At 36.7% G+C, this 60,263-nt stretch overlaps 1 protein-coding gene across 1 annotated transcript; it reads left to right on the top strand.

The window, feature by feature from the left end:
- The first annotated feature begins 3,247 nt into the window (after positions 1–3,247).
- Positions 3,248–49,582, top strand: LOC129262158 (amiloride-sensitive sodium channel subunit gamma-like). Its single transcript, XM_064100175.1, has 11 exons — positions 3,248–3,711; positions 8,426–8,598; positions 16,355–16,458; positions 20,472–20,635; positions 27,377–27,481; positions 27,975–28,095; positions 29,401–29,476; positions 33,543–33,600; positions 40,005–40,081; positions 44,810–44,885; positions 45,934–49,582. Exons 1-11 carry the CDS (start codon positions 3,340–3,342, stop codon positions 46,135–46,137), a joined length of 1,530 nt encoding a protein of 509 aa, XP_063956245.1. The 5' UTR covers positions 3,248–3,339; the 3' UTR covers positions 46,138–49,582.
- The last annotated feature ends 10,681 nt before the right edge of the window (positions 49,583–60,263 follow it).

The following is a 60,263-nucleotide window of genomic DNA, read 5'->3' as shown; positions in this document are numbered from 1 at the left end:
ATTCTATGTCGGCTTTCGTAAAAATTGGTTCTGCAATCCAATTTTAATTACTTGTCATGTCATGAAATAAATAAGTAAATACTATCTCACTCTCCCCCCTCCCCTCTCTCTCTCTCTCTCTCTTAAATTAATCCCAAACGTAGTAACATTATTTCTTTAAGTTTTAATGGCATTTTGTTTTATTTAAAAAGATTTGAAGCTTAATAATAATAAATTACGCGTCAAAATGTTATGGTGGAATCAATATGTCAAGTCACGCATGAGTGAGCAAACATTAATGACAAAATTATCAAAATCACAAACGTCATTGTCAGTATCTAATTATTTCTGGTGTATGTTCAAATCCTGTGATTTCTTATTGGTAGACCATTGGTGTCCATCAAGATTATTGAAGGGAAAGGAAAAAAAATTAGAGGAAAAAATATTGTCAAGTATAAACACAAAGTATAGTCCGAATAGGCATGGGTGGGTAATGGTCTCATTCAAACACAGGGCAAAAAGGGTAATTTTTTGCTTTTAACATTATATAAAATTATCATGTGTAAATTTTTAAAAGTGACGATATTTTTTTTTTTGCCCAGGGAATTCAATTCTCTGTTTTCATTTAATATTTGTCTATTCTCGGGCTTGATTCAACGAATCGATTTATTTTCTTACACAAAAAGTTATCAAATGAATTTTAAAAAGAATATTTATGACATTTAATTTTACTCAAAACTTTTTCGTTGAAAAGTTAAGCCATTTGACGAAGGGAACAGTATTTTTTCTTGTTACGTCACGCGTTCCCATATTATGCGTGATCTGTGCATGCAGAAGTTTTCCGAAGTCTTCAAAATGCCTGACAGAGGCGTCGAATTGTTATTTTCATGAAATCAATATGCCATTAGGTTGATGTGACGTCCTGTGTTGAGGGTAATATCAATACTATGTTCCTCGAAAATAATTGAAGTCATACAATATGAAGCAATATTTCATCCATCAATTTAAATTCGTGAATGATGCAACCCATGGTTGAACGATTTTCTTGTTATTGTTGTTATCTTGTTGTTCTTATTGTTTTTTTCTTTAAAAGAACTGTTTTCTTCTCCATCTCCTTTGTTTTTCCTTCATCCTTCACTCCTCTTCCTCCTTCCCTCCTTTTCCCCTCTAAACCTTATCATCCTCATCCTCCCTATCATCCTCTCTCTCTCCCTCTCCCAGTCGATCTCTCTTTCATTCCCATTCTATCTTACTCTCCTTTCTCTCTTTCTGTGCTTCCTTCTCCTCCTCTTCTCTCCTTTCTCTCTTTCTGTGCTTCCTTCTCCCCCTCTTCTCTCCTTTCTCTCTTTCTGTGCTTCCTTCTCCCCCTCTTCTCTCCTTTCTCTCTTTCTGTCCTTCCTTCTCCCCTCTTCTCTCCTTTCTCTCTTTCTGTGCTTCCTTCTCCCCCTCTTCTCTCCTTTCTCTCTTTCTGTCCTTCCTTCTCCCCTCTCCATGCTCTCCTCTCTCCTTTCTCTCTTTCTGTCCTTCCTTCTCCCCCTCCCCTCATCTTTGATTTTTTCCACTTCGAATCTCTCTTCCTCTTGTCTTCTATCCCTCTCTACCTATCTCTCACGTCTCACCAAATGTTTCATCAAGTTTATGTGTCTGTTATTGCTGTCAAGACTTCTTTTTTCATACTCTCTGCTCCATTCTTTTTTGACAAAAATTAATATTTACATACTATTAGACAAACAGGGTCTTGCTTATAGGAACGATTTTTAAGGGGGTGCTGGTTTAAATTTGACAAAAAATCCCTTCAAAATACAAAATGAAGGTCATCATGGTCAAGAGAAATTTGACAAGCCCCCCCCCCCCCCCCCACAAAAAAAAGATTCGCTGCAAAAATGAAGGTGAATTTTGTTAAATTTCTGCTACATACCTACCAGATTTCCAGGCGGTGCTGCCTATATAGAATAATACACGCAGCACCCACCGGGTGCTTCAGTACCCTGAGCATCCCCACTTCCCATGGCCATGCAGACGGGTCTCACTGTTTCCTTTTAAATTAACTTTCCCGTAATAACTTTAAATTAGTTTATAAATTTCAGACTCCAATAAAAATAATGTTATCAAAGTATTGGTATGATTTTAATTACACCGCATGCATGTTAGCATCATCTATAATGAATTGATTTTGACTTTGGTGGAAGCTCTTATTGAAAAGAAAAATAGTGTAATCACGTAAGCTGTAATAAATAAAAGGAGTTGTCATAACAACAACACGTTCATGGCTTGAGTCGATTTTGTATGTGATATTTCCCATATCATTTTTATTTCTTATCAATTTATTAAAGGCAAACTTTTTTTTACTTATTATTGAAACAAAAATGAAGATCCTATCTTCTTTTTTTAAGATCTATATATAACCCAAAATATATAGTGTTTAAGCCAGTGTGATTGTAATTCACTCTTTTGGACTTTCCTTTTTTCGAACCAACTCACTTTTAAGTAAGAATAAATAACGCGTCACATTTTCTTCTAGCCGTGTCGATGTGATTCTTTATTTTCACAATAAACCAGTACAATTTTAGTGGAAATACAATGTAATCCGTTCTTTTTGGACGAATTATCTTTCGCATTCGCTTTTCTCCAAGCATGTGAATTCCCTATTTTCAGAATTAATTGCTGGTTGAATCTTTCCTATCTACTTCATATTTCAATCTCACTATTTGAAAATTCACTTGAAAATTCAATGAGAAATCGATCCATATGATTCGTATCCCGAAGTTCATAGATCAATTATCATTTTGTAAGGAGAAGAAAAGAAGCTGGTTGGGAGGATCATTATTGCCCTGGGGTATTGCCCCCACGCGAAGGAGCCCTGTGTTGCTCGAATGATACATGGAACGATAACGTCTGTTTTATTTTACATGGATACTCCTTCGAGATGTGATATGCTTTTGAAATTGCTAATTCTGTTTAATCATAAATAAATGGCTAATATAATTGAGGTTTAGGACGTGAAGTGGGAGTTATGGGTGTGGGGCACACCTGTATTTTAATCGGTTTGATATAGGTCTAGGTTATACCCTTTAGAATGACAATACGGACATCATAGGTGCAGTTATAATAATGTGTGCTCTAGATTTTGACATTACTTGTCCGATCGAATGATTCTCTAGCAATTTCTCATTATTTCATTAAATCCATTCTTACTTTGCACGCAGCTTGAATAAATCAAACAGACAGCGACAACCACTGATGAAAGTTTGTTTGAGCTGACATTTGGAACGGCGCGGACAGCGACTAGTATACTATTTGATGGCTTATTAAGCGCGAGAGAGCGAGACTTCCTTACGAGGCACGACAACGAATGCAACCATGGACCAACGAGCTAAGAACGACGTCTATGACTTGATCAAACCGATGCTCGAGAATACTGGAGCACATGGCATCCCGAACATCGTCCGTGCCGAGAACCTCCCACGGCGTCTCGCCTGGTCCCTGCTCTTCCTGGTCGCTCTCGGCTTCTTCATCGGACTCAGCGGAAACCTCATCCGTAAATATTACAATTTCGATTACAGTGTCAACGTCGAAGTCATTTTCGAACCCACGATCAACTTCCCTGCCGTCACCGTGTGCAACATGAATCCGTATCGACAGTCGAGCGTTGTCAACGTCTCTCTCGAGCTCACAGAAATCTTGGGATTGGAGAGCGGCGTCCTATTGTCGAAGTGGAATTCTTCAACGAAAGTATTGGTTTGTTCTTTATCCATCAATTTTATCAATTAATTTCGTTAAAGTAGTAATCAGGTGATAGACCATGTTTGTTCAAGGTTAAAAGGAATATGTCAACCCAGACGCATTCAGGTTTTTTTTGTATGCAATTGCACTTATCCCCTTCCTAATTCATATACTTCGGTGCATTTAAATAGTCCAAAAACGAATAAGATATAAAATAAAGGCGAATTTATTACAATAAAACACAATATTTTTGAGCTTGTAGTCACACACTGAAAAGTCTATCTTGAATTTGTAACGTGAAGTACATGTTTCTATTATAATCATAGGCCTAATTTAAAGGAGGTTTTGGAAATTTACTAGGATTTTAAAATCATTCATATACCATTCTTGTCAAAATGAAAGTGCATTAAGTGTAACAATTAGTACTGCGATTGTGCGCTATTATTATCATTGTTTAGATATAGAAAATGTCTTATCTGAATGAACAAAATACTGACCCCCTTTTAATTTGTCATCCTAGAAAAAGGACAATCTCTCATAAAAATAACAATTATGATAATAATTTTTTTAAACACGTTTGATTTTTCTAGAAAAGACCTCAGTACTGATCTGCAAATTTTCAATCCCTCGACTTTCTTGAAAAAAAAAACACACAGATTGAAGGTCTTCCAATAAATGGTATTACGAACATCAATGGCGTACAGATGGGTGGGGACTTGGGTTCTCTTGCTCCCCTCCCCCCCCCCCCCAAAAAAAAAAAAAAAATCATGGCCAAGAAAAAGAGAGGAAAGGAACGAAAAGGAAAGAGAGAAGGGTGACGTATGATATTATTTTCTGAATATTATTTCAAAATCTATCACAAAACTGTATTTTTGTAATAAAAATGTCGAAATTTTTGGTCGCTAGCAAATTTTATCATAACTTTAACGCAGTTCGCCATATCTCCCCCCCTCAAAGTTTTTTTTCCTCATTACGCCACTGACGAACATTATTGTTTCACAGTCCTAAATACAATTTTTTTCTATATATACATGTATATATAATAACGCTGATCAGAGACAGTCATCGTTTATGCCATAATCAAGTGATTTTAAGGACGTTCCACAGTTATGTTTGTGCCCATTGTGATCTACGCACATTTTACACTCCGCGCGCTGACATCACAATGGATGAGCAGGTGATTAATTAGCTGTAGGTACGAGTTGGTTTTCTAATTATCTGTACTCTAACTGCAAATCCGATGCGTTATTTTGTGAAGCTAAAAAAGTTAAGTATTCCATGGACAATTTTTAAAAATACCTATACAATTTCAAAAATCTGCAGTGCTACAAAGTATGACGAATATGACCCCGAGTTTGAATAAATGGTAGTGGTTTTTATTTTTTCTTCATAATACGAAGAAAAATTCAAAACCACTCTACGTTTTAATACTTTGTTTCTATATTATAATAACAAAGTATTTTTGTGTTTTAAAACGCACATTTGCTCTAATAAAAGTGATGATTGTTTGAAAACAAGCACATGAACTCCTATTTTTTAATGTTTGCACCTCTTAGGTATACCTTCCTCTACAACTTTGCAACGTTTGGTGAAAATTACATGGATTTTTAATAAAGTGCAGCATTTATTGTACTTTTCTAGTTTGTTACTGAAATTTCACATTTTTTAGATTGGGTTTTTGTTACATTTTACGCCATTTTTAAGAACTGACAGTGCTGTTAGACATAACATAGCAAGCGAATAGCACTATAAATAGATTCGCAATCTTAACGATACAATAATATTAACCCTCTTGCGAAATTTAATGAATTTTTTATGGATTTTGACTGAGTAATATAAGTTTAAACTCATTGGCCCGTATTCTGAAGACGGGTTTAATTAAAGTTGAGGTTTAAGTATGGGAAGCCAAAAGTATCAAAATTGTCATTAAGTTGTATGTTTCTTATATTCACTGTGCTCTTTCCTGATTCATCGATGATGAAGACAATCATCTATTTATTACTTCCTAGACAACAAATGAGCTGAAGCATGATATCTCTACGGTTAGTGATTTATGTAGCAATTGGCTATCCATACTTAAACTACAACTTTAAACCTGAGCTTAAGTTAAACCTGCTATCAGAATACGGGCCATTGTAGTGATCTCGTGAGGTTTAAATATTCGAAATTCTTTTGAATGGGCAATTCTTAAGAACATAATTTTGATATAGTTTGAAGCTCTATTGCAAAAAATCAAGCATATGGACCCATGTTAATTCTTGCATATTTTGATTATTCATGCAAAGTTTGGTGAAAATGACATGGATTTCACTTTAACTGTGGAACGTCCTTAAGGGGATGAGAAAGTAGAATATACACGTCCTTCCAGCAGTAATAATCACACCGACGAAATATGAGATTTTAAAAAAACTCGGAATCGTCATGTTTGTGACCATGGACTTACGAATCATGATATCAAACTTTATATATATCCCCGATACCCTTATAATTATTTAGATATTCAATCATGTTGATCAATATGAGGGTATATGGGATTATTGCCGTATGTTCAGCTTCAAGGCAACCATTACATGCCTGGGGGCATCGGAGGTTATTTACTGTAGGCCTACAATGTATTGTATTGTACTGTATTATTTTCCCTCAATTAAAAGCGATACCAATGATGTATATTTACAATTACAAAGAACAGATAAGTAAAAATACGAAAGGCTTGCCCTAATCAGCATTGATAACATATACTGTTTTAGAGAGTGCTATATACCTAGCTGCTAAACACATGCAGGCCTTAAAATTATTATAAAGCAGGAAATGAAAAGTTTATACACTTAAACTGATGCGACAGTTTTTGAAGAAAAATTAACTGTTGCATTAAACAAGGCCATGGCATGGATTAAAGATAATCAGCTCGTCCTCAACACTGAAAAAACCAAGTTGTGTCATGATAATAGGTTCTCGTGCTAATCTCAGGAAAATAGATTCTTTCACGATTTCGTTAAATGGTGATTTGATAAATAGAGTTCAATTCACCAAATGCTTAGGAGTTTTGATAGATGAAGAACTGAAATGGTCAAAACAAATTGAAAATGTATGTATACTTACTCAGAAAAGTATTGGCATAATAAAGAGAGCGAAAAGTTCTTTGCCTGTGCAGTCCTTAAAGTTGCTTTATAACAGTTTAGCGTTGCCAATATTTAATTACTGTTCTGCTGTATGGTCGAATAGATATCAATTCCATACAATTAAGCTGCAGAAAATTCAGAAGAGGGCTGCAAGAATAATATTGAACAAGACATACGACACACCGTCGGCTGATTTGTTCGCAAGTCTAAAATGGATGACACTAGACAAACGATTTGAGCTCAGTTGCGTTTTGATGTTATATTAATGTGTTCATAATTTAGCACCTTCTTACCTTCAGGTAAACTTAACCAATCAAAATGATGTACATGAACATCATACCAGACAGAGAGACAGTGGATATTTACGCGTGCCCAAGTTTCGCACTGATTGTTATGAGTGTAGTCCAATTGTTTCTTCAATATTTGAATGGAATAAGCTTGATAATTCAATTAGAATTAGAACAGCTCCTTCTGTCATTTCATTTAAGAGAATGTTTAGAAGAACTTGTAATTTATAAATAACTTGCGGAACATCAACTGTTGTGCGTATTTTGTGCTAGCATGACCTTGATGATTTGGTGTATATTATCAGTATTTTCAAGATGTCGTTCTTAGTTAATTTGATTTATTGATATTTGATTATACGTCAAACGAGTGCCCGTCTGCGTGTTTTTTGCTGCTAAGTTTGTTAATGTTTCGTTCCGGTCATATGATTAAGGTCATTTAGAGTCAATGAACTTTGGCCATGTTGGGGGTATTTGTTGAATTGCCATTATAACTTCTAAAGTTTAAGGATCTAGTCCATGAAACTTGGACATAAGAGTAATTGAGTATCACTGAACATCCTGTGTGAGTTTTAGGTCACATGACCACGTTCAAAGGTCATTTCGAGTCAATGAACTAAGATTATATTGGGAAATCAAAACGAAATCTTAACCTAGGTATTTTTTTTATGTCAAAACTTTGAAAGTGTATAGATCTTTTTCATGAAACAAAGACTATAAGCGGAATCAAATATCAGTGAACTTCTTACATGAGTTTCAGGTCAAATGTCACTAAAAAGGTCAATAAACTTTGGCCATAGTGGGGGTATTTGTTGAATTGCCATCATAACTTGTATATTTCATGGATATAGTTCATAAAATGTGGACATAAGGGATCAGTGATCGCCTTGCACAAGCCGTAGGTCACATGATCAAGGCCATATGTCATTTAGGGTCAATGAAAATAGTATTTTATTATCATATGAATGGTGTTTCTGAGAATAATTAGTCCATAGTCGTTTTCAAAGTCAGCACTGCTGAAATTAAAATTAAAATATCCACATATAGTCGAAAAGGGGCAATATATTGGCTTTATCCCAAATTTAAATCGGTCTCTTGAAAGAAATAGTGGAGTCTACTCAAATATTTGACTTCATTACCAGCCTTTCTATATAAGTTGTCAATATGGACATCCCATTTTTCTCAATTTTTTTAAACTTCAGGATGCTTAGACAGATCTTGTAGAACTTTATGCAAAATAGGTCAAGTGATTACATTTGAGGATAGTCTTAAAATGAGGATAAAACGACAACCTGAAAATCATTTATCTTCTCTTTTCAGTACGGAGACTGGGAGAATCTCGAATTCTCTTCATTAGATGCTTTTACGGAGATCCTCAAATCGGCAACCCAAGAGGTCGGTAATATGTCTTACGAACAGCGGTTTAACATCGGTCATGAGCTCGATGATATGTTACTCAGTTGCACGTTTCATGGTTCACCTTGTGCGCCTGCGTAAGTAAATGTTCTTAAAAAACATTCTATCATTTTATTATATTCGTGTAAATATTAAAGATAATGTGACACCCCAAAAACTATATTCTTTTGCATAATCCTCAAAATTCAGAATGTATTGATAAACATACTTTGGTACAAAATTGTACCATACGTGTCTGTCTACGTTATTGATTTGCCTGACACTGATTCATTGTATTTCCGTATTATTTTTACCTATTTTATTTCATATCGTCACTTTGAATTAAGATTCAAAAGGCTGTATTGAAGTAATTCAAATTGCCCACATGTAATTGGATAACACATCCTTGTCTGTTTTAAATATTCTTACAGCATTAGGAGTCAACTAATAATGACAATTGAAAAAACCTCATATTCAACCTGGAATATCTTTACAGTACATGCACATGACTATGCTTATGGGACTCAATACTTGATAAAGGACATCCGAAATTCCATCTAAAACACGCACACAGACATGCTCTCTTTCTATTTATAATATATTTTGTTCTATTTGCTATTTCTGTAACCCATATAAAATTAAAAGCGATGAAAAATCATGATAAGAAAGGATTTAACATACGTTTTATTCTATGATGGGTCTGAGACCCTCCCCCCCCCCTTTCTACTTCTAAATAACAACATGACGGTCGTTGCCATGGTATTAGCAGTCTGTGATCACGAATCAACTCAGAATATATAAAGACTCCACGACACTGTCACGGAGGAGCTTGGATAAGTCCAATAATGGGGTTCTTGAACCAAATCAATTACTATTGGTAAATTCGCTCTTAAAAATGCAGTCCCCTTAAAGAGATGGAGGGTTTGTTCTTGGACTGCTAATGAACATGGGGTTTTAATGGAGTAACAGGAAGCAACATTTTAGCTTCAGCCCGCACGGCAGAAACGACGAACAGAATAGATCTTGACAAACATTCACTAAAGATCATTTCGCCTGACAATTGCTAAGAGGGTATTCTGTCACACGTCGATCCATGTTTCGAATGGGGGGGGGGGGTGTCTGATTAAAAGTAGCTACAGTGTTGTGAAGGTGAAAAAAAAAGCATTTACCTGCGAATCCCATAAACACAAAGACAGGGGCGGCGCCAGGGTATGTGGGAGTGGGGGCGGAACGATATGAATGTGAAGTCTTTCTTTTCGCCCACAATTGAATAAATAGGGCAATTAATGGAGAGTTACAGATCCATTCCACTCTTTAAACATGGACCTACTACTCTGCCCATCCGTTATGATGCTCTTCTTTCTTGATTTCTCCTCTTTTGCTGCATAGAAAATTCATAAGGCGATCTCCTTCTGTAGAAAGTTTAGACCCACCCCTGCTCAGAGATGTTCAAACGCACCTCACAGCGATGTTTGTTTGAAAATATGTAAAGCCCAATTTAAGAAATTATTTACAATGTGAACATGATGGGCTGTACAAAACAAATTCAATCATGAAATAATGATGGCATTTTCAAGCAACTTGTTATTTTTTCTTTTATTTTTTTGGAAGGTAATGATCGCTCGATGTTCTTTCGATGCTCAGTAATATCATAATATATCAAATCTTTTTCAACAAATTTTAAATAATCTCTTGATGATAAAAAGGGGAATGAGTTTGGGTCTACCTGTCGATAAATCTGTGTACAGAATATATACACTCTTAAAATAGTTGGGCAAAAATGCCAAACTTTTAACCAACCCTGGGGAACATACTGTCCACACAACAATTGGTTAAAATCTGCCCAAATTGGGTAATAAAAACTAATAGTTGGATAATAAATTTGCTAAATTTGATAATTGCCAAGAATATATATATTTTTTTTACCAATATACATTACCCAACACAGTGGACAGTATATATGTTGCCCAGTATGTTGGCAGGATGGAATATACTTTCGAATTGTTTAAAATATTTGCATTTCTTTAAGATCAACATTTCATCCACGTATAGCACCGAGGGTGGAATTTTCGTAAATATTGGATGATTTTAAGTTGTTGACCTTTTGGTCTTAATTTGCCGAAGTGTTGATGCAATGCTAATTTTACATCGGCACAGCACCAAACGTAAAATGAAGCAGGTTTTTAGACAAATATCAGTAAATTTTGGGCTATTAGTAACATGGTTTGGATCGTTGTATCTGGGAAATGCAATATATTGTTCTTCCAATACCAATACCTGAGTCAACATTGAACATATTGGAGATTACTTTTTTATCCTTCGTTCACCAACCAAATATTATTTGATTGATACTGTTCACAGTGGCTGTATCGAGTACCTGCGCTCCATGAAACTTGACCTTGGTCATCTTGAGAGGCCTTCTCATTAATTAATGGTCATATAGAATTCATAGTTCTTTCGGTCAGAGTGCCGAAGGGAGATGACGTTTTGATCTGTAGGTGATTAATCAAAGGATTGATTAATTATTGAGCAGGTAAAATAACAGGAAAATAATGAAACACAAACGGAAGTAGGGGGCAGGGTCAACAACGGGGTAGGCTGGCGCGGTTCTACAGGGGAGCGGGCTTTGGTGGCTCAAACCCCAAATCGCTCGAGCCACCCCCCCCCCCCGAAAAAGGGCCACAAAGACGTATGTATATACACGGCATGTGATAATGATGATACGGTGTTTTCTTTATGTCGTCAAGTGCTTTGATATGAACACTTTTAATATTAAAATTTAACAATTTTAATAGGGTAGTTACCAGAACCCCCTCAGTGCCGCGCTAATCTTGGAGGGGAGGAGGCAGAAGCAAGATCATGGAAATGCTCCTACGGATCACTGACCATGTTTGCTTTTAATTAAAGGACAAGTCCACCCCAACAAAAAATTTGTTTGAATGAAAAGAGAAAAATCCAACAAAAATAACACTGAAAATTCCATCGAAATCGGATGTAAAATAAAAAAGTTATGACATTTTTAAATTTTGCTTAATTTCACAAAACAGTCATATGCACATCCTGATCGGTATGCAAATGAGGAGACTGATGACGTCATCCACTCACTATTTCTTTTGTATTTTATTATATGAAATATGAATTATTCTAATTTACTCCTCATTGTCAAGTGAAACATCGATTAATTCCTCCCTGAACATGTGGAATTAGCATTGTTTATGACTATATGGTTCAGTCAAGTTGGTCTTTATTGTAAAATTTAAAAAAAATGAAATATTGTATTATTCAAACAATAAAAAACAAAAGAAATAGTGAGTGAGGGACATCATCGACTGTCTCATTTGCATGTCACTGAGTTGTGCATATCACTATTTTGTGAAAAATAAGCGAAACTTTAAAATGTCCTAACTTTCTTATTCTACATCCGATTTTGATTAAATTTTCAGTGATATGCTAGTTAAATTATTATCTATTTATTCAAATCAACATTTTTCTGGGATGGACTTGACCTTTAAGTCTAAGTAACGGAATAGAATAAAAATACGTATCGAAGCATTTTACTCAATACTTAGAAAGAATAGTGTTAATTTTTATTGATTTAAAGACTTTCTATAAATCACTTCGGAAAGAAAATACAGTTATGAATTATGAGAGTAATTACAATTATATAAACGATGATAACGATATACATTGATATGCCGCAATTTTCCTAAAAAAATAAACCATTCCGAGCACACTGTTTTAATATTCTCAGGTATAATTCAAGCTGCCGCTTGCAGCATTAAATGGATTCATAGAAACCCGGTAGCCATTCACTTCACCTGGGTCGAGAGCAGTATAATCACACCTGATTTAAAAAGATTTCCGTTAATTATTGGCGGCACACTGAAAGGAAACTTCATTAATGCAAAGAATTTGAACTCACACACATCCATACGATTTTATATAATCATTGATCTAGTAGATGAATGATTGCTTTAATTCAATGAACAACCACCATTTTCATAATGAATTTTCATGTTCAATTATTTAGGATCAACCATCAACCATGCATTAAATTTGGCGGCATGGGTCAATGATCTTCAAAGCAGCTAAATCTGTTTAACGATGCAATCATGGATAACCATCATTTATTATTTACTGCAGGCTATTCTGCCGATATTCATCCCATTGCTCAATCATTTAGTTCCCACTGGGACGTGTCTGAGCAATATTATATGAAATGGATTTAGCAGACATTGATTCACATGACACGACGTTGTTATGAAACAGAAAGCCAGATCATCAATGCAGTCACATCACAGATAGCGATTCCAAAACTGACCGAAATCGATGGTATTATTACAATTAGCGCAATATCGGTCGGATTGTATCGATTAGTCGATGTGGATGTGGCAACAATTTACCGGAGGGAAAAGAAAGAATCATGATTGCAAACTGATGAAAGAGACTGTAGACTATCAGGACCCTCTCCCCAGGGGTCCGTTGCAGAAAGAGTTGCGTTTAAACGCAAGTCAAAATATCAATCGCAAGTCCCAAATGCGCGCTGTTGAAAATCAAGTTGCGCATGATTTTTGAAGTTGCGTTTGATTGCAACTCTTTCTGCAACGGGCCCCATTTCGCATATAGAAGAAACAGAAGTGTGGAAGATGCTCTTGCATTCTTAACACACACAGTTTGTAAGCACTTGGAAGAGGCTAAGACCTATGTCAGAGTATTGTTCATTGACTTCTCGTCAGCATTCAATACAATTGTACCACAGTATCTGGTTGAGGTATTACACAATACCATGCATGTGATTCCTCATTTATCTTGTTGGATAGGTGACTTTATGACAAACAGATCACAAACTGTTCGTGTTGGTGATACCGTGTCAGGCGAGAGAAGCTTGAATGTAGGGGCTCCGCAAGGGTGCGTGTTGTCCCCGTATCTATTTACCCTTTTGACCGGCACCCAGAGTCTGTGTAACCCGCCCTCATATGCCCCATCTTGCCATATTATTAAATATGCAGATGATACATGTATCATAGGACTGATCAGAGATAATGATGAAACGGTATATAGACTCTGTATCGAAGAGTTTGTGTCCTGGACAGAACAGACATCATTGGAACTCAATACCCAAAAAACAAAAGAAATGATTTTTGACTTTCGTAAGACTAGGGGAGAATATCCACATTCACCTGTATATGTTCATGATGATGGTATTGAACAGGTGTCCGAGTATAAGTATCTTGGAACGGTTGTAGACAACAAACTCAAGCAGGGGCGTCGATCCATTTTTCAGATTGGGGGGGGGGCAAAATCATTAACGTTCCAAAGGCGCTCGATCGTACAAAACACCCACCCACACACACACACACACACACCCACACACACACATATATATATATATATATATATATATATAAAGGGTAGATAGCTCTGGGGAACCTTGATTTAAGCTACGCCTACCATTGTTCTCTTCATCCATTTCTTTCACACAATATATATATATATATATATATATATATATATATATATATATATATATATATATGTATATATATATATATATAAAGTAATCACAAAAGGTTTAGTAAATGCCGTGGAAATAAGATCGTAGATTTTAAAAGGAGCATAGCTCTCAAAAAAAAATTTTAAAGCATTTTTGGTACCAATGATTAAGATTTGTATCTAAAAGAGAATAGATGCGAGCGCGAAGCGCGAGCTAAAAATTTTGACATTTCGATCTGAAAAAATGACAGTTTACTGGACGTTTTTGATAAAGAACAAGCTATATATCCAAGAAAAGATGATTGCAAATTGAAGCAGTTCTTTTGAGGCTTAGAACTGAAAACGGGACATTTACATTCACCAATTTAATCATGAAAAGTATGGGTTTTTGCTACAGAAATGATGCGAGCGCGAAGCGCGAGCTGAAAATTTTTATATTCCAATCTGAAAAGCGGAGATTTTGAGCACGATTTTAAATAAAGAACGAGTTGTGTATCTCAATCTCGCTTGCTGAACATTACAATCTTGTTTTTTATGCATATCCGGAATTATTGGGGGGGGGGCAAAATGATATGTTTGCCCCCCAATATTTTCATTGGTGGGGCGATCGCCCCCCCTGCCCCCCCATGATCGACGCCTCTGAACTCAAGTGGGACGAAAACACAAGACAAATTTATGCATAGGGCAACCAACGCCTATATTTCCTTAGAAAGCTTAGATCTTTTCACATGAGAAGTCAGACCCTAGTACTCTTCTATCAGAGTGTCTGAGTGTGATCCAATATGTGCTATGTTTTTGCTCGATTGTCTGGTTCAGTGGCCTAACAGAGAAAAACAAGACCAAATTGGCAAGGATAGTTTCACAATCAAGCAAGATCACTGGGATTTCTTTAACAAAGCTGGAAGAAATTGTACAATCGGCGATATGTTCCAAATTCAATGCCATTGTTAAAGATGAAACTCACCCGCTCCATGGGGAGCTAGTCTTTAACAGATCTGGTCGCATTAGACTCACAAGGGTGAGAACAGAAAGGTTCAGAACGTCCTTTATACCCTGGGCATCAAAGTGCTATAATGCAAAAGTTGTGAGATAATAGACAATACTATTCTAATCTAATTTATTCACTTAATGTATTCATGTATCCACTTCATAGCTCTTGGTACCTGTCTGCATGCTTGAGTACCCACCTTAGATTGCATTGTTCCACTGCGGGTGACACTTTGTTTCATACAGTGGGTCAGTGGTTGGTGTCGTGTTGTGGGTGCTCAAGCATGCAGACAGGGTATATTTATGTATATTTATTTTATTGATATATTCATACTACATGTATGTATTATTTTGATGTATTTATAGTTTGTGAATGATTTTTTTTTTGTTTAATGCACATTTTGTTAAGAAAGGAGTCCGAGGACAATTTTTGTGTTTTTTATACATGACAATAAAATGAATTGAATTGAATTGAATTCATCCCAATAGACATTACTGCTCAAACGTATATTAGCAATACTTGTGGGGGATGAAAATACCAATCCAATGAAAATGTGAATAGCCGTTATAACTGTAAAATGTGACAATTTATATATAAAAGAATAAGAACATCTCTCTTTTATTTTCAACATTTATTGTTTTTAAGCCGGAATACATTTAAGTTTGATTTCGGTGTGCACGATAACATGATACACGCCTCTCTGACACTGCTTATTTTATTTCGAGAAATATTTTATCGAGTATGTTAGCATTGTATCACATTTACAACACATTCAAGGCAAAGTTTTGTCATTCGGTTGTTGTACAGGAAAGTATGGAAGCTTAAAGGTGCCACCCAGATATTCAGATAACCATCTTGTTATGTCTACATCCCGTGTGAGAGATGATCAGATGACAAGATCTTGGATCTCGGCATGTCTACATCTTATAGAAGAGATGATGAGATGGCAAGATCTCGGATCTCGTCATGTCTACATCCTGTGGGAGATATGATCAGATGGCAAGATCTCGGATTCAAGATATTGCCATCTGATCATCTCTTCTAAAAGATGTAGACATGACGAGATCCATTATCTTACCATCTGATCATCTCTTCTAAAATATGTAGACATGACGAGATCCAAGATCTTGTCATCTGATCATCTCTTCTAAGAGATGTAGACATGATGAGATCCAAGATCTTGTAATCTGATCATCTCTCATACGGGATATAGACATGACGAGATCCGAGATCTCGTCATCTTATCTTTTTCCCTAAGAGATGCAGACATGACGAGATGATTATAACATCTGGGTGTCACTTTGAATCTTCCATAAGAAAGACCTCGATAAAAAGAGAAAGTTTTGAGCATTATTTTCCTCTTTTTTTTCCAGGAATTTTACTTGGTTCTTTAACTACCTTTATGGAAATTGCTACACCTTTAACTCAGGGGTCGCCGGCCTACCATTACGGTCAAATGAAATAGGACCCATATATGGTAAGTCATTCTTCTTGAGATTGTCGGCACGGTTCGTAGGGGTATTGATTAATTAAGATGTAATATAATGTTACAGGGGTAATTTCTTGAGAGGCTTTTAAATCGAACGAAATGGAGGGAGATGTGAAGAGGGTGGGAGGGACTCAGAGGGGAAAGAGAACAGTGAGTGAGAGAGGAGAGAGAATTCTTCCTATACAGTGCGTATCAAAAAAAGTTTACACTTTGAAGAAGCCCTGGCAATTAAAATATATACAACATGTGGGTAATTTTTTCACATATAATCTTGGGTTTGGGTCTTATCTATCCAATGAAAGTAAAAGTTTTGACAGAATGTTACACTTGAGTGAGCACTGTCCATTTTTGTAAAGCTCGCAGAAATCTGTTTGCGCAGAAATGCTCGTTTTCACGCTGTGTCAAGGGAAAAGGGAGAAATCAAACTTACCCAGCGAAACATTTCTCATACTGAAATAAAACGGATACATTCAAGCATTTTGTAACAATTTGGCCACCCAAATTGAAATTTCAACACTTAGTAAGCACAACCTTTATCCTTTTTGTGTCAGCTGGATCTGAGGACATAACTGAATCTGAACAAAAGTTTATATCAGACATCTCCAGCATTTTTTCACTAAGTTTTTATCATTTAGAGTGGGTTTACACTTCATTTCTCATTTAATACTTGTTTCTCCACACTTTTTCCGAGCTTGACAATGATTAACAAAATGAAAATCAAGTCTAAGCCATTTCATGTAAATCACAGTTCAGTGTAAAGCAAATATCGTCACGATGGCCTCGGTGTGTGGGGGAGTGGGGTGGGGCGCAATGCACCCTTCGAAGTGTTTTGGGCAAGGAAACAAGTTAAAAGGTAAAAGATATCTTCAAATCAATTTTACTAGCTAAATTCCACGTGTTCTTCGTGATTAAGGTCTACTTTTATTCGCATAACTATTTCAAAGTTCTGCGCAAATCATTTTTCACTAACTTTTCAAAAGCAAGTGGTGCTCACTCAAGCGGAAATATTTTTCGACAGTTATATCGTCATTTGCTTAAATGGATCTGTGCCAATGTTAAAATGCTGAAAAATCTTCAAGATATTACAAATGTATAATTTTACAGGATTTTTTTAAGTGTATACTTTTTTGGATACGCACTGTATAGTGAACGCTTATTTCGTGTAATAATAATAGTTTTTGCCTGAGGATACAAAGCGCTGCTATTATGACCCCGGCTTAAGCTCGAGCTACCATCACCGGTGATCAGTGCATGCAAGGAATTACTCCTGTCAGGTACCAAATTCACCTCACCTGGGTCGAGTGCAGCACAGTGTGGATAAATTTCTTGCTGAAGGAAAACACGCCATGGCTAGGATTCGAACCCACGACCCTCTGTTTCAAAGGCGAAAGTCAGAACCATAGACCACGACGCACCCACAGTATACAGTAGGTAAATTAAAAACCCAACCCGCCGACCATGCCGACATATAAACAGACAGGAGAAACCGAACCTGAAGCCTTGGTATTTGGATTTGGAAAATAATAAACCTTCATAAAAAATGGAGATGTAACTGAATGATTGTAGAATTGGAGAAAGTTCACCGACAGACCACAGATAAGCTAGATGCGAGAGATCTAGTGTGATGGTGAATTAAACAGTCTCAGTAAATTATGTGCAGAGAGGAGACAGGGATCCTCATGCGTTAGATCAATGTGATTTGACACACTGGCGGATCCAGGGGGGTGGGCACAGCCGGCACGTGCCCCCCCCCCTTTTTTTGAGAAGCAAAATTAAAATTTGTAATGTAAAAATGCCATTAAAAAAAGAGGTGTGCCACCTCTTGAATTTGAAGACTTTTTTTTTTGCTTGTCAAAATTTTCCTCCGAAAAATTTGCCTCCCCTCCTTTTGGAAAATCCTGGATCCGCCCCTGATTTGATATGAGACATGACTTACTGTAATTTTGTTTTATTTTATGTATTTCCACATTCCAATAACAAAAGTATATACAAGTGTAATCATGTTTTCTCAGCATAACATAACAATAAGCAAATGACATAATGAATAACATATGCATACATTCATTCTAACATTCTAATTGAAATATAATTATACCTGATAAATTTATCCCTTATTATTGAAACAATTACCTGTAGTAGAAAAAAATATATATATACATAGGTGTTAGGTGCTTTCTAGATGACCCAAGCTTGAGAAGTGAGACTTTTGGTCATTACGCGATTTATCAACAATTTTATTTATAATCTTTACTCGATTTGATTTCAAAATTTATATCGTTTCATAGAGATTTAATTACTATGCTTGTAAGAAACAATGTTTTCGTCAACATCCTCCAGCTTACGATATCTAATATCATGAATATTCATACTCATTGTGACATAAATTTTATGCGCATTACCAATGCGCTTTGCGCTTTCACTACCTAGCAACCAATGTTTTCTTTTTGCAATTTTTGCCACTTTCCTAAAGAACGAGATAGGATACGGTCATTTAACTATCACAATAGTCTGTAATTACAGGTATGTCTTTTTCATTTATATCATTATTATTTTAATTGAATTAATTATTTATTATTCATTAATTTATTTATCTGTTCATTCATTAATTATTTGTCATTATGGAATATATTCAACTTGGTGATAATTCATTGATGTGCAAAACAAACTTGGACGTTGTATCTCCTTATATTTTTCAGACGCTTCTGACGAAGTCTCAATTAAAAGACGAAAGCTTAAGCAAATAATGGTGTCCTGCGTCATCTGTTGAGTTGGCCTCGCCTCATCTCATTATGTTTAATATTCACAACTCAACAGCGATTGGTAGAAGTAAACTTATCATCACACTATACATAGATACATATATAGGCTAATACATTTTGAAATGTGGGGGACCTCAATCTTAAGCTTGAAATTGATGGAGGCCTCGTAAGGAAAGAGGAAAGAAAATCAGACAAACAGTGCAATAAAATTTGCAGTGCAGTGTAATTTCATATAAGACACCATTACAGCAAAGGTCATATCTACCGTTAAGTCTACATCTAACGTAGATTTGGTATAGCAATACAATCGTGACAATCCGCGTTGATGCATCGCAAAATGATTTATACCGATAACGGATTTCATTTCTGAAAAGAAAATTTACAAAAAGAGCTTAACTGATAGCCCACTAAATAAGATCCCGTGCTACGATCCAGTGTATCATCACATGTCTATTCCTATCCTTCACCTTCAGTATCAATAATGTTAATTAATGAATCTATAAGAATGCTCTGACCATGGCGAATATATAGCCTTTTAGCTTCAATGAACGATCTCAATAAATGTGTTTCGAGCGACTGATCAAAACCCACACATTCCACGGCCTTCAGTCATTCACATGCGGTAGAATCATCAAATATTAAAAGCATTGCATTGAAGATGGCATTGGTGAATAAATACTGTCCCATAACTCAGTGTGGAACGAAAAAAAAATCCTTGAATTGATGTGAATCCTCAGTCAAATACGATTGTTATGATTTGTTGTTATCTGAGAGAAGATAGAGAAACGCTACAATGTATCACGATCTTGTGAATATCTCAACATCACCTCCAATGATCTTTCTGCCCACCTCCCTCATTCCACTCCGCTCTTTCCATATTACATCTGAAGAAATCAGTGTTATCCTCTTTCTTGTTCTTAAGTTTACTTTCATCACCCCTTCTCCTCATCTTCTCCTTACTCTTTTCTTTTTTTAATTCGTCTTTATCCGTATTATCTTTTGTCTATCCTTGCTGTGTTCTGTATACGTTTAGCAGCCGATCAGCTATCTATACAGTCATGTACCATGTCATCATGCTCATGTTCAGAATTATATTAATGTGCCTTAAAAGCATCCCATATCGATTTTACTAAAATAATGCGCCACATGACTAACACTATACTTTCTTTCTCGTCCTCTCTCCCCCTCTCTCTCTCTCTCTCCTTCTCTTCCTCTCTCTCTCTCTCTCTCTCTTTCTAACAGGACTTGCATTAGAGCTTTTCATAGACCAAGAGGAGTACATCTCTACCCTCCAACCGTCAGCTGGAATTAGACTCCTCATCCATGATCAGAATGAGATGCCATTCCCCGAGGATTCAGGCTCTACCCTGGCCCCAGGAAGAGCAACATCAATTGGAATGACAAAGGTTAGGAATATAAAGGAATGATGATGGGGACAACGACGACGATGATTATGATGATGATGATGATGATGATGATGATGGTGACGATGATGATGATGGTGATGATGATGGTTATGATGATGATGATGATGATGATGATGATGATGATGATAATGATGATGGGGACAACGATAAAGATGATGATGATGATGATGATGGATGATGGTGACGGTAATTGATGATGATGGTGATGTTGAAGATGATGATGATGATGATGATGGATGATGGTGATGTTGATGGTGAATGGTGATGATTACGACGACGACGATAATGATGAGGTTGATGTATACACACCAATCTCTATTCTCTCTCCACCTTCATCCCATCCATCTCTACATCTTTTCTTAAGTCTACTGACTAGATCAATGCCATCTTATCTATGCTTTCTTCTATGCTTATTATCATTACCAAGCCAAATGATCTCCATTAACATACCTGGTGGGTGTTTCTTAAAGCTGTTCGTAAAGTTACGCACAACTTTACACACGACTCGAACCTGTTCTTAGGCACTAAATTAGTTACATAGGGATATCATTTAGCACAAAAAATGGTCTCCAGTCGTGCGTAAAGTCATTCGTAACTTACGAACAGCTTAATTAAACACCCACCAGTTACACCTGTCGTCCCCGCTTCGTCAATGTTTTGATTTCATCATGACTTTGCTTTGATAGACGCGCTGTCTGTCATAAAAATGGAACAACATTACAACACTGGCTTGATACCTACACATGTCTTGTCTCAATTAACTTATTCTATGGTCATATATTTAGTCATATCATTATTCGCCTAATACTTAAAGGTCAAGTCCAGTCAGACGGCAGGTGATTTTCATGACTTGAGATGTTTTGCATATTTAATGAGCTTGATGCGGACCAAAACACCTCTTTTCATTGGTCATTGCTGCTCTAATTGTGCATCGAATTTCATGAATTTGGTATCATTGTAAAGAAGAAGAATCATTCTTTCAGGTCATGTGTTTGAATTTATTCAAAGATTTTGTAATATAGGTTAAAATTTTGATCTAAAATATGCTACAAATAATTATTTTCACCTGACAAAAGCTGCTATTTTCACAATTCCAACGGTTCTAGTGCCTGGGTTCATGGGAAGGTCACACTTCCCATGTGGTAATCTCCTCAAATACCCCGCGCCTGTTGTTCTGTGAACCTTATCCAGCCAATCAGAACTCTGGATTTCATGCAAGTACAAAATTTCAGAAATCTCGTCTTGTACCTTGGTGGGAAAAGTGTGATCTTGACCCGATTAAAAGGTGCCGCATATCAAGAGTGGCATTGTGAGAAAGTACAGAAGTTCAGCTTTATGGTGATATAGATATCACTGAGGCTCAAAATAAAAAGTTTTGCACAATTTGCAAAAGAAAACAGAGGAAGAAAATTCAGTTTTGAGGCACATTTTCAGGCCAGAAATTTACTTATTTAACAAAATATTGTATACAAAATAAATGACCAGTATGAAAGAGTAACATTTACTCTATCTGATGGTGCAATACTATTTCATTTAACTTGAGGTTAAAACAGGTAAATTCTTAGAGAAAGAAAATCTCACGAATCACGAGATTTTGCAAGGAGGAGGATTCGGCCACGAGATGATTTGGATGAATCTGGCCTTTTTGCTCATTAGCATAGGGACCTGCGGTCTGACTGAGTCCACCCCAGAAAAATGTTGTTTTGAATAAATAGAGAAAAATAGAAGTAGCATAACGCTGAAAATATCATCAAAATCCGATGTAAAATAAGAAAGTTATGGAATTTTAAAGTCTCGCTTATTTTTCACAAAACAGTGATGATGTCCATCACTCACTATTTCTTTTGTTTTTTATTGTTTAAATTATACAATTTTTAATTTTTCACAGATTTGACAATAAGGACCAACTTGACTGAACCATATAGTATGAAACAATGCTATCTACACATGTTCAGGGAGGAATTAATCATTGTTTCACTTGACAATGAGGGGAAAATAAGCATATTTCATATCTCATATGATAAAATACAAATGAAAAAGTGAGTGGATAACGTCATCAGTCTCCTCATTTGCATACCGACAGGATGTGAATAGAACTGTTTTGTGAAATTAAGCGAAACTTTAACATGTCATAACTTTCTTATTTTGCATCCGATTTTGATGAAATTGTCAGTGTTATGCTTCTTGATTTTTTCTCTTTTTATTCAAATCAACTGTTTGTTTGGGTGGATTTGTCCTTTAAGTAACGTAAGCATTACCTGCTTAATTTGAATGTTCAAAGGTACGGGGTTAGTAACTAAATTTAACCGATAATTTTGGGGTCAAGTTTTGAAGAAGCATGATGATGATGATGATGATGATGATGATGATGATGATGATGAATGATGATGATGATGATGATGATGATGATGATGATGATGATGATGATGATGATGGATGATGATGATGATGATGATGATGATGGATGATGATGATGATGATGATGATGATGATGATGATGATGATGATGGATGATGATGGATGATGATGATGATGATGATGGATGATGATGGATGATGATGATGATGATGATGATGATGATGATGATGATGATGATGATGATGATGGATGATGATGATGATGATGATGGATGATGATGATGGATGATGATGATGATGATGATGATGATGGATGATGATGATGATGATGATGATGATGATGATGATGATGGTGATGATGATGATGATGATGATGATGATGGATGATGATGGATGATGATGATGATGATGATGGATGATGGTGATGTTGATGGTGAATGGTGATGATTACGACGACGACGATAATGATGAGGTTGATGTATACACACCAATCTCTCTTCTCTCTCCACCTTCCTCCCATCCATCTCTACATCTTTTCTTAAGTCTACTGACTAGATCAATGCCATCTTATCTATGCTTTCTTCTATGCTTATTATCATTACCAAGCCAAATGATCTCCATTAACATACCTGGTGGGTGTTTCATAAAGCTGTTCGTAAAGTTACGCACAACTTTACGCACGACTCGAACCTGTTCTTAGGCACTAAATAAGTTACGTAGGGATATAATTTAGCACAAAAAATGGTCTCCAGTCGTGCGTAAAGTCATTCGTAACTTACGAACAGCTTTATTAAACACCCACCAGTTACACCTGTCGTCCCCGCTTCGTCAATGTTTTGATTTCATCATGACTTTGTTTTGATAGATGCGCTGTCTGTCATAAAAATGGAACAACATTACAACACTGGCTTGATACCTACACATGTCTTGTCTCAGTTAACTTATTCTATGGTCATATTAATTTAGTCATATCCAGGCGCGGATCCAGGATTTCGTAGGGAGGGGTCCCAAATTCGACCTGATTTTGGCGCCCCTGTGTACTTTTCGGGAAAATGGCGGCCCCTCCCTCCCCCAGGCAATCATAAGTGCCTTAAATGCATGTTAAATTATCTTATTTCATAGGCACATGAAGAAGAGGCAATTGAATAATGGTTTTATAATGATGTGTTCATGAATAAATGTAATATCACTTTAAAAAAGAATCAATGCGAGCGATTTCTATTTTAACCATTTGATGCTTTCAATCTCGTTTAACTTCTCATCAGAGTGGGCCCTGCTAGAATTATGTGAGCGGGAGGCTCATATCATTATTCGCCTAATACTTATGTAACGTAAGCATGACCTGCTTAATTTGAATGTTCAAAGGTACGGGGATAGTAACTAAATTTAACCGACAATTTTTGGGGTCAAGTGTTGAAGAAGCATTATTAATGTAGACACTTTAAAGTTTGATTTCAAGAACAGAAAAGACTATTTCTTAATTGTTCTATTGTATTGGATCAAAGAACTCAAAGCCCTTTCATCCTCAACCCCACCCGATCCCCCCTCCCTCACTGCATCTACCCCTCCCATCCTCCCCCTTCTCCTCTCCTTTTTATTTATTCCTATTTGTCTCTTTTCTATGATATGGAAGTAATAATTTGGCATGAAATCGGAGAAGAAAATTGTTGTTACCGACCCTAATTTATGTGTCGCCGTATCCCAAATGATTATCCGTAACCTCTATACCTCTATATTTATATGCCAGGACTGAATTGATGGTGCGGGGTTGAGGGGCACGGAATTACTCAGGGGTCAATGATCGGGGGCTGCCCTTGCCGCCAACACCTTTTTCAGTAACGTTTACAAAAACTTGAAAATTATAATAATTTTGTGATTTTAAGCATGATAAACACCACCCAAACTTCAAAAGCGTTCCGTGATTGATATTCAGATAAATATACATCCGCCATAATGACCAATTCATGAAACTGCTCAATTTCACATGATTTCCAAACTCTTCTTGCTCCCAGTTGATTCCTAGCCTAGTTCATTATTTTCACTACTCGATGTCATATTTTATTTCAGTCTTTCACATTTTACTCTACAACTTCTAAATGGTATCTCCACCTGTCATACGTATTTTAATGTTGACCTAACAACCACTGTCTTGATTTGATATTGTTATTATAGTTTTGAATAGTAACATACACAAATAATGAATGAAATATTACTATGTAATCAGTGGCGTAACAGGCGGGGGGGGGGGCAGGGGGCAAGCTGCCCCCCTGGCGGATTTCACCGGGAAAATAAAAAACGGGGAAAAGAAAAAAGGGAGGGAGAAAGAAGAGGAAAGGGGAAAAGGAAAGGGAAAAGTGACAAGAAAACGAATATTTTTTTAATGGAAAAGGAAAAAAAGCGGGAAAATGTACGAAAGAAGAACATTTGAAAAAGGGCTTTTGTAATGCAATAGCATGATGGGAAATAAATCAAAAGATGACAAAATGGCAAACAGTAGCGGGAAACGAAGGTAGAATGGAATTAGTCAAAAGCTAAATTAGAAAACAAAAGTTACAAGAAAAAAAAAATAACACGACCGGGCTGCCGAGGATTAAAAATAAAGAGCGGGAAGAAAGATGGACTGCATACAACATTGTGCTATATAAGCTTGCTAAATTTTATGCAAATAAGCTACCGGGGCATTGCCTGGGACCCCACGCAGTAGCGGCTCTTCATCTATAAGTCAAAATAGTTGCCTCATTACACCATTAGGCCTGTTCATACCAAGATATGACCGGGAAATTTTTGGCTCTTGCCCCCCCCCCCCCCCTGGCCACCGACCCCTGTTACGCCGCTGTATGTAATGGTTCGTATCTATTCATACAAAGTGATCAAGGTGTACATAAAAAAGCCTCCACAGTGCTTATGATGGAATCAAAATTGAATTTGAACCCATTTGCTCGTATTCTGAAGTCAGGTTTAATTAGAGAGTGGTCTAACTCTCTGCTAAAACTAAGGAAAGACAATTATGTCAACATTTTCCTTACATGGCATGTTTCTTATATGTTTACTGTGCTCTTTCATGAATCGCGAATGGTGAAGAAAGCTATGTTATTTATCCTTCCAAAAAATTGAGAATGATTTGATAAAAAATGAGTTGATACATTGAAACTATATTGCTAGAGATTTATGCCACTATTGGCTATCCATAGTTAAACCATTGCATTAAACATGTTTAACAAGCGTTTAAATTACCGGGTTAAATTAAACCCGACTTCGAAATACGGGCCACTCAATTGTATCTTGCAGAAGTAGGTCAAAATACAATTGCGCATGTGCGCAGGGGCCGCGGAACGGTTTTCAAAGTGGGGGGGGGGGGGCTGAGCCAAAAGTGGGGGGGCTGACCAAGCAAAAAATCACAATCATATGGTAATTTTTTCGTTTTTGTACACGGTTTTGGAAAAAAAAAGTGGGGGCTGAAGCCCCCCCAGCCCCCCCCCCCGCTTCCGCGGCCCCTGGTGCGTAGTTATGTTTCGTTCGTGGTGAAGAATTTAATAGTGTAAATGGTTTTATGCATTTGTAACACATCTTATTTGCATCATGTCAATAACTAACTTGTCCTTATAAAAAAGCTTTTTGTATTATAAGTCAGTATTCATACATCAATCAATTTAGATTATTTGACACGCTTGTGTATTGATTTTCATTTTAAATGTGTCTGCATTAATATCGTCGTAAATGACAACACCGGTCATTAATCAACGATAAGACCTGTAGGTGTTTCATAAAGCTGTTCGTAAATTACGAGCGATTTTACAATCGACTGATGACTCTTTCCAGTCGTAAATGGTAAGCACCAAACTTTGATAGGTGTTGATTTAGTTCCCAAGAAAGGCTCAACAGTCTGCCGTAACCTACGAACAGCTTTTTGAAACACCCACCCGGTCGATGGGGGCTCGATGGTCGAGAAGAAAATTAAAAAGCAACGCTTATATAGGGCCTGATATACCGAATTTGTATGTCACTCGTCTCTGCTTATACGACACAAACATCTTTCCATTGATATGACGTAATCTATACTTCTTCTTGGAATATTATTTTATTTCAACACAAGGAATTAATGTTCTTTCATGAGACCATCTAAACGCCAAAAAATAACCTCGGAATAACCTATAATAATATGGCGTAAATATCCTTAATTTAGTATTAAACAAACTAAATAACAGTGCCGTAAAACCTTTCGAATGTTATGCAGTAGCCTATGGGAGGGGTCGCCCCCACCCCTTTAAGAGGAAAAAATAACTCATGAAATCCTGATTTCCATATTTTGTTTTATCAATATGACAAAAGTTCTTCAAAATGTCTTCGCTTTTTTTCCAAACAGATTTCAGTACACCAGCTAGGATATCCTTACACGACGTGTACAGACGATTTTCGAGTAGACAATATATTCCGAGAAAGATTTCCTCATATAATATACTCAGTTCCGGTGAGTAAAATATCAAATGGATAGAATTTCTTCCAACTTCTTACTCGTTATCACACACTGAAGGATCAATTTCAAGGAAATGTCACAATGTTTCGTGTATTATTGGAATTTTGAAATGAATCAGAAAAAAAATGTGTTGGATAGTGGTGCTTATATAAATTAAATGGGTCAATCTTCATTTAAAAAAAAAGTCTTTGTAAATGAAAAAAAAATCATATTTACCACAAAAGAAGAAACAAGAAACCAGAGTACATGATCAGATAAATTATGATATTATATAATAGTATGCCATAATACAATCAAATGCCCTAGATATTTAATTGTTTTCTTACTCAGACAATTTCAGAAAATCTCTATATATATATATTTCAATTCTGTTATCAAATACTTCTTTTTGTCTTTTTGTGTGTTGATGAATCTGAATTTTCCGAGGTAAAAGATCAGATAATAATTTAAGATGATGTGCATGTCATGTTATTTTCTCTCTCTACAGGCGTGCGAAAAGAATTGCCTTTTTAATCTTATTAGAAATGAATGCGGTTGTGCTGATGCCCGCTATAGATTCAATGAATCAATACCAGCCTGTAATATTTTACCGGACCAGCAAAACCAAGGTATTTATTTTTCTTAAAGACAATTTGAGAAATATCAACTGTTAACATCAATAGAGGAAAATCCAAGAAGCATAACAAAAAAAAAATTCATCAAAATGGGATGTAAAATAAAGAATTTAAAGTTTCGCTTATTTTTCACAAAACAATTATCCACAATTCAGTGATATGCGAATGAGAGAGTCGATGATGATCACTCACAATTTTTTTGTGTGTTTTCATTGTTTGACTTATATTTTCACAAATTTGACAAAAAGGACCCTCTTGATTGAAACATAAAACGTTGAATGGTAATAGGGAGGAATCAATCGTTGTTTCACATGACAATGAGGAGAATATGTGAAAATACTTCATCTTCCATAATCTTCCAAAATAGTGAGTGGTGACGTCATCAGTCCCCTCATTTTGCACATGGTGTGCGTATAACTAATTTGTGAAATTAAGCAAGATTTGAAAGTGTCTTAACTTTCTTATTTTACATCCGATTTTGATGAAATTTTTAGTGTCATGCTTGTTCGATTTTTCTCACTTTATTCAAATATTCAAATAACCTTGTGGTTGAGATGGACTTTGTTCTGATACATTCTAATGTTGGGTTAGTGTAATGTTTGCCTACTGCTCTGTGAGGCGATATATTAAATTGATAAAAATGTACGTACCATGTTCTCAAAATATCTTGGTATCGACCCTATTGTCATTGCTTATAAGTAACCAAACATGTACGCATACATTGCTCTCTACAACTGATAATAAGCTTACCAGGGAATATGAGAACCCTTATATAAATAAATATGTCATATTTTAGTTCTCCAATCGGTATAGAATAAAGATGAAATAGATATCATAAGATAAAAAAATCGATCTCTACTCAAGTACGTCCTCAGTCCTGGTATGTAGGTGCTGGGAGCGAGGGCCCTTAGGGGGACCATGGCACCATAGGATTCATGGCCAAGAAAGAAAAGGAGAAAAAGAAAGGGAAAGAATGAAATATAATATTACGTTTTGAATATCATCTTAATATCTATCCAAAAATAAGATTTTTTTGTTAAAAATGTCAATTCTTTGTTCCATCCGCCATACTTGGACAACGCAATTTTTGGCTCATACCGCCAGTGATCCTCAGCAAATAACTGCATCACATTTTAATCCACTTCTACTCCACCCCCCCCCCCCTCTCTCTTTCTCTCTTTCTCCTTTCTCTTTCTTTCCATCTTCGCATCTCCTCTGTTTTCCCTCTATAATGTGTACTATATTCTCGTCCCCACGGTTTTCTTTCATTGTCTCTCTCTCTCTCTCTTTATTTTCTAGAAAAGGAATGTTTTAAAAGGGCAACAGAGCAGTACATCAACCGAGAAATCATTTGCGATTGCAGGACGCCTTGTCGGTAAGGAAATAAAGTCAGTTCCTTTAATGCATTGTGTCACTGAAAGCAAGATTTTGAAGTATGATACGTTTATTTGTATGGATACTTACCCGGAAGAGAAAAAAATGGCCGAATCTCGTAATGAAACAGAACACTAATAAGAGAACCGGGAATGTTTATCATCGGGAGATCAATAAATCTTAAAATAATTGGTTATCTGGTCGCTGGGCCGTGTCGTAGTCACTGGTGAAATGATGTTCTGCATGTTCTCAATTTCTTAGCATCCACTTTGCAGACGCTTTTTTGGAACATTGAGAATCTATTTAAAACGCCCGTCAAATCACAATGGACAGATTAGAGGTCATTGTCGAAAGTTGGTGGACCGGGACAGCACATCGTCTTAAGATTCGGACCGAACAAAAAAAAATGCAAATATATCGTTTGTCCAGGGCGACACTGCTGCTTTGATTATCTGATTTTCGACAAAGGCTGCTTTGTTATGAAGGGTGTTTGACAAAAGATTCTCTGCGTTATAGAAAGCGTCTGCGAAGTGATTGTAAAATGCCCTATACTATCGTACATGTATGCAGAGCACTATGCCACATATATAGTCACACCTGTGAAACCGACTCCATCAGAGGAGTGCTTCGTGAAAAGAATTGTCGGATGTTTTTCCCACAAATAAGTTGTCATAGTAACAATACTTCTCAGCCAATCAAAATCAAGGAAAGTTTCAGAGCTGTCAGCTTGTCATACAGGAAATGTTGATGGAACGCCCCCCCCCCCCCCCCCATCGACCTATTACGTTATTCTAATTACATAAGATCGGTCGATTTAAGGTCGGATTCATTGGCGTGACTGTTTCAGAATATCTTCATGGCGTTAAACAAGAAATGTCTTGAGCAGTGTATGAACCTTAGAAGGGCCATGTACAATAAAGTAAAACGCGACAGTCATACCAACGAAACAGACCTGACCGATCAAACTATTGATTGATTGATTAATTATATTTGGCAAGTCACCGTAACATATATACAGTAGCATTAAAAACAACAGGCTTGCACAGGATGACCAACGGAAGCTCGAAAGCTTATTTCCAGTGGGGTCCTCAACATATAGAATTAAGATAATAAAATGGTAAAATTATACTATTTACATGTTTAAAAAATGAAGAAAAAAAATCAGAATTTACTATTACCAATAAATAAGATATAGAGATAATATATACAAGAATATAACGAAGAAGAAGAAAAGAAGGAGAAGAAGGAGGAGAAATAGAAGAAGAAGAAAGGGGAGGAGGAGGAGAAGGAGAATTACGGAAGAAAAAGAACGAGGAAGAAAAAGAATAAGGAGAAGAACAACAGCAAAAACAGCGACAACAATAACAACACGAAGAGGAGAATAGAAGGAAGAGAGAAAAGAAATAGAAAGAATAGAAGAAATGACATATCGAAACTTCAATCAAATATGTGAAATAAATAATAATATCTGGTAGACAAGAGAAAAGAACGTGGTCAGTATTCAGGCTAAATCAACCGTATAACATATCATTTGCATCTTCTCTTTGACTCTCAAGTGAAAGATTTTCTTTCAATTTCCTCTTAAAATGCAAAAAGTTTCCTATTTCCTTTATATCATTGGGAAGAGAATTCCAATGTTTTATAGCATTGTAATAAAAGGAGTTACCAGTACTACCTACCCTTTCTGGTAAGCCAAAGTTGAAATGGCTGTTTCTTGTATTATAGTTATGTAATTCGGTAACTAGATTAAAGTTTGATCCAATATAATGATTCGATCTATTGTGATATATTTTATGCACGTGGTGCAAAATAAGCTGTTTTGATCTTTTGTTGACTTCAACAAAAGATTTCGTTAAGGCTTGGTCCCACTGCACTTACGGATGCAGAGAGGATGTATAACGGAAAAGAATCTTGCCATCCGTTGGAAAACGTTATGTATCCGTTGTGTACTCTTTGTATACGTGTTTCATACACTCTATATCCATCGAGCATCCGTCCACTGTGATTTTATTGCTCGCCCATTTTGTTTATTGTCTAGAGCGGATGAAAACGGATGGAGCCACCCCGAAATTTTGCTTGTCTGCAGACTGTATCCGTTATGAATACGTTTTGTGTCCGTCGGCAATCAGAAATTTTTTCTTAAGAATTTTGTTGACTAATATCGTCTTTGAAATGATGCTTGAAAAGATGCGATATGGACTTTTAAAAAAAGATGAGAGTATTGTCATTTTTTAAAAGAAATCTCTGTAAAGACGCGCAAGCGGATAGTGCAAGCGTATTTGATTGACGCAATTTCAGAGCTATAAAAGCGCGCTTCTCATTGGATATTGATTCAAAAATAGGTGTGTCTTACAGAGATAAAATGAAGATAAAATTGTTCTCAGAATACCAATTCGGAGATATTTTAAGGGTATTTTATCTCAATGATTTTAACGGAGATAAAATATTTTATTTGATCTGAGATAAAATGGATCTCAGGCCTTTATATAGTATTGTGTATCGTCGGTCGGTTAGGAGTCTGTTTCGTTGGTGTAACTGTAAATTCACTTGCACTTATGCATGCTCTGCATGTGCCAAGGTGTTGGAACAGATGCGGTTGGGCTTTTCATCTATATGTCCCCAGTCAACGCTCGCTTTAACGATTATGAGGTGTTTGAACCTCACACCAATAGGCCTACTCCTCCGGCTACTCCTACCTGTATATTAATAATACATCATCATTAACTTCTCATCTCGAATTCCCGGTGAGGATGCTTCATAGATCACCGACATACTTCTCACCTGCATGGTGACGCCATACTGTCCTACCACAAGTATTGACTACATTTCCAGGGAATTCCACGGATAAGGTTTAAGAGAAGATATCGGCATGGATGCTAATAGATCTGGGGTGGTGACCCATATTTCATACAAACACAAAATACTTTCCCTCAAGTTTTTCAAGACATGTGAGACGTCTGCTTTAAGTTGTTCTTTTCAGTATAGATAATTATACTGAGAGTTGAAAATGATTAGTGTTGTGGCGTTTTGAAATGTGACATTCGAGGGGAGATCAGTGGCGTGCCCCCCCCCCAAAAAAAAAATCACGACCAAGAAAAAAAAAAAGAAGGATGAAGTATGATATTATTTTCTTGAATATTATGTCAAATTCTATCACAAAATTGTATTTTTGTAATAACAACTGTCTTTTTTTTAATATTTTTTTCCCGATGCGCCATATCTCCCCCCTTATTGTTGGCTCCTTACGCCACTGCTATACATGTTTCAAAATAATTCTAAAATGGTTGTTACTCCAATCAATCTTGAAAATCACATTTCGTTATTTCCCCTCTCTCTGATTCGCCCAGAAAGAATTCGAAACACTTTCCCTTATAATATGTGTATCAGATGTTAAATTGACCAGGGGCCCGTAACACAAAGTTTAACAATCATCGTAGAACATATTTCAACGATTGATTGCTTTAACTACAATGTCCAATTAATCGTGAAAATCAGGATTAATTCATTAATCAATAAACTTTGTGTTTCGGGACCCAAGAACTATGCACAAGTCTGACACGCACGCCTTCTCAATGAACGGTTTGGCTCATTCCGATTAAAAAGTAATCCAATAATAGTTCAACTTGGCTCAGGAATTAGCCGGACTGGCCAACATACAGACAGTACACCACTTGCACCCTGACATGGACAGCATCTACGGCTAGCAGTGAAGTTGTCAAAAGCAACCAACATTAAGAAAAGGTCAAATCCGCAAGGGTCCATGTTTAGGCTTTAACATCCAATCAATATTTCATGTTTTGGGTGCTTTCCAGAAACTGATGTTCATGATTGGTGTGCGTTGCTTTAATGTGACATACCCTGAGGTTGAATTGCGGTTGTGCCCACTGATACATACCAGCAGACCAATCATATGCATGATGATAAGTGATTTGACATGTGTTGAGACATGTGTTGGTTGAAGAAGTTGTATAAAAAGGCCACTTAAAAATTTATTCTTTTCTGAATACCTTTTTATACATGTTTTAGTCATCTGATATTTGGTATATTCCTTTGAATATTTTTTATAGTAAAAGTTTCTACAAGGAAACAATATCAGAAGCAGTCTGGCCGAATGATCAGCATCGGGTAAGTCATACTGTTTTAATTATCACAATATAGTAGTAACAGAGTAGTTTATGTAATTGACGTAAAAGTAGTAGTAATATAAGTAGGCAGGAAAAAATATAGTTGGCCAATTGGTTATTGCATTGATAGATGTGATATAGTAGTTATATAAGTAGTAAAATCAATTACCAGTAGTAGTTATAGAAGCAGCCGGGGTATAGCAGCAGCAGTAGTAGTAGTAGTAGTAGTAGTAATAGTAGTAGTAGTAGTAGTAGTAGTAGTAGTAGTAGTAGTAGTAGTAGTAGTAGTAGTAGTAGTAGTAGTAGTAGTAATAGTAGTAGTAGTAGTAGTGGTAGTGGCGGTAGCAGTAGTAGAAGTAGTAGTAGTAGTAGTAGTAGTAGTAGCAGTAGTAGAAGTAGTAGTAGTAGTAGTAGTAGTAGTAGTAGTAGTAGTAGTAGTAGTAGTAGCAGTAGTAGTAGTAGTAGTAGTAGTAGTAGTAGTAGTAGTAGTAGTAGCAGTAGTAGCAGTAGTAGTAGTAGTAGTAGTAGTAGTAGTAGTAGTTTGACAGTATAGATTTCACGTTCTTTGTCCAGTAATTCCCGAGGACAACTCATGTACATAGTTATGTTTATCAATAACGAGAAATCTTCCTTTCTCCTTATAATCTAACGGCTATGTCAGGTTCTATGGTGTTTTTCTGAAGTATCTTAAATATAGTTTTAAAGAGCATATACATACTGTTTTAGAAGATTCAAGAAAATTAAATAAGTAACTTCAGTAAAGAAATGCTCGAATTGACGAAGTGATTTCTGTGAATGACTAGAAAATGACAATCCAGATTATTTGAGGTGCAACATTCACGTTCCGAGTGGGTGTTTGGGAGGGGCGCCAGTACAAATAACGAATTTTAATTTTATTATTTAACGATCTGACCCTAAAATTTGTTAAAATATTACCGTGATTACGCCGCTGTGACGCAACATAATATGTAATGTGTGAAGAAAAAATGATGACTTGACATCTACTGAAGATGAGCCCTCTTGACTACCTCATCAATGATTCAGTTAACAGGTCTTAAAAAGGGCCCATTTGGCAATGCTCAGATAGAAGCAGGAAATGGAATTCGTCGGTCACCTTGCCACATTCGCGTTCAATAAAACCATATGAGATGACGGCCCTTTAAAAGCAAATAGCAAAGCGAAGCCGTGGAAGCAATGTCTAACTAAACTTTCTAATTAATTTGAGGGTGGTCACGATTATTAAGACCAACATTTGAATTCGTCGCTAAATTTCTATCGTAAAGTATGGCTCTAACTATATGCAATTTTTTTATTTAGTTAATATTATGATAACCAAACTGATCGATGATTAGTTCATAACCATTATGTGGGAAGAATATTGTCTCTTCTTTCTCAAATGTATCTAGAAATATCATGTATCCACATCCAGGAATGCCCAACACTCTAAAAAAAATGTGAAATCAACTTATGAAAGGTTGGAGGAATGACAATCTTTCCTAAATGTTGCATTTACCACTTCTAAATGGTTCAACCCAACATTTAAATTATTGGATTCAGCTTTATGCAAGGTTGGATAGAACATTTGGAAATGGTTGTGACTCCCCTAATACCCCCATCTCACTAGGAAGGCGATCATAGCGACCATGGCGATCTGTGTAAATCCCGCAAATCGTAGCAGAATCTTCCTCGAATTCTATTTTTAGCATGCGAGACGATTGCACTGCAACTTCTCTGCGACCGACCTGCGCTGAAGGCGATGGTAATACGCTGAAAGTACGACGATGCCACTTTCTTGCGACGATTCGAGGCAGATGTGATGCGCTGCTTCTGCGATCAAAGCGATCGTTCAACGAGTCTCATACGCTAATTAGGACCTCGGTACGGTGCACAGTGGGCCGAGGCGAAACAAAAGTGCGCCAAAAGTCCTTTTGGGCAATTTCAGATTTTTTATTTTTGTTATGCCCAGCTGAAAGACAACACTTTGAAGAATACTTCAGAAAAATATTTTATTCCGGAATTTGCATAAAGGTTGTTAATTTCCTACCTCAAATCGTTAAATGTGACATTTTGCGAAATTTCGCGTATATGATAACTTAGTTGAAAAACAGGCCATTTCACAGGAGGTTTTTTATGTAGGAATCTGAAATGGCTCCCACATAATCCTGATATATATTTTTTTTCGTGTGAAAGGGTTCAAAGTAGATAAAAGACACCTTTCAGGAGGTTTATAGGATGATTATTCATCGAAATAGGCTAAAAATCCATGTTTTTTGCATTTACATTAGAAACGTTTAGATTTCCGTGGATTTCCGTCTAAATTATATAAGCATCATTTTTCCCGATGTCTAAGCTTTAAGTCGATACCAAATTTAGCTGCCCGTTTTTGCCCGTTGTCATGTTAGAGCCGATTTTACTTGACACAACACCCCAAAAACCTGTTAAAAAGTTGTCACTTTTATACCGCGCAGTCATCGTAGCGCACCGTATGGGTGTACATTGCCGTTCGCTTTTGCACGGCGAGGACAATTCCCCTTCCATTCCATGAAAATGACATGAATTCCGGGCATAATGTAAACAAAATAAAGGTTGCTAACGCAAATAAGGGCTAAACCCACAACTCTTCCAAAGTTAAAACTTACTTGTAGAATAATTTAAGCCCAAAACCCTCCTCATAATGATACATTCGTGGTGTTATATACTCTGCGTTTTACACAAGTCAACATAGCTTGATAAAGCACGGTTAATATTTTTCAGATTTTAATTTTTTTTTTTTAATCTAATTAATGATCATTTTGATGCAATATAATCATTTTCGGCATCTCATACACACTTTTTAGGCATGTGAGAAGCATAAACCAACATTCACTCTAGTCAATCTTAAAGTAGCACATAACACAACATGTATATACTACACATTGTTTAGCGTAATTTGTCTTTTCACAAATAGGTTTTAAGTAGCCAATCAAAATTTGGTATCAACGTGACGTCATATCGGCTTTAGATTATGTTCAGTCGATTCTACGCCCAAAATGTTCAAATAAAAATCTAACACGGAATATAAGTTTGGCGCACTTTCAACTCATTCTGGCCCACTGTGCGGTGGTGCTACGAATGGAGCGATTATGTTACGTTCATGATGGGCTCTTGAAACGATTTCAAGTAATCGGCATATTAATCGCGGCACATGACACATTTTTCAGTCGACTGTCAACCTCCGACCAACATGGATGTTCAGAATTTGGTTGGACTTATACATCTTAGCATTCTACAACAACATCAGTTAAAAGTTGAATGCGATGACAGGAGAAGGAGGAGGCCAAAAAGATACAGGGTCCGATCCTGGCTGTCACCTATCATAATATACAATATTTATTAAATTTTCATTCTAAAGATGTCGATGAGCCTAATAGTTAATATGAGGGATGCATCCAGAATTTCATAAAAGAGCATAAAAATCTTTGATATTCTGTTTTTTTTTTTCCACAAAAGTTTGTCACTCAAAAATATTTGGTAAATTCCTTTCAAATTTGCTGACAAGAAGTAGTCTACTGATGTGAGAGCACTCATAAAAAAGGGAGGGGGAGGAGGGGGCACAATGCCAGAATCTCCCTAAAGATTGCCTTTCCCGATCAATACATTAGTGATCGAATCATTAACAAATTTGATATTGTCTACTGTCACTGTGGTTAGAATTCAATCTAGTTTTAAAACATATAGTCAACTTATATTTTTCTGCAGAGGTAACCCATTTCGTCATCAAAACATGTGAGCGTCTTTTTTTCTCTTTCCAGTTGGCTCAGCAGTAAGATTTTCATCCTCCTCCTGTACCCCCTCCTCCTCCTCTACCTCCTCCTCCTATATAACCCCTTGTTCTTCCTCTTCGACCGCCGGCCTAAGAGGGGTAGCTTTGGCAGCTTTCCCTTTTTTGGTCCTTTTTCTGGGAGGTATGTTTGAAAACGTCGTGGTGTCGCCTCGTAATCTGCTGCAAATATGATAATCTGCCACCATCGGCACGGCGTTTTATAGCAGTGCGGACGGTCGTTGCGCAATCGCTGCCCGGTCATCAGCGGCGCAGCAAAAGCGCAACGCGAATGCCTGTAGCGGGCTGAGAACGTGTGCCACATGCCACCCAAAGAAAAAAGCGTCGCGGTGGAAGCTGTGTGAAGCGTGTCGAGCGCAAGGCAGTCGCCTTGTAAACGGAAGCAGCGTACCAGAATTGTCTTGGGAACGGGCCTGAAAACCACGGGCGATCGGTGCCGCTTTTAATATGCGCTTATACTACGCTTTATGCGTTGGGGCTCCGTTACAGCTACGGATATGTCGTTTGTAATACGCTCATGACTCGATTGTGATGCGCTTTAGCACCTCCGCGATCTCGCTTCGTAAGTTTTGAACATGTTCAAAATTTTGTGGCGACCAGCAGTGGCGTAGACAGGTTCGTACACCTGGGGGGGATGACTGGGTTGCCAACGCTTGTGAGGGCGCGAAGCGCCCGAGCGAGGGAGCGAAGCGACCGAGCGGGGGGAGGGTGTGGGAGGGGGGTGTCCCCCCTCCCACGGTAGGGAGCTTTTGCAATTTTGAACTTGAAATCGTGCAATCTGATGCATACTTAATGAGGTAAAATAACACACACAAGCGCGCACGCACACACACACATACTAACACACACACACACACACACACACCCTCACACACACACACACACGGGTGCGCGCACCACACACATACTACACCTTGAATGGACAGACATACATCGACAAGATCTACACACCGTGGCATACGAATACAGAATGGACTGACACATAGTATTGCATATTGAACCACACTACGTATTTATTTATCTCTGTGAATTTTGCTGTTACACCTCTTCAGAAAAAAAAACCAATGTCAACTGTGTACACGCAGGTATAGTCTTTGTTGTCTTGATATGGGTATGTGGTTATGAATGAAAACAGCCTCTGTGGCCATTTGTGAATAGAACACATAAACAACAAACAAATAACAATATGTCTGTTCATTATAAAGCATAATGAATACGTACATACTATGCTTTTTTTTACCTCAAAGAAACAGGCATAGTATCCATAGATGGATATTGGTTGGCGGCTCATTAACATACAGATACAAAAAACATAAACAGTATCACTATGATCCATGGAGTAACAATACTGCTTTGTAAGTTTGTGAAGAAATCGGAACCATAACGGCATTGCATCGTTTCAAATTAGGGCATTATTTACTTCTATTTGATCTCAGTCTTATAATAGTAATAATAATAATAATAATAATAATAATAATAATAATAATAATAATAATACAAATAAAAAATAATACTAATACAAATAATAATGCTAATACTAATAGGTTCCTTTTATCTCGCATTTCAAGACAGGGTAAATTCACACTGCGCTTTACATGAAACAAACTTCTTTAAACATTTCAAACTTATGTCTTCATGCATCAATCAACATACTTTAAATGAATACAAAACAAAGTGCATCTTAAATAAAACAAAAATAAATAAATAGTTAACAATACAGAAAAGATAACCACAAAATACTTGTAAGATTTTCTTTTTTTTACCGTCTGAATTGGCTTTCACCATGTGAATGCGGCTAATAACAATAAACACAATTACAATAATGATGAGGATTATTATCATCATCATAATTATTATTCTTATTGATATTATAATTGTTATCATTATTATTACTATTATTATCATCATTATGACTTATTAAGTAACCAAATATCATTCCCCAAAACCTGGGGGGGATGATTGTACATGCCATCCCCCCCACCTTGTGAGGTGGGGGGGATGCATCCCCCTCATCCCCCCCGTTGTCTACGCCCCTGGCGACCAGGAAGATGGTGGTGATCCTTGCCGCTTCAGAAAAGATGAAGGTACGACGGAGAAGATTGAAAAGATCAAGCCACGATTAAGCTACGTTATACAACGCTTTGTCGATTTTTGACGATCGCAGTGGAATCACCATCTAGTGAGATGGGGGTATTACCTTGTAATTGTTGATTTAACATTTATCTTTTTTTATAGTGAATGATTTTGGGGAAGAAGGCCCTGGATCCGGGGCTGGTGGCAGACTTTTGCGTATGATTTTAAATGTGCACATTGTTTATGCTTTAATCTTCCTGCTCTTCAAATCAAGGGTTATTTACAATAACAGTTGACATTTTTATTCCAACTGCCATCATGATGAAACAACCTTTAATGAACATTACGCCACTTTACGGACATAAAATGTATCACACCAACATTTTCCACGGATCACCATACATTTATGAAATTATAAACAATATTTCTCTTCATTATTATAAAACTGTATTTTTGTATTTATATTTCTATATCAAAATTTAATAATGATAATACTATTGATTAATCACTAGCCGACAGTACTGGAAGGGATAAAACAACTCTCAGATCATCTACGAGACAGGATTGAAAATAACACCCAGTTTATAGAGTGAGTATTGTGAAACCAAGATTTCCTCTTAATTCTCTCTCCCAGATTTTTAGGCATTTGCTCATTGATAATTTTGTTTATATTCGTAATTGGACAAAAGTCTAAATATTGAAAGAAAATATGGTAGTTGACTGGAAAGATCCAACCAAGTTCACAACAAATATTGTATACTTCAACGATATAAGCATTAGGCATGTATCTTTAACTCTTCCCTTCTCCTTAATTCTCTCCCTCTCTCTATTTATTTTCCGTCTCTACCCCTCCCTCCATTCCTCTCTCTCACATACACACACACACTTTTCTATTCTTGTTTATTCGTTCTTTCTTTTTTATTCATTTCTTTCTTTCTTTTCCTCTCTTTTTTTCTTACTTTCCCCTTCGTTCTGTGTTCCGTCTTGAAAAAAATCTTTATCGATCTCTTTCTAAATTCTCTCTCTGTTTCTGTGTGTCTGCCCGTCCCAAACCCTCACTCAATCCCTTCTTATCGCTGCAAAAATATATTATGGACTACATCATGAAATAAATTTTATTCAAGAAGGTGCGGTTCCATTGTTGTGTTGACACTGCCAACAATGTTTTCCCTTTGATACATCACATGTCATTATATTATGCATATTTGATTTGTCTTGACAGCGAGGAACATCGCTAACAGGGTATGGTAATGGAAAGTGTCTTGAATGTCAATACATTTCTAAGTTACTCTTTCCAGGATTTGGTGTTATCATGGAGCTCCATGGTGTTATGATAGTTGGGAACTCAAATGTATGCTTTCATGAAAAACGGATAAAAGGAATGATGCATTAGATAAAAAATCGTATAACGAAATAATGTCTGCATAGATCATTGTCAGACTATTTTTTATACGCCCGTCCTAGGACAGGCGGTGTCCGTCCGTCCGTTAATTTTTCCTTGTAAACGCGATAGCTTCAGTTTGACCTAACCTAGGCTCATATAATTTGGTGTGTATGATACTAGCATAGATCCCAGGAAGCCTATTGATTTTGAGGTCAAAAAGTCAAAGGTCAAGGTCACACTGACATGTTTTCATCTTACCCTTCTGAAGTCCTTGTAAACGCGATAACTTTAGTTTAACTTAACCTAGGCTCATATAATTTGGTGTGTATGATACTAACATGAATCCCAGGAAGCCTATTGATTTTGAGGTCAAAAGGTCAAAGTTGAAGTTGCCACCTTCCACTTTTCTTGCTTGATCAATAACTCAATTTTCCGCGTTACCGGCGGGCGTATTATGTGCTCGCCTTAGCGACTTATCAAACCTGTAGCATATGATAATGATAATAATGATAATGATAATGATAATAATAATAATAAGAAGAAGAAGAATAATAATATTAATAATAAAATAATATTTCTTTCTTTTCAGTATTTCTACGATAAAATTCCAATAAACAACGACGATACATTACAGAATATTTTAACTACAGAAAATTACACATTACAATCACTAGTTCAACAAGAAAAATGTGAATATGGTGAAGAAAAGAAATAACTTCGTTGTTCAAATTTGGGAGGAAATTACCTCGATTCCACATTTTGGTACTTCAATACTGCAATGAATCAACAATTACAATTGTTTGGTCATGACCAGAAAAGTGACAAAATAACCGATATTGTTACTATAAAAAAGTCATGGTTCAATTACATAAAGCAGTGGCGTCATGAGCCAACTTTCTAAAAATTTCGGGGGTTTTCACACAAGATCTAACTTTGTGATAGATTTTGACGCAATGCTAAGAAAATAATGTCATATTTCACAATTTTTCCTTTCATTTTATTTCTTTTTCTTTTCTTGGTCGTGAAAAATTGGGGGCCCATGACCCCAAGCCACCGCCCCCCCCCCCCCCTCCATGTGCGCCATTGATTCATAGAGATACTAGTAGTTGATAAAAGACAAAAATAACATACTTTCTTAAGTTTAATACTTAAATAAAGTCTGTATAATTTATTCCAAACGATTCATGAGTAACCTTTGAAGATACAACCCCGTTCCTAAGCTCACAATATTTCTTCTGCGTAAAAGAACACACTAATGCAGCAATTTATGTTTATATTACATGTTGGGCAAAGACAGTCGATCGATTTTGTAATGTTTAACATGTATTCAAAGTCATGCTCCCCGTTCATAAAAGATGTGACTGGAATACTCATTAAAACCATGGACCTATTAGAGATGGACATTCACCGTTATCGTTTCTTTGATCGAACGAGATCCGTCGCCTAGTGATTATGTGCATCTTAAAGGGATGGTCCAGGCTGGAGATATCTATATCTCAATAAATAGAGTAAAATTCACAAAGCAAAATGCTGAAAATGTGATCAAAATTGGATAAAAAATAACAAAGTTATTGAATTTTAATGATTTGCATTATTCCAGTGAAACAGTTCTAGGCAGGTCTTTATGAATATTCATTAGTTGTGCTGATGATGTCATATCCCCACTTGTTCTTTTTTTTTATTATATGAAATTAGGTGTATTCAAAAAAATTCTACAAAGAACTAAAACAGTTGGACAACTGATTAAGTGCATTAGTTATTTATTGTCACAACTTATTTCATCATAATGGAAACACATCATTTACACATGTATGAAAAAATGAAACATTTATGATTTCATGTAATAACATAAGAAAAGGGAAAGTGGGGATGTGACATCATCAGCCCACCTAATGAATATTCATGACAATGTGCATATAACTGTTTTCACAAAATATTGACAAAATTTCAAATTCAATAACTTCGTTATTTGTTATCCAATTTTAATGAATTTTTTTGCATTTTGCTCTGTGAATTTTACTCTATTTATTTAAATATAAATATTTCAGCCCGGACCATCCCTTTAATGAGGAACATAGAGGTGTTTGGACAATGGCGACTACCAAGGCGTTTCTGATTATTTACAAAGGCACAGCTTTCCTGGTTTTGGTTTTGTTGGCTGATACCCTTTTCAACCAACATGCTTTAGATATGAAGCAGCAAAATTAAGAAGCCGACGAGTCTGTGATATAAAATATGTTATTATTTGCAGTCAGACCGCAGGTGACAGGTCCCTATGCTAATGAGCAAAAAGGCCAGATTCATCCAAATCATCTCGTGGCTGAATCCTCCTCCTTGCAAAATCTCGTGATTCGTGAGATTTTCTTTCTCTAAGAATTTACCTGTTTTAAATGAAATATTATTGCACCATCAGATAGAGTAAATGTTACTCTTTTATATTGGTTATTTATTTTGTATACAATATTTTGTTAAATAAGTAAATTTCTGGCCTGAAAATGTGCCTCAAAACTGAATTTTCTTCCTCTGTTTTCTTTTGCAAATTGTGCAAAACTTTTTATTTTTAGCCTCAATGATATAAACAACACCATAAAGCTGAACTTCTGTACTTTCTCACAATGCCAATTTTGATATGTGGCACCTTTTAATCGGGTCAAGTTCACACTTTTCCCACCAAGGTACAAGACGAGATTTCTGAAATTTTGTACTTGCATGAAATCCAGAGTTCTGATTGGCTGGATAAGGTTCACAGAACAAAAGGCGCGGGGAATTTGAGGAGATTACCACATGGGAAGTGTGACCATCCCATGAACCCAGGCACTGGAACCGTTAGAATTTGCCTGTGTGTGGTCTCTTTGACCAATCAGAGTGCAGTATTCTTGTTTTCAAGCTAGTTTATGTAATTGGCCAATGAAAAGTGTGATCTTGACCCGATTAAACCAATTCTTATTTTAAAACCTATACCATTTTAAAGCATACATTTTCAGCTTTATCATGATTTAAAAATCATTTGGGCTCAAACAAAAATAAAGTGTGAAAATGGCAGCTTTTGTCAGGTGAAAATAATTATTTTGTAGCATATTTTAGATCAAAATTTTAACCTATATTACAAAATCTTTGAATAAATTTAAACACATGACCTGGAAGAATGATTCTTCTTCTTTACAATAATACCAAAATCATGAAATTCGATGCACAATTAGAGCAGCAATGACCGAATGAAAAGAGGTGTTTTGGTCCGCATCAAGCTCATTAAATATGCAAAACATCTCAAGTCATGAATATCACTTGGATGAAAGAAGCCACTTTCTTGGGACCTGCCGTCTGACTGTTTGATCCGCACATTTCCGCACGCACATAATGACCTCAATAACAAGAGTTAAGCGCTCTCTACAGGATATGAGACATGGCTCTCTGGAATATTAGGAGGAAAATTGGAAAATGGGATTATAAATAATAGGCAATCAATCACAATATTGCCTCTATCTTAAAATATACTTACTTTTTCCCAAATAAAACACATGGAACTAAGATTGCCAAAGGTAAACCAGAACCTCCACATCGATTTTCCAGGATTTAAGTGATTTATCATCTTCTGCATGCGCATATACAGTTTGTACAATATCAATGTCTAATCACGAACTGCAGTTCTTTCAACTCATGGCCCAATTGACGGCGGAACACGGTAGGATGAAAGTAAAAAATATGAAGAGAATGTTATTCAGAGCACAATGACGGTCACATGTTAGTGATTCATTAACTATTCGATGAGTGTCCATCTTTAATAGGTCCATGATAAAACCAACCAGATAGAAATGTACTTTTGCATCTTTGAATTGATGATCGCACTTCAGAACGCGATGATTTTCTAAGAATTCTATGAAAATGAGATGAATGGAGTCCTTAATTTTTAATATCAATCTGTTTGATTTACAGTACCAATGTTGTCAAAGTGATTGTCTATTTTTCAAGCTTGGAATACGAAAATTTCTACCAGACGCCAGAATATACCGTGAGTATGGATTATACAACTAGTGATAGGGCCTGAGGAGCATTTCATAGGCTTTTCATCGTTTCAGCGTTTTATCGTTTCATAGAGCGTTTCAGGGCTTGTCGGACATTTTATCCGACAAACCCTGTTATATCCGACAGTTACCATAACAACACTGCTTGTGAGATACGCCTTATTCCCCTTTTCTGATTAGTGTATAGGCCTTCTTAATAAACACAGACAGTGGTATGGGGGAAGGGCAGCCGCCCTTGTGATTTTTTTTTTCAAGTGATTGAAAACCAAAGGGAGAGAACAAAATTAAAGGGTATGTAAAAAATGTGTAAAAAAAAGGGGGAAGAGAATTTTTTTTTACTACTTTTGTGTCATCTCACATTCCTAGCGAAGAAAACATACCTATAAAAAAGAATGAGGCGATGCCACAAATCGCAATCAAGAGCCATCGTTTTATCTAATATGTGTCTATCTAACACATGGACATTATTATTGGGTTATGGTTTATGGTTGCAACATGGATAAAGATAATTTCCTAGTTGGCATACAATTACTACAAGCAACATATACAAAAAGATGAAAAGTGTGTAATCAAATGGGTAAAAAAATTGAGAGATAAATTTGCAGAGGAAGTCAATTGATTAAGACATACTTGGGCATGAGAATTTGCCGAAGGTTTATTTATTTATGATTAAAACATAATCATGATTTGCGATATGTTTTGTTTTCTTAGAAGAGATGGTACACTCTTAAAAAAAAGTGTTGTTTAGAATATGTGTCCGACCGACCGAAAATGGTCAAAATGAACCAATCTGTTGGTAAGAATCTACAAGAATATAGATTGATATTGACCACTTCATCGAACGAAGACATATCACCATCAGATTGGATTTCCTGTGACCAATTCTTTTTAAGAGTGTAGCTCGAAGAACGATGCCTTTCAATTCTATACTCCACTTTAGCGGAACATCTCCTGAGTATATGGATAAGAATAGATATATATTTTCGCGTCAAATACCATTTCATGTTTGATAACATTACACATTTTATTTTTCAGGTTTATGATCTCATCAGTGCACTTGGAGGTCAAGTGGGTTTATGGATCGGGGTATCCGTCTTAACCGTCTTCGAGTTCATTGAACTCCTCTACGACATTTTAAAATATGGCTGCACAAAATTGACTAAACTAGGAAAGAGGACGGTATTTGCAGGAGATACAATCGAAAGGGACCCAGTAGAACATGATCTGCATAAATGCTGACATGACGTGTGCTTCACCATTATTCTTTGTGCATATAAAATCGTCTGTGTGACAACTGGCGGCATCCTATTTTATATGAAGTTAAAAAAGCTGATCCTCTGTACAGGACAGATCAACAACCTGACTGGGCCAGGATTCTATATACCAATGTTTTCAGAATGTCATAGACAAAAGTGACCTCAACTGCCATATTTTGGCATGTTTCGATTATGACACTGTCATGGCTCGGAAGCACATTGGATGTAGCAGATAAATGAGTGAAAGATTGCTGAAATACTTGCACTCCTTCTTCATGTTTTCATGACATTATTGAAACGAAATAGCATTGATTCTGTCAATGGTTCTGTGAATAGAACATGGTGGTGCTACCCAAATGTATCTTGCATTTTTTTTGGCAACTAAGTGATAAATCTTTAGAAAGGAAGTTAGCAAATCAATCTAGGTAATCGAAGTTTAGCCACATTAAATCATAAGTCAGTGATTTAAACATAGAGCTATAGCTCTATGATTTAAATATGCATCTCCGATGGTATGGCTCAGTTCTTTAAAGGTTGTTATTTTCTCAAAATCAGCAAACAAACATAGTAATAAAGTATAAGTAAATTAGTTAAGAAACATAGGTGATTTCAAAATATTTTGGGTTCATTTAGCCAAAAGAGTTCATATAAAATCCATTTATTTATCTGCAAATTTAACGTATTCAACGGTTACGTAATGATGGTGTCCATTATATTCCACATACTGAAAATCCTTCTCTATGATTGGTCAAAAGTAAATCACATGTAAATTTATCTTCATCATCTATCACTTGGAGGTCAACCAGAGCGCAGGGCCCTGTGCTAATGAGCAATAGGCATGCTTTATTCAAACCCTCTCGTGGCTGTATTCACCTCCCTGCAAAATGTCGTGAATTGTGAAACTTTCTTTCTCAAAGAATTTTACCACTTTATCTTCAAGTAAAATTCAACATTATTACACCATAGGAAAGAGTAAATGTTACTCTTCTATAATAGTCATTTATTTTAAATGAAATATTTTGATAAATAACTGGATTTTAGGCCTGAAAAGATGTCTGAAAAACAAAATTTTCTTCCTCTGTTTTCTCTTGCAAACTGTGCAAACTTTTTTATTTTGAGCCCAAATAATATCAATATTATCGTAAAGGTCATTCTCTGTACTTTCTCACTACAATGCCAATCTTGATATGTGGCACACTGGAAATGGGTCAGGATCCAGCTATTCCCATCAACATACAAGACGAAATTTCTGAGAAACTTGAAATCCAGAGTTCTGATTGGCTGGATAATATTTGAAAACAACATGCCCGGGTAATTTTAAAACATTACCACATAATGGTGAAAGCGATCTTGGAGCGGCCGCAGGGTGGAAACCGTTGGACTTTGGGTGGATGTATGGTCTCTTTGACCAATCAGAAAGCAGTAATCATAATTTCAAGCTGCAAAATATTAATAGGTGGATCCTGATCCATTTACAACACCTCTTCTTATACAACCTATATCATATTAAAGCTTAGATCTTCAGCTTTATCATGATCTAAAAATCTGAAAATATCAACTTTTGTTAAGTGAAAATGATTATTTTGAGCTTGTTTCAGATCAAAAGTTTCACCTACAGCACAGAATTTTGAAATAAATTTAAACAAATGACCTAAAAGAATGATTCTTCTTCTTTACAATGATACAAAAATTAAGAAGTCTGATAAATATTCAAAGCAGCAATGACCGATTCAAATAGGTGTTTTGGCCCGCACCCAGCTCATTAAATATGCAAAACCTTTCTCGTCATGAATATCGCAGAGTAATGAAGCTACTTTTTGAGGTCCTACCTGCCGACTGCGGTTATTTTGTGTTTCGCTAATCTATCAAGTTAGAGGTCCACCAATCGTTAGCAATATTTGTCAGAGCAAAATGAAAATGTCTTGCACTGTTTACTTACCACTCTATGGTACTAAATTCGAAAAAATGCGTTGCACTGTATAATATTGAGTCTGGTGCAATACTGTATATGTGCGCAGTTTAGTAAAGCAAACCCATACGTGCAGCCGACCCCATAGAAGGAACGAAATTTCTTTTGCGAATTTGTTCATTAATTTTATTCAAATTCAGTTACATTTTTTTTATTTAGTTTATAGAGTAACCGTTTTCCAATAAAGAGTATAAACAGACTCATATTTCGGTTTCTGGTGGTGTGATGTTCTACCAGTTCTTTTGAAAATTTGAATCTTTCCTCTGGAGTTTTCATCGGAATGTTAACTCGTCTAAATTGCCCGTGGCGTGTTTTTCCATTGTTCATTCTACACTGTCCATCAATTGTTTGCTCAATAAAAGCATGCATCCTCGATCGCGTTTTAAAATGCAAACAGTAGTATAAATTGAACCCTGGCGAATTCTTTCATGACTCGTGGCAAAATAATCCATGACCTGTGTCCAGACATTCAAGAGACTTTGTTTCCGTTTAAGTAATAATAATATTTAAGCAATCATTGAAAGATAGTCTCATAATCTGTGAGGCTATTATTAAACTAGAGTGTTCGCAGTGACATCTTTTAAGAGTAAGTAAGAAGGAATCCATATCTCCCTTTTTTTACAACGCTTAAACAATACTTCTGATATGATTTTTGTTTGTATCAGTTTCCCCATGGATTGTTATACCAGGGTATTTGTGTAATTGGTAAACTACGGGTATGAATGAATGAATGAATGAATGGCTGATTACCTGAATTTGCGCTTTTAGTATTGATACGAAACATGCATGTTTATTAGATCCAGTCTAGTTCTCTGTCAGTTTCATTATCGTCGAACTATATCAATCTGTACCTGTAATTATTTTAAAGAATTCGGCTGAAATTTAAAAAAAAATGATAATAATCAAGTGCAGGTTTCTTTTTTTTATTGCTTGATAATTTCCTGCTCATTCTTGCATTTTTTTTCCCAGTGGGGGTATCAAGTTCATAATACCTTTGGGTGGTGTAGTTAGGTAAATCTTACACTGTAAAAAATGAAGTGCTAATTAAGCACTTACAGTGCTTGTATAGTGACTGCACTGCGCGTGCTGGTTTTCTAGTTTAAATTTGAACTAGAAAATCAGCACTCGGAGTGCAGTCACTATACAAGCACTGTAAGTGCTAAATTAGCACTTATTTTTTTACAGTGTACATGACCATTGCACAAACATAAAATGAAATTAGTCCTGAAAAGTCACTCACAAGGTGTTGAGCTGTCAATATTGTGATCTGTATTTTGTGTAAACTCAGAATATGTTTTGTAGCTAGGAAACACAATACAACTTGTGTGCTTCCAACACCAACACCAACACATGACTTGAAAACACCCAGCGTGTGCCGTGGTTCTGATTCGACAGGTCTTCATATAGGCCTTTGACATTGTGTAAGAGGTTATACTGAAATACAAATAATTACTTATACAAAACAACACACTGCCTCACTTTGTTTTTGTTATGTTTTCGCAAGTGTGAGTAAGAATACCCTTTGGATTATTGTGTAAGTGTGAGAGTATCTGTGAGTGTTATTCTTTTACGTTTGAAAACTATTTTTTTACCTCGCCATTAAGATTCGTGTCACTATGATTACCATTTGTAGTTTTTTTTCGGTCTTTGTTGTGTTATAAGTCATAATTTGCAATATTTAAACAGTGCATATGGCAAAAAATGTTCCTATCAGCGCTTTGGAAATGGGTAATATGGAAAGAGAAAAGAATTTCAGATCAAAAATATAAATTGTGTAGTTATTTCGAATCTAATATCATTAAGAGCCAACCTATGGATCATAATTTCTTGATAATCTTGATACAATTGCAAAGGTCCCGGTAAAATCTATCCTACATTTGACTGTTAACCATAACCACAAGTTTTTCATTGTTATTTTTAAGTTTTGAGGAGCTTCTGTTTGGTTGTTTTTCTCAATAATATTATATACTTACCACTCTGCATTAAGATGGTAAAGTTCATACAACATACTTAAATCTATTTTCTATCAAAAGTTTACTATCAAAACTCATTTATCAAGATCAAGCTATTGTACATCTGTCTTTGAATAGATACATTGATCTCGATTTCCACACCATAATCTCCATTGAACCTGTCTGTATGATATCTGGTTTACAAGCGCCCTTTCGTCTCACGTTAATATAAATAACACAACGCTTCAGTCAAGACAGTATTTAATCATGATCTTATGCCACAGTATAATCCTGTGCCTGTGGTTGCAAGTAAATTTTAAATTCTAAATTAATTTACGTGTCATTGGCATCGGCCATTTTCGTAAAATTTCAAATGATAAGTTCCTGTCTATACTTATATAATGTTGTCAATTTTTTATGTTGAATTTTGATGTATATCATGCTGGTTGTTTTTGTTCAATGTACAGTGACGATGTAAATAAGAACATACAAAAAAAAATTCCTGTCTGATTTTACCAGACAGAATTATCACCTTTAAGATCATGATTCAAACAATCCACTTGTGAATTTGATATGTTGATGATGATGATGAACAACATTTTGTAGAGCGCCATTATGTTATCTGTTTACTAAAAAAAAAAACTTTTAGAGGCGCCGATTTCATGTCTTTGTTGCATTGGGAAGACCAGTCCACCGTTAAACTACATATCCTACTGGCCATGTTGGCATTCTGACGCAGACCGAGCATTAAAAGAATAGGCGTATCTAGGGGTTTTTATCTTTTCATTTTTGAGCCCCCGATCAATAGAGGGGGAGCGGCTAGCCGCTTTGGCTCCTCTGGATCCGCCTATGGAATAATCCACCCTGCGGAGCCTATACGTGTGGCTCACTGTACAGCTTCATGATTACCATGAATACATTTAGATTCAATTAAATTGTTTAAATTGTTTATATTGGAGAGTCCTGATGTTATCGTTCTTGAAGAGGAAAGTAAAACAAACATAAATGAAGAGGAAACGGGCTTTTTGTTAATTGATCTCAAAAGATCATGTTTCAGATTTTCATGGTGATAGCCAATCGTGATAAAGAGCAAGAGAGAGAAAAAGAGGCTTGCTGGAATGAAATAAAGGGCTGGTTTCTTGCATATACGGGGGCGACATCGGGTGGTTTGATATGCGAAGGGGGCAAGAGGGTCTAAACGCTTGGTCATTTACTTATATGTATCAGTAAAAAGGTAGGGGCATTGTTATTATGTTTTGTACGACTCAATCCTCTATTTTGCAGTACTATTCTTTCCTCTGTCTTCATTTCCCCCTTTCCCCTCTGTATCTTTTTTTATCACTCGATAAAATGGTGAGCACTGAGAGGTCACCCTACCCCCCCCCCCCCCCCCCCCCGTGGAACCGCCAGGGGCCTGGGAACGATCTTTAAATAGGGATGCTGTTTTTGTTTTTTGTTACGAATGACAAGCACAAAAAAAGTCTTACCAAATGAAGATGAAAATAGATAATAATCATGATTTGATCAAGACAAATTTGACAACTTCCCAGGGGTTGGAGCCGCCCCTCTTTGCATGTATTTTCAGGCCCGTAATTTGGTTATTGATAAAAATGGATTTGCAATGACCGTTGACTGCAAAAGGTCGACCTATATACCACTGCTTCTAATTCACACGTGTTACTCTGATCATGCTGTGATAATGTATATGGTGATCTGTTGATAACGAGCAGATGGTGACAGCCCGCGAGACCGAAGGCCCGCGAGACCCTTTTTTTCCCTTCATCGGGTGCCGCGGTCGAGTGGTTTAAGGCGCCTTGTTGCAGCGGCGTAACAGGTGCCTGTTATCGGAGGGGGGGGGGGGGCAGAACAAAAAAAAATCCCGGTAACTAAGTCCAGAATCAGTCAGTGGATTTCATTTTAGGGGGCGGTAGTGAGCATGCGAAGTGTGCGAAACACTTAATAATGAGCGCGCGAAAGGTGCTCCATATTATAAGGGAGTTTTCCCCCTCCCGCGCGAAGCATTGAAGCTCCGACATTTTCTTCGAATTGTTCCTTGCCCGCTCCTGATCTTCTTACGTTCTCTGCCTGTTAACAGAGAGTGGGAGGGGAGTAAAATTTCGAATTGCGGAAGCTTCGACATTTCTTTGAATCGTTCCTTGTCTGCATCCGCTCTTCTTACGTTTTCTGCCTGAAATGGGGAGGGGCACAGCCAAAAATTTCCCGTTAACTAAGTCTAAAATTAGTGGCGAAGCTAGGATTTAACTCAAGGGGGCGGTAGTCAGCATGCGAAGCGTGTGAAACACGGGAAACGGGAGCAGACAATGAACAATTCGAAGAAAACGTCGGAGCTTCCGTGCTTTGCGCGGGAGGGGGAAAACTCCTCCTTATAGGGCGCGCTCAGTATTAAGTGTTTCGCCCTTGGTTTCGCCACTTCGCGTGCTCACTGCCGCCCCCTAGAATGAAATCCTTTTGGACTTAGTTACCACCCCCCCCCCCCGAAAACAGGCAGAGGACGTATTAAGATGAACGGGAGCAGACAAGGAACGATTCACAGGAACGTCGGAGCTTCCACGCTTTTCGCGGGGGACACTCCCCCTCCCTGAACCCCCCCCCCCCCAGGAGCGCACTTCCCGTGCTCACTACCGCCCCTAAACTAAAATCCTAGCTATGTCACTGATTCTAGACGGAGTTACCGGGAAATATTTGGCTCTGCCCCCTCCCCCCTCTGATTACAGGTATACGCCGCTGCAACGAGGCGCCTTAAACTTCTCGGCACCTGATGAAGGAAAAGAGTCGGTCTCGCGGGCCTTCGGTCTTGCGGGCCTTCGGTCAAGTGGTCGGACCCCGAGCAGATATTACATGTAGTGGAGCGGTTATGTGACAAAAAATGGTCAAGATGCTCGGATCTGGCAGAAAGTGTGAAATTTGGTATACAGGGGTATTTTTGGGCGCTGATTTAAAAAATTGCCGGCCCCAAGCAATTTGACCATCGGGTCGGCCGCCATTTTGAAATCCAAGATGGCCGCCATGAAATATCATTAAATGTCAATTTCTTGAGTTTTACATGGCATGTGACACTGAAATTTGGCATATAGGGGTATTTTGAGGCACTGATTTCAAATATTGCCGGCCCCCAGCAATTTGACCATTTGGTCGGCGGCTAAATGGCCGCCATTTTGAAATCCAAGATGGCCGCCATGAGAAATCATTAATGTCACTTTCTCGAGTTTTATATGACATGCGGCATTGAAATTTGGCATATAGGCTTAATTTGGGGTGCTAATTTCAAATATTGCCGGCCCCAAGTGATTTGACCATTGGGTCGGCCGCCATTTTGAAATCCAAGATGGCCGCCATGAACAATCATTAAATGTCATTTTCTTGAGTTTTACATGATATGTGACACTGAAATTTGGCATATAGGCTTGATTTGGGATGCTGATTTCAAATATTGCCAACCCCAAGTGATTTGACCATCGGGTCGGCCACCATTTTGAAATCCAAGATGGCCGCCATGAGAAATCATTAAAGTCATTTTCTTGAGTTTTACATGATTTGTGACACTGAAATTTGGTATGTTCGCGTATTTTTAGGCACTGATTTCAAATATTGCCGGCCCCCAGCAATTTGACCACTTGGTCAGCGGCTAAATTGCCGCAATTTTGAAATTCAAGATGGCCGCCATGAAAAATCATTAAATGTCATTTTCTTAAGTTTTACATGATATGTGACACTGAAACTTGGCATATAGGCTTAATTCGGGGTGCTGATTTCAAATATTGCCGGCCTCAAGCGATTTGACCATCGGGTCAGCCGCCATTTGAAATCAAGATGGCCGCCATGAAAAATCTTTGAACTCATTTTCTTGAATTTTACATATGTGCCACTGAAATTTGTAGTATATCGGTATCTGGGTGAGTTCATTTAAAAAATTGCTGGCTCCAAGCAATCTGACAATTGGTCGGCGGAAAAATGGCCATCAACTTGAATTCGAAGCTGGCTGCCATAGAAATATTGCAATTATTTCGTTGAGTTTTATATGATTTGCGGTATTGCACTTTGACATATAGAAGTAGTGTGGGGAGCTTATTTCAAATATTGCTGGCCCTCAGCGATCTGATCCCCTGAGTCAGGGTTATACGGGCCAAAGATTTTCATTCGAGCCAACCCATTTAATTCTCAATTTTTAATTTTGATATTGCTGATTTACAAAAATGAATGAATACATGTATGATTGATATTCTAACACTGATTCTAGGGAGGGTAACTTTACTGAACTTCCTTTTTTTCAAATTGGGAAGATATATCACTACTTTGGAACTATTTTTATACTGGCGGGAGAAGTATTGCCATTTTACTGTCTCAAGTGATGAATTTTATCCTGTCAGGTGTAGTCTTCATAAATGCCGATTTATTTTTAAAATGAGCTGGTCGAGTTACCTTTTTCTGGTCAGATATGGAATGTCCGACATATATATCCTATCCACTGGTAGTAAACATTAAACCCTCGAATTTCAGAGCGCCTCTTTAACACACGAGTATATGGGAAATGTTTTAGGCCCGTGATCCCTTAGCTGCAAAATGGCAGCCATCTTGAAATCCAAGATGGCTGCCAAAAAAAAATCATTATAAAAATCAAGTATCATAATTATAACGTAGGTATTATTTTGAAATTTGGCATCTTGGGGTATTGAAATTTTCCCCAGTAATCTGTCCAATAGATATGCTGCAAAATGGCCATTATCTTTAAATCTAGAGAGGATCGACTGTCATGAAAATTCATTAAAATCATTTTCTTGAGTTCTAAATAATTTGAGGCACTGCATTTTAGACATACAGGCAGGTTTTGGCCTGCTGGTTTTAGAATATTGCTGCCCCAGTGATTGATCCACCGGGTCAGCTGAAAATGACCGCCACTTTGAAATTTGGTGTATTTGTGACGTCAGATGCAAGCAGTTCCCCATGTTTCTTATAGTACAAAAATCAATGAAATGTAGCCTCCTAAAAAAAAATGAAAATGTTTTTTATTGAACCCTCAGTATATCAACAAACAAATGATTTCACACCCGCTCCAGAAAGAAAAAAATTACCCATGATGAACCATTTATGCATATTATATCACACAACATAATGGGGCAGCTGCTCGTACAGTATATGACGTCACAAATTAAAAACTTAAAATTCTAATATCTTTGATGGATTTACCAATATCTTTTTTATATCATATTTTCTTGTGTTTTTACAACAAACTTTTCTACGGGGTGAACTTCCCTTTTCAAGGGATAGAGCAACGTCCGATGTGGCGCTGCTAATTTGCTGCCGGGCTCACGAACTACAGGGTGTGGGCAAAATAAATTTTCAGAGCATTTCTGTTACTGAATTCTATTTTGAACAATAAAATATGTATTATTATCATCCATCATTAATATTAATTTCATCATCACCATTATCATCATACCACTATATAACCATTAAACCATCAGTACTTCAAGTCTGGAACAGTTTTCTTCATGTCGATTTGTAATAAAATGTCACAATTATTGGAGCAATATTCTGAAACCAGCAGGCCAAAAACCTGCCTGTATGTCTAAAATGCAGTGCCTCAAATTATTTAAAACCAAGAAAATGATTTTAATGAATTTTCATGACAGTCGATCCTCTCTAGATTTCAAGATGGTGGCCATTTTGCAGCATATCTATTGGACAGATTTCAATATCCCTAGATGCCAAATTTTAAAATAATACATTACGTGATACTAGATAAAGTGATTTTTTTTTCAATGATCTTTTTTAATGGCAGCTATCTTGGATTTCATGATGGCTGACATTTTGCTTCTGACTCAGGGGATCAGATCGTTGAGGGCCAGCAATATTTGAAATAAGCACCCCACACTCCGTCGATATGTCAAAGTGCAATACTGCAGATCATATAAAACTCAAAGAAATAATTTACAGCCTCTCAACAGAAAATGATTGTTCCGGATGGTTATTATTCAACCAAAGCCACTTCAAATGTGTAACTGCAGAAGAAGCTAGCTGGTTTGTGTATTCATGGTGCTTCATACTTACGTAACATCTATATCAGCAGTTAAGGGTGCCAAAGTATTATAATCCTTGCAACGGACAAAGATGTGGTTGTGTTGGATTTGTTTTCAGTGCCAATACAATGGGTTTTACTCACCATTATAATGTTGTACATCATTCAAACTTGGTAACCATATTGGAATTCAAAATAGCATCTATTTATTATGTTTTTTCATTGATCAAGGATGCAAAGATCAAGTTTTTCTCCAAATTCAAAGTGTTAAAGGCCATACGTGAGACTTGAGCAAATTATCTTTCATGGCAGCCATCTTGTATTTCAAAATGGCAACCAAACAGGGGTCTGACAATAATCAGTGCCTAAATATATGCCTATATGACAACTTTCAGGGCCAGAGTTCATATAAAACTCAAGACAATTATCATTGCTTTTAATTCATGGCGGTCATTTTGCCAAAACCCGGTGGTTACAGGCTGGTGGCCGGCAAAAATCAGTGCCACGTACTTCTGTATGCCAAAGTTTGGTGTCATATATAATGTAAAATCCAAGAAAATTATTTTGATATGGTTTTTCATGGCAGCCATCTTGCCGCTGAATGATGGTCAGATCACTTGTAGCTGGCAATATTTGAAATCAGCACCCCAAAATAGGTACTCTATTTGCCAAAGTTCAGAGCACATGTAAAATTAAAGAAAATGATCCTAAGTGATTTTCATGGCGGCCATCTTATATTTCAAGATGGCGGCTATTTGAAATAAGTGCCCTAAACTACACCTACACTGTATATGCTAAATTTCAATACCATAGCTCATTCAAAACTAGAGAAAATTAATGGCGGCCATCTTGGATTTTAAGATGGCGGCCCTTTTGCCGCTGACCTGGAGGTCAAATTGCTGGGGGCCGGCAATATTTGAAATCAGTGCCTCAAAATACCCCAATATTCCAAATTTCAGTGTCACATATCATGTAAAACTCAAGAAAATGACACTTAATGATTTTTCATGACGGCCATCTTGGATTTCAAAATGGCGGCCATTTAGCCGCCGACCAAATGGTCAAATTGCTGGGGGCCGGCAATATTTGAAATCAGTGCCTAAAAATACCCCAACATACCAAATTTCAGTGTCACACGTCATGTAAAACTCAAGAAAGTGACATTAATGATTTCTCATGGCGGCCATCTTAGATTTCAAAATGGCGGCCATTTAGCCGCCGACCAAATGGTCAAATTGCTGGGGGCCGGCAATATTTGAAATCAGTGCCTAAAAATACCCCAACATACCAAATTTCAGCGTCACACGTCATGTAAAACTCAAGAAAGTGACATTAATGATTTCTCATGGCGGCCATCTTGGATTTCAAAATGGCGGCCGACCCGATGGTCAAATCACTTGGGGCTGGCAATATTTGAAATCAGCACCCCAAATTATGCCTATATGCCAAATTTCAATACTGCAGTTCATATAAAACTCGAGAAAATGATTGCAATAATATATTATGGCGGCCATCTTGGATTTCAAGATGGCGGCCATTTTGCCGCCAACCAAATGATCAAATTGCTGGGGGCTGGCAATATTTGAAATCAGTGCCTCAAAATACCCCTATATGCCAAATTTCAGTGTCACATGTCATGTAAAACTCAAGAAATTGACATTTAATGATTTTTCATGGCGGCCATCTTGGATTTCAAAATGGCGGCAGACCCGATGGTCAAATCACTTGGGGCCGGTGTACCGGCGGATCCTGCGCCTGGCAGATACTGTTCTAGGCACCAAATCCGCCGGCGGATCGTGTTCTACTCCGGCGGATTCAGTACCAAAAAAGGCCACTCTCTTCGGAAGATATCGTTCTTGCGCTATCGCGATATCCTTCATTCACATACGTCACGTGGTACGAGAAAAGTAGTCAAAAGCGGTAGATTTCATCAATTAAAGCTTGCAGAAAAAGATATTTATGATATCTCTATGTGATAGAAGAGAAGAAATAAAATGCGTAATCTGAAAGGGGAAAATAACCCATTTTCTTGTTACAACTCTACGGGAATTACACCACTTCTAACACTACATGACGTCACGGTCTCGGTGCGAGGCCGGTGAAAGCATATTTACAAGAAAGTATATTTTCGAAACCCGATAATTGGAGTTATTCTTAAGCAAAATATTTAGCTGTAAGCGATGACTGCATAAAACTTCCATTTCTGTTTTTAGTTTGAATTAATAGCTTTCGATTTGACTGATTTGTCAACTTTTGGGGTCTGGTCTGGGTCTTTAAATAGTCCACATTTAGTCTCCATTCAACTTTCAATGTCTACTGCACTACTAGTATACAAAGAATTTACCCCATGATATGATAATGCTTGTAGTCTAATAACATGCATTTGTTAATTTATTTTATACCTATTAATTTATTGCAGTATGAAAAGTCCTTCTTATCACAATTTTGGGGATAAATTGGGCACAATATGCATCAATTATGATTAATACAGAGTATTAAATAAAGACAAACAATGGCAGTTTCGATAATTAAAATCAGTATTTGTATAAATTTGTATAAATAATGATCACTGCAAATGAAATTCTTGAATTACGAAATTCCAATGTATTACTATTATTTCCTCCACATTTTCTCGTATATTTTTTCTATTTTTCTCTCCCTCCCCTTCCTCTTTCTATTTCTCCTTTTTTGGTGCTATATTACCCACGCGTATACGCCCCAGATATATTCATAATGTGCAAGAACGATATAGGAAACTGGAAAAGAGGCAAAAGGGGCGAAATGAGCAGGGACAGAAAGAAAGGCAAACAAAATAAAGAGATGAAAACCAGGAGGGGGTAAAGTAAAAGAAACAAAAGATATAAAGGAGAAATTATATTTCACTAAAGATCCCATATTGATCTTAAAATTAGATGACTGAGAGGTAAATTGGGGAGCACCAAACAGTACGTGGCGTATCTAACTTTTGTCAGGGTGATCTTCCGGTCCCTAGCTTCAATCATCATCATCATCATCATATCACCGTCACCCTCACCTTTATCATCTCCATCTTCATACTACAAATATTGCATGAATTGATGTTTCGTATTTAAAAATATATATACCCATTCTGCTTTATAAATTCATAAATTAATTTAATTAGTTTTAGTTTGGGATTGTCATTCTTCTTCAAGCAATCTGCTTATAACGGACATTGTACAAATAGGTTTAATATAGGAAGAGGGTGTCGTCAAGGAGATCCTTTATCTCCCTATCTTTTTTTGTTAGTCAGTGAGATTCTTGGTATTTTAATTCGACACTCAGACAAACTAGGGGGAATGCATATTAATGGGAAAACACTTAAAGTGTTACAATATGCAGATGATACCCTTTTGACACTCAATGGTTCAGAACAAGATTTAAAATGTGCTCTTGATACACTTGATGAATTTGAAAAAATATCCAACCTCAAAATTAACATAACTAAAACCCAGGTGATATGGATTGGGAAGAATAGAACTTTCAAAAAAGAGATTTTACACGAGTACAAACTGAACTGGATTTCGGAAGGATATTTTAGGTACCTAGGTATAGACTTTTCAGTTGAACTATCAAAAATGGTCGATTACAATTATCAAGAAAAGTTTAAAGAAATAAAACGTCAGATGGCGGTATGGCGAAAAAGATCTTTGACTCCCTTAGGGAGGGTAACCATTGTTAAATCTATATTTATACCGAAATTGAATTACTTGTTTTTATCTTTTCCAGAACCAAAATTAGAAATTATGAATGATATTCACCGATGTTTTTACGACTTTATATGGGAAGGCAAACCTGATAAAATAAGTAGGAAACAAATGTGTCAACCGTATAGTGAGGGTGGTGTTAGGATGACTGATATTTTTATCCATTCCAAATCATTAAAAATTTCATGGATAAGAAGGTTCATTTCTTGTTCTGAAAATTTTACTTTTCACATGTTTCAATCATTTTTGCCTGCAGCATATACATCTTTTCAATTATTCATGGGGGCTGAGCATTATAAATCACTTGCTATATCAATGAATAACCCATTTTGGGCACAGGTATTGTTGGCCTTTTCAGATCTTTCCCGCCTTATTGTTGATGACGTTACATGTCAAGCCCTTTGGAATAATCCAAAAATTAAAATG

This window comes from Lytechinus pictus, chromosome 5, assembly GCF_037042905.1.
Source record: "Lytechinus pictus isolate F3 Inbred chromosome 5, Lp3.0, whole genome shotgun sequence".
NCBI lineage: Eukaryota > Metazoa > Echinodermata > Echinoidea > Temnopleuroida > Toxopneustidae > Lytechinus > Lytechinus pictus.
The sequence above is the reverse complement of the archived record's forward strand: the minus strand, read 5'-3'. Positions and strand labels throughout refer to the sequence as shown.

What these genes read in the sequence shown, in the direction of transcription:
- LOC129262158 (XM_064100175.1), top strand. Translation starts at nt 3,340, where the DNA reads ATGGACCAACGAGCTAAGAACGACGTCTATGACTTGATCAAACCGATG. An exon ending in ATATAATATACTCAGTTCCG is followed by an intron (nt 27,482 to 27,974) that starts GTGAGTAAAATA and finishes CTCTCTCTACAG; the next exon opens with GCGTGCGAAAAGAATTGCCT. An exon ending in GGCCGAATGATCAGCATCGG is followed by an intron (nt 33,601 to 40,004) that starts GTAAGTCATACT and finishes ATTAATCACTAG; the next exon opens with CCGACAGTACTGGAAGGGAT.